The 72089-nt window shown below is 42.3% G+C and overlaps 2 protein-coding genes across 3 annotated transcripts; both read right to left on the bottom strand.

Annotated features, from left to right (window-relative positions):
- Positions 1-16378: 16378 nt before the first annotated feature.
- On the bottom strand, positions 16379-46602 carry LOC143714458 (uncharacterized). 2 transcript variants are annotated; one of them, XM_077205676.1, is made up of 7 exons: positions 46416-46602; positions 25750-26064; positions 25182-25652; positions 24890-24976; positions 16944-16988; positions 16718-16798; positions 16379-16607 (listed from the first exon to the last, which is right to left on the bottom strand). In XM_077205676.1, exons 1-7 carry the CDS (start codon positions 46474-46476, stop codon positions 16552-16554), a joined length of 1116 nt encoding a protein of 371 aa, XP_077061791.1. In that variant the 5' UTR covers positions 46477-46602; the 3' UTR covers positions 16379-16551. The 2 variants fall into 2 exon arrangements, with proteins under 2 accessions (XP_077061791.1, XP_077061792.1); XM_077205677.1 differs by having other exon boundaries at positions 16379-16459.
- A 12512-nt stretch (positions 46603-59114) lies between these two features.
- On the bottom strand, positions 59115-61003 carry LOC143714392 (uncharacterized). The gene is made up of 6 exons (XM_077205499.1): positions 60793-61003; positions 60607-60712; positions 60367-60398; positions 60184-60206; positions 59940-60072; positions 59115-59675 (listed from the first exon to the last, which is right to left on the bottom strand). The coding sequence occupies exons 1-6, from the start codon at positions 61001-61003 to the stop codon at positions 59494-59496; spliced, it is 687 nt and encodes a 228-aa protein (XP_077061614.1). The 3' UTR covers positions 59115-59493.
- Between the last annotated feature and the right edge of the window lie 11086 nt (positions 61004-72089).

Raw genomic sequence — 72089 nt, 5'->3', positions numbered from 1 at the left:
ATAAAATGGACCAAAAATTGCCTGTCGAATATTATAGGTTGTATTTTTAAACAGAATTAACATTTTGGAAGTGAAATCTGAAAGGTGAATATGGGTTATTGAATTTTTAATAATGAATACGTGTGTGAAATGTTTTGAATTGAAATATTCACAGCTTAAATATACAATTTACAATGCATTAAAATGCAAGCACTATTTTTTCAAAGTGCAATTCAACAAGCTTTTTTGTTTCAAAAACATTTGTCATTATTTTACTTCCACAGAAGCACCAATTACACCACGTCTGTCAGACTGATAAGCCAATTGCTACAGTGATCAGGGAGTCCCGCCTCCTGGTATATAACTCACTGCAGCCACTGCTGGATCATTCTTGCTCAACGATTTACAGACGAAGCAGACCGGTAATGTCACAAACGCAGAAAATCTATATTGCTGTTAGGAGTGCATTTTCATGCGAGTGTTGGAAAACGAATATGATTCAGTTCGTATAGATACCAGAAAATAAGAGTTTATTTTCAGAATTACTCTGTATCCACTGCTCCGGGATAGTAAACCTACATGTCACGGTAAAAACAAAGAGGGTGAAGATATGGCCACGGCTAGAACGGCAGAGAGCACGGGAGGAAAGGCTGCTCCTCCTTGCATGTGCTCCTGTGGCTCCTTATGGATTTCGGCGAGAGATCCGCATTCGCTCTGCATATCGTGCTTGGGTGTTAAGCATGCCCAAGCAGCGGTATCGAATCCAGAGGGCTGCCCTAACTGTTCTGGTTTCCCTACTAAGATACCGTGAAAGAAGACATAGAGTTGCAATATCAGGAAACAGGGACCCATGCTTTTCCTCTCAGACTCAGCCCAGAGAGGAGACAGTTAAACAGCTACCGGAGACAGATACCCGGAGCGAGATTATGGATGTGGAGTCTCCGAAGATAATGATGAAGATGATGAATTATCCCCTCATCTTCTAGACAATGATGAAGAGGAAGAGGATTTCAGCATCTGTATTTCAGAAGATTTACAAATCCACCGCTTTGGCCGTTAGGCCGTCTTTCTGATAAGAAAGAGGGGAGTTTCTGGACGCCCCTGTAGACCCCAATACTAGACCTAGACAGTCTCTCAGGCCTTTCTGGTAAGGAAAGAGTGGAGTTTCTGGACGCCCCCATAGACCTCAATACTAGACCTAGACAGACTCTCAGGCCTTTCTGGTAAGGAAAGAGGGGAGTTTCTGGACGCCCCCGTAGGCCCCAATACTAGACCTAGACAGTCTCTCAGGCCTTTCTGGTAAGGAAAGTGTGGAGTTTCTGGACGCCCCCGTAGGCCCCAATACTAGACCTAGACAGTCTCTCAGGCCTTTCTAATAAGAAAGAGTGGAGTTTCTGGACGCCCCCGTAGAATCCAAGGCTATGTTTGGCTCTACTGTCAAAGCTTTGCACCAACAGTGTGACTTGAGGAGGAAGGAGGGAGAAGCGTTCGAGACCTGCTTACCTAGAAAGCCTACAACTCGACCATATCAGCCTGTCCGCATAAATTTCACGCCGCAGTCAAAGAGAGGTTACCCAGACTATCGCAGTCATCACAGAGTGATTGTCACAGAAGAGTGTGTGAGAGCGTTACGTCACTGGAGAGCTCCCACATTTCTCACGGAGAGGACTCCATTAGGTCTCATCACTCTAAGAAAGGTGGTGACCACGGATGCATCACTTACAGACTGGGGGGCGGTGTTCGAGGGCAGAACAGTGCGGGGAGTGGGGTCTCAATCCCTCAAAGTTTCTCCCTCAAAGGGAGAAACACATAAATTACTTGGAGCTATTAACAGTGTTGCTAGCGCTAAGCCACTTTATTCAGTTCCTTCAGGGATATCATGTGTTGGTCAGATCAGACAACACAACAGTGGTAGCGTACATAAACAGACAAGGGGGAGTGCGCTCTCGACTGCTACACAGTCTAGCGCAGAGACTAATTGTGTGGAGCAACACTCGGTTTCTGTCGTTACGAGCAACGGGACGAATGAACAGAGGGGCAGATTTGTTGTCCAGAGGAAATCCTATGTACGGAGATTGGACACTCCACCCGCTGGTGGTGAGTCAGATATGGCTGAGATACGGACAGGTTGCCGTAGATCTCTTCGCATCGCGCGAAAACGTGCAGCGCCCTCTGTTCTTTTCCTTGGTGGGAGAAGATGCACCGCTGGGTGTGGATGCTCTAGCCCACCCATGGCCGAGCGCACTGTTGTACGCATTTCTGAGCCTCAAGAAATGCATACAACAGTGAAAGTTTTGCTCTTTGCTCTCACTTACAACAGGCCGGGGAAGTTTTGCTCTTTGTATGATCATAAGTGGAGGGATTTTGAATGATGGTGTGTAGAGAGACGAATCATCTCGCTCTTATGCTCTGTATCAGATGTTCTCTGTTTCCTGCAGGAACTATTAGATAAAGGTAGAGCTTTCCACGGTAAAGGTCTATCTTTCCGCCATTTCGGCATGTCATGTGGGGCTGGATTTGGGAACAATAAGCCAGCACGCCTTGATATGTCGATTTATGAGAGGGGTGAGACGGTTACTTCTGGTCACAAGGTCCATGATCCTGCCTTGGGATTTATCGGTTGTTCTGGACGCGCTCTCTCTGCCTCCTTTTGAACAATTAATTCAATTCAATTCAATTCAAATTTATTTGTATAGCGCTTTTCACAATACACATTGTCTCAAAGCAGCTTTACAGAAATTGCATTTCGGAAATGTACATAGAAAAATACAGTTAGTTAATCAAGTATTAATTTATAGCATAACATATCGCCGGCTTTGAGTCGTCTCTTCACAGGCGTCGAGTCGTCTCTTCACAGGCGTTGGGGCATCTGAAGTCTCCGTGAGAGGCTGGATACAAACTGGAGCTGACGAACGCTATTTACCTCGGGACTAGCGTCCCGAGATAACAGCAGAAAGGCAGATGGGAAATAATTAGCATAGCTGATGTTCATAATGTTAATGCATTCGAACTGATTCAGCAGTATCAAAGGTTAAGCATTAAGTGAATGCTTGGTTAAAGAGATGCGTCTTTAATCTAGTTTTAAACTGGGACAGCGAGTCTGAGTCTCGTACAATATCAGGAAGGCTATTCCAGAGTTTAGGAGCTAAATGCGAGAACGCCCTCCCTCCTTTAGTGGACTTAGATATCCTAGGAATGACCAGAAGCCTCGAATTTAGTGATCTTAAAGAGCGCGATGGATTGTATGGCGATAGAAGGTCTGTTAAATACGCAGGAGCTAAACCATTTAGGGCTTTATAGGTCAGTAGGAATACTTTGTAATTGATACGTAACTTAATAGGTAACCAGTGTAGAGATGATAAAATAGGAGTTATATGATCATATTTTCTTGATCTAGTAAGAACTCTAGCAGCTGCATTTTGCACTAACTGTAGCTTGTTGATTGAGGAAGCAGGACAGCCAGCTAATAAAGCATTACAGTAATCTAGTCTCGAGGTCATGAATGCATGAACTAACTTTTCTGCATCAGAAACAGATAGCATGTTGCGTAGCTTAGCAATGTTTCTAAGGTGGAAAAAGGCTGTTCTTGTAATATATGAAATATGATTTTCGAAAGTCAAGTTGCGGTCTAGTATAACACCCAGGTCTTTTACTGTAGTGGATAAAGTAACAGGACATCCTTCTAAATTAAAGTTGTATTGTAAGGGATTTTGTGGGTAGTTTTTTGGACCAATAAGTAGTACCTCCGTTTTATCTGAATTTAATAGCAGGAAATTACACGTCATCCAGCATTTTATATCATTTAGACACTCTGTCAATTTAGATAAGTTAGTGTTTTCATCTGGTCGTGATGAGATATATAATTGAGTGTCATCAGCATAACAGTGGAAATTAATTCCATGTTTTCTTATAATATTACCAAGTGGCAGCATGTATATTGAGAATAGCAGAGGGCCTAACACCGATCCTTGCGGCACTCCATAGTCTACTGACGTTATCTTTGATTTTTCCCCATTTAGACAGACAAAATGGTAACGTTCTGATAAGTAAGATCTAAACCAGCTTAATGCCTGTCCCTGAACACCAGTGTAGTTTTGTAGTCGATCCAGGAGTATTTTATGATCGATAGTGTCGAACGCAGCGCTTAGATCGAGTAGAACTAGTATTGAGATACAGCCTTGGTCAGAAGCTAAAAGTAAATCATTTGTAATTTTAACTAGCGCAGTTTCTGTGCTATGATGCGGTCTGAATCCCGACTGGAATTTTTCATAGATATCATTTTCTTGTAAGAAAGAGCACAATTGAGCGGACACAATTTTTTCTAGTATTTTAGACATAAATGGAAGATTTGAGATGGGTCTGTAATTTGCTAAGTTATTTGGATCTAATTGCGGTTTCTTAATGAGAGGTTTTATTACTGCCAGCTTGAATATTTTTGGAACATGACCTAAAAATAAAGACGAGTTAATAATATTAAGAAGAGGCTCTTCGACTACAGGTAACACTTCTTTCAGTAGTTTAGTGGGTATTGGATCTAATAAACATGTTGTTGGTTTCGATGCAATGATAAGTTTATTTAGCTCTTCCTGTCCTATAGTTGTAAAGCGGTGTAGTTGTTCTAGAGGGGCCATAATTGAGGCTGAATCATAAGACATCATAGAGGATTGTATATTTACAATTGTGTTTCGGATGCTTTCTATTTTCTCATTGAAGTAATTCATAAAATCATTACTACTATATTGTAATGGAATATTTTGCTCTGGTGATGTTTGTTTATTTGTTAGTCTAGCCACGGTGTTGAATAAAAACCTTGGATTATTTTGGTTATTTTCTATTAGTTTGCGGAGATGCTCAGCCCTGGCTGCTTTTAGAGCCTTTTTATAACGTGACATACTGTCTTTCCACGCGATTCTAAAGACCTCTAAATTAGTTTGTTTCCATTTACGCTCTAAGTTACGAGTTTCTCTCTTGATTGCATGCGTAGCACTGTTGTACCATGGTGCTTTAGTTTTCTCTCTAACCTTTTTTAATCTAATTGGTGCAACAATATCTAGTGTACTAGAGAACATGGTGCTCAAACTGCTAGTCATTTCCTCTAGTTCATCTGTTTGTTTGGGTGCACTGCGCAGCTGAGATAGATCAGGTAAGCTATTTGAGAATCTATCTATAGTGGTTGGAAGGATTGTTCTGCCTGGTCGATAACGTGGCGTGTATTATACAAGTTACCATGTAATGATCAGTGAGATCATCACTTTGCGGTATAATATTTATATCAGTTGGATTGGTTCCATATGATATAATTAAATCTAGTGTATGATTTAGACGATGAGTGGGACCACTGACGGACAATTACTGAGTATTGATTTACAGTGTCTTTCTTTGAAGACAGCTTTACTACTGGCTCTCACTACAGCAATGCCAGTGAGTGAGTTACATGCTTTGCACATTCTTCCTGTATGCAGATCAAGGTTATTTTCGTAAACGAAAACTGAAACTAAGACTAAAACTATTGGTCAAAAAACATTTTCGTAAACTGAAATAAAATTAAAAATTCATAATAAATGAAAGACTAAAACTAAACGAAACTAAAAACAGTTACTGAAAAATGAACTGAAATAAAATAATAATTAGCAAAAATAAATAATCGTTTTCGTAATTAATTAGCTCTTTACTTTGGCGGAAAATCTGACCTGTGGCTGTTTAAGGAAATGCCTGATATGGCGCTTCATACGCGTGAAGTTCGCTGTCCTGCTGTGACACACTCAATGAAGGACCATAACGTAGAATAGCCTACTGCTAAGCGGGCCGCGGCTGTTCATAAAGGATGCATCTGTTGCAGTGGAATGGGAAATAACACAAGGTAATGATAGGCAAGTCGGACTTCTTTTAACTTGAGCGCAGCATTTTTAGAATGCCGTTTAATTCGACGCGGGTGCAACAGCAAAACAAGTTCCTCAAGCACAAAAGAACTTTAATGTTCTAGGCTACTACTGTATGTTTGAGATGTCATGTTTTCATGAATGCTGACAGGGTGAAAGGTGCATTTAATATTATCATCCACGTGGAGACATTTCCCCGCAATGTATGGAATATCAGGACACGACACACACAAACACACACACACGTCTGGTTCGCTATCTTTGTGGGGACTCTCCATAGGCATATTGGTTTTTATACTGTACAAACTGTATATTCTTTCCCCTTATAATAATCCTACCCCTAAACCTACCCATCACAGAAAACTTTATGCGTTTTTACATTTTTTTTAAATTCAAAGTTTAGAACCATTAATTAAACCATTTCCCTCGTGGGGACTGCTGGCTGGTCCACACAATGTAGGTGATCTCAGGTTTTACTATCCTTGTTGTGTCCCCACAATATAATATAAACAAGGACAAGCACGCGCATACAAAAACAGACAGACAGAAACTCTGATCCAATATCTTTGTGAGGACTCTCCATTGACGTAATGGTTTTTATACTGTACAAACTGTATATTCTGTCTCCTTACAGTACACTAACCTGGCCCCTAAACCTACCCATCACACAACTTTCTGCATTTTTACATAAAAAAAAAAAAACGAATTTTGTATGATTTATAAGCTTGTGTACCTCAATTTAGGTCCTCACAGTGACACGAGTCCCCTTGAGTCTGTGTGCATTCAGGTTTAAGTCCCCACCAGGATAGAAAAGCATGTACACTCTCACACACTGCATAGATACTTCATTATTTAATCACACTGGCTTCACAGCACGTTGTGTTGGCTGTAGTTAGATGAACTGAGCTGTTTTTTTTGTTTTGTTTTTGTTTAATGTACCAGTGGTCACTCTGCTATTTACAGCTGAAAGAAAGTAAACTAGGCATGTTTAACAAGATTTCATCTTTAATATGAATTAGTTTGTCTGAATTTTTCATCGTTTTTTCTTGTATACGTTTAAGTTCCATTTATTTGGTGCTTTGTTCAATCTCAAACCATTATTTTATTTTTACTATTAAGATGTCTGCACAAGAGTTAACTGTAATCTGGGCAAACATTAAACTTTGCTAAAATTAATCGTCTCGCTTTGGTCTACACTGGAAGTGTTCTGTTTGCTCTGCATAACTATAATTACTAAAACTAAAACTGAAACTAAATAAAATAAAAACTAAATAGAAATGTGTTTGCAAAATAAAAACTACACTAAAACTAACAAAACCATTAATGAAACTAACTAAAACTAAACAAAAATTTAAAGCAAAATTGAAAACTATATTAAAATAAAAACTAATTTAAAAAGCAAAACTATAATAACCTTGATGCAGATTGCAGCAAGTGGATCGATAGTTATGCCGAAAACGAATCCGTTCCTGAGGTCAGAGAGACAGGAGCAAACAGATCTGTAGATTTGTTGGTGTTCTTTCCACAGCCTTTTTCTTCAACAGAGGAAGAGCAGTTACTTGTGTTCAGAGAACATGTGTGTTTCAAAGGAACAGTCAGCTTTCTGTCTCGTGGGCCGACAGTTACAAGAGGAGACCTATTTCACGTCAGCGGCTCTCTCATTGGATGGTGAATGTGATTGTAATGTGTTACAGGGATGCAAATGTACAATCCCCACCAGGGCTTCGAGCTCACTCCACTAGAGGCATGGCTACCTCCTGGGCGCTGTTCAAGGGTGTCTCTGTTCAGGACATATGTCCTGCGGCAAGCTGGGCATCATCGCACACTTTTGTCAGATACTATAGACTGGATGTGACGGAGCCGTCGTTGGCTCACTCAGAGCTTGGTGTGGGAGCGGCGAGTGCAACGTCATAACAGTTCACATATGTCTCTTATTTTTATTCTGTTTCCAGTTAAACACCCTGGTGTTGTCCACTTTAGGGGTTTTATAGAGGCGTATAAGAGCATGGGTTTTCACTTTAGTGGCACAACTAAGGCCATTAGTTACCACTTTCTGTGTTGCATCTATTCATACAGCATATCTGCAATACGGGAGTGGTCTTTATCCCTTAGTGAGATACCGAGCAGATGTTAGAAAGAGAACGTTAGGTTACTTGCGTAACCCCGGTTCCCTTTCGTTGTCACTCTGACTTACGTCGGATGACGACGAATGGGGTTTCGCTTAGAAAGCCTATCGACTTCGAGTATTACAAAACGAGCCAATTGCAAATAAATGCCATGGGTCTGTGCAATTTGCATGGCGCAACTCCGCCCCACTTTGTGGGTATAAAAGGAGGACGCCGGCAACATGCAGATATGTTTTCGCTTCAGAGCCATGCTAATTATTCACTCCACAAGCCATCTCTGACTGTCAGCTTTACAGACGAGCGAGATTCTCTGGTGTTGGTGTGACGGCGATCTCCCGGCGAGTGCGCACTTCCTGCTTATCTGTGCAGTGGTTTGCCAGTGTGTGTGTTTCTCCCTGGGCGCTTCAACACTCTCAGAGTTTCTTTTCTCTCACAAAAGAGCTTGCACACGGCACGTCTTTTTAAAGAAGCATCGCCCGTGCACTTCTGGTTGCAGTAGACTCATTGCCGACTCTGATGGGCACGAGCGTTGCATAGTGTGTTTGGTCATTCATCACGCTAGAGCAGCGCTCGTGGATGACTCATGTTCTCTCTGTGGGAACATGACCATCGCAACACTACGATCGAGACTCAGTGATCTCGCAAGAGTGAGAGTCCCCTCATCCACACCCCGATCTAGCGTCTCCTCGAGAGGCTCTACTTCAACTTCTACTTCTACAAATATGCGTTTCCCCCAGTGAGCCTTCTTGCACAGACCTTGCGCAAGGTCAGGGAGGACGAGGAGCAGGTCATTCTGGTTGCGCCACACTGGCCCACCCGGACCTGGTTCTCCGAACTAGTACTCCTCGCGACAGCACCTCCCTGACCTCCTTTCTCAGGGTTTCTACCCTTTCTCAAGGGTACCCTATGGTACCCTTGTCCCGATCTTTGGAACCTCCACGTGTGGCTCCTGGATGGGTCGAGGCAGGTTTGAGTACCCTACCACCACCGGTGGTGGCTACCATCACTTCCGCTAGAGCGTCGTCCACGAGACATGCCTATGCGTTGAAGTGGAACCTCTTCGTCAACTGGTGCTCTTCTCACCGAGAAGACCCCCGGAGATGTTCGATCAATGTCGTGATTTCCTTCCTACAAGATGGGTTGGAGCGAAGGCTGTCTCCCTCCACCCTAAAAGGCTCACATTAGTGATGTACTCACAGACACACACAGACACATATACACACTCATTAGTGATACACTTACTTAAGAGAGCCGTTGTCTCTTGCTCCTAAATGCCCGCAGTGTTCTAGCAGGTCTACCATGCCTCTCACATTCCTTGAGGTAAGCCTGGTAGGCCTGTGCATGGCTCAGTTGTGGGTTAGCTTTAACCATTTCTTCTTCTTACCTCGACCACTGTGTTTTCATATTTGCGGACACGGTCTTTGTTTGGACTCTTACTATGACCTGAGCAGGTTCATATTCTTCATCCTCTTTTTCTGAGAGCTCGGGAGATGCTTCCCGCTTTGGAGGATCTGTGGAGGTGGTCTTTTTGGGATTTGGTGGTGGCCGTGCAGGTACTTTGTGTGGAATGGATTGGTGCAAGCGGTTGAGGCAGGGATTGTGGACAAGAATTAATGGAGACATTATAGTCATCTTTGGCAGTTGGCTCTGGGGCATGGTCTTATCTTTTATCAGAGCTCTCAAGGGCACAAATGATACATAATCTCCATTCTGTATCATTCCTGCGCAACTCACTAGGGTAAGGGTATTCAATTTCATTCCTTTGTCCATGTTCTTTGGAAGACGTTTCAGTACAGTCTTCATCCATGGCATCCCATTCTCCTTGTAACGTTGTAGATAGCTCGAATAGCACAGATCTCTCTTTTCAATTTCTGCACAGACGTCCCCGACAAGTGCAGCGGCCTCCACCGCATTTGACGGTGCCTCTTTGGCATTGTACACCTCGATGAAATCTCTTTTGTTCCACCGAGCCTTTGGGTGTCTCTGTTCGTCCCAGAAGGTCAACGCTGGGAAGAACTTGACACCATTAAGACCCAAATCCATACAGGAAACCACATCATGTCCTGCTGCCTGCGCCATTCCGACTGCCCTTGAAATTGTCATCGGATAGTCAAATCCCTTTCTCTCACAAAGATCCCGACAGAGTTGTTCCTTTGTCCTGTATCCGACCAATTTGGACAAGAGAGGAAGATCGCCAGCTTTGAAGCGGTGTCGTACAGGTCATGTCGTACAGGTCAGAAAGGATGACCCGCAGCAGTGCCTCGCCGATGACAGCCGGCTCTGACTGAAGGGTTTAAGTGAAAGGGAAGATTCTTTCAATTCGCAATATCTGGATTGGGTCATTTATCAAGATTTGAATGTGGTGGAAACTCCCCAATGCTTGCGCTTCCAATAGGGGACAGGCCCAGGAAACCTCGCCTTTTAGTAAGACTGTTGGGATCGGATGAATCGGTCCCGAGGCTGATGGAGTATGGTTTGGATTGAGGACAAAAGAGTCTTCCAAAAAATATGTCTTCAAGGGCCAGCTCCATTTGAAATGCGGTCCAGCTGTTTTTGTAACCCCCTTGGCCATAGAAATTTTGAAACAGCGTTTCAAGTGTGCTGATTAGGTGTGTCTCAACAGGGTTCAACACATGCCGCAGGCCCAACCCATGTGGATTGTCCTTAAATGGGATGAGCATTGGCTTCTGCAACAGCAGTCGACGGAGTGCATTTAGTTTAAAAAAGTCCTTTCCCTCTAACCTGAGTGGGAAGTGGTCCTTTATCCTGAACACTGCCTCGATCCTGGCATGTGTTCGGCACTGGGATTTTCTCGCCAAGTCATCCATGCCTTTAATGTATGTAACTGCCTTTTGCAGTAGCATCCTGTAGTATCTTTTTATGTGGACACCGCAGGTGGCAATCACCCTGCTGACTGGGTGTTTTGCAATTGCCATGTGCACATGTGGTGTGTTTGTATATGTCCACTGGAAGCCTCAGCACCAAAACAAATGTGTTCCTCTTTCTGAAAAATTCCTCTTTCTGATTCTGATTCTGATTCTGAACTGCAAAAATGTGATTTGCGAATAACTTTGTGCCCCGTCTAATATGTCTAGAACTTCTCTGTCGACTGTCATGGGTTGGCTATCCAAGTTCGATTGGAAGTTAGCAGCCTCTGGGATTGCGCTGGAGGTGTAAATGCTACCTCTGTGGCCCACAACCTCTTGAAGGCCGTAGCGTGACCACATAATGTAAACTCGTTGGTCCCTCCCGGAGAGTGTACACGCTGCGTGACAAGTAATGCTTTCCACTTCATGCCGGTTGACGAGAGACGCTAGTTCCAACGGTGTTTCTTGTTTTTATCCAAACTTTTGAAGAAAACACATGATTTTATAACTTGGATCCTTGTCAACTTCTCTTATTGCCTGCATCAACTGGTCCAGTATGAACTGCTGATCATCAGCAACAATATTCATTCTGGCTAAGTCGTTTATGTTGTTTTTGAAGACCGTTGGACGTTGCATGTCTTTGGATTGGCAGCATTTTCAATTTTGATGCAAACACATCAAAAACCGAGTTGATAACCTGTGCAGCGTTGGCTCTTGCTGCCACCTCTGTGTCAAACACTGGGTGAGGATGCATTTTTTCAGCAGTGACACAGCATATATTTAGCAGGTAGCCTCCATCGACAAAGGCTAATGTGTGACCAAAGGTCTTCTTTAGTGCAGATATCCCTGCAGGACCAAACTCATTAAGAGGGAGGTGCTTCTTCAAAGAATGCCAGTGCGTCTGAAGGTCGATTCCCACAACCTTTCCCACCATCAAATAATGGATTGATGCCTTTACTGCGGTAATCTCCTTCAGTTCGATTACAATGACATCGATGTCATAGGCGTATTTAATTGTTTCACTAGGATTGTCAACCACAGTAGGGAAGATTGGGATGTGGACATCCTCGTCCCTCAAGAATTCTTCAACATTACTGTGGCTGTAGAACGTGTCCAGGAGATTTCTCGTGTTTTCTTCATCAGCAAAATGGAAAGTGTCTCCATAGAGGAAGTCAAGTTCTTCATCTGTGTATATGATATTATCTGCCGTAGTTGGGTCTGGTGAACTAAAAGTACAGTATCCTAAATACACAAAAAGCAAACAAATAGTGCGCTGTAAAAAACACAACTTTACTAAAGTTTAAAATAAGTTGTCTGTGACACCACAAAATGTTTAATTCAGGCATTTCAACATTCGATATGTACTGGAAGAATAATTTCTTATTAAGGGTCCCACTTTATATTGTGTCTCTAATACCCGTAAACTTACATAGTAAATACTGTACATGTGTACATAGTATGTAACTACAGGTTAAGTACACACTGTTACATAGTATCTACAGTTGTAGTATTTGTGTAACAACACATATGTACCAACCCACGGAATGTTATGTGCAAGTACAAATATGTAACCTTACATTGGGAAAAACACTTTTTTAAATTCAGTAAGTACTCATGTGTAACAGGCATTGTGTAATAACACTGAAGGTACACAACAATTCCTGTAACAATTACACTTTATATTAAGTGTACAGTTGCAGAGTTAACATGTAAGTACACTGGTATTATAGTGTTAAACAGATGTTATTTTTTTTTTTGCATATTACTCAGTGAGTTGTGATTTTTTTACACTTTATATTAAGTGTACAATTAGAAAAGTTACCATGTAAGTACAATGTAATTCAACATTAGTCATTTTAGTCATAAATACATGTTATAAACTAAGCCATCATCATGGTTTCAATAAAGTTTCAGTGTATTCCAACATGTAACCGCAGTATTTTATATTGCATATGGAAGTGGAAAAACTTGTGTAAATACATATTGTTGTTACAAAATGGTGTTACATAATTCCTTTTACATGTGTACTTACTGAAGTGAAAAAAGTGCTGTTACCAATTTTTCTGTTACATATTTGTACTTAAAAAAATATCATTCTGTCGGTTGTTACATATGTGTAGTAAAACAAATATTACAGCTGTAGTTACTGTGTAACAGTGTGTTGCTACACTGTGGTTACATAGTATCTACAGCTGTAATATTTGTTTACCATATAAGTTCACAGTTTTTAGGGACACAATATAAACTTAGATGAGGATGACAGTTTGTGGGATCAATTCCTGGGCTAAAAATTGGTACAATTCACTCATGTACATAATGGTTTGCCACATAGGGTTAAACGTGGTAAGTTAATTAATGCTGCCATAATGCACTAATTGTGACCCTGCCTGTGAAAACCCAGCTAAAGTCATTTTTTGGTGATTCACTGTTTTCTACATAAAATCATCCTACATAATGTAAAGAACATTCTGTGAAAATATAACCTTGATATCTTTAATATTGACTGAGTAAGGCCATGTCAAAGATTTGCTGAGTTTCGGGCTCAGGAAATCATGTTTTTGAGAAATTCCCATTTAAAAAAAAGCTTATTTTTAAAACTGCAACACATTTGATCCATAATTATCCTCCATATGTGCCATATACCACATTAAAGCAGAGATTCTCCCCTTTTTAGTGATATATGACACATTTATGGGAAAATTCTTAAAGTTTTGTAAAACGGCCTATTTATTATGATGCGCATGTCCAAAAAGCTAAAAGCATAAAAACATTGAAACGAATGGGGGTACCAGAAGAGCTTGATTGTAGCAACAATTACCATGTCAATTCAGTTGAATGATTTGTATAACTTTATTAGTAAAATGAAACATCAGTGAAAATATAATATCAGACTAATAGCTTGGGGTTCAATCACCAAAACTGGCTTGTCTTCATCATCATGTTGGTCGCTGCCTGAAAAAACAAGGAGAATTGTTTCAATTCAAAGCAAGAGACTTAAATGGAGACCTAAACATGCAGGGGGAGGGGGGTTATCATTTTAAATCCACATTTAAAATGGATAATGAAGCATTTTATATGAAAATATCAGACTGGATCTTATTAATTGAGGGGAGGGCATAGGGACAAGAAACAGGTATGGATATGGCCATGGCTTCAATTCAGAGTGTAATCAAACAAATAAACATCATGTCATAAACGTAATTAATTTAAACTGACTCAATCCCAATCAACAAATGTAATAAACATTTAAATCCACTATTTTTGCATCACAGGATGAATTCTGTGTTAGCATTACATTGGCTGAACACTGACAGTATGTTACATATTCAGCATAAAAAAAATAATGACAAAAACTTACCGATAAATTCCTCGTCAGTTTCGTCAAAGAATATGTGTCCTGTTCATCATCATCATCCTCTAGAAAAAAATTTGCTATAAAACTGGTTAAATCATAATTTGGGGCAATTCCACCGAGATTAATATCTAACAAGCTGTTAGCAATCAGCTATTTTACGTTCCTGCTCATGCTTCGGTGCTGCCGTGTCAGATGTCAAAACAACGCAGTAAATTACCATCCAGCAAACGAATTATATTATTGACACTTAGCAAGCCTAAAATGTCCTTAAAATAAGATTAATATTATTGGCAGAATACTGAGCTACAAAACAAATAAGCTCTTCTTAAATGTTTGGCAATGACACGAAACAATCTCCTCAGACATCTGAACCCGTCGCATTTTTTTTTTCATTGTGTTGACCTGATTTCCGCTCGTGCGGATTGATATTAAGGTCTGTTTACTCTTTCTTATAGAAAATAAGTAGAAAATAAGTTCCTGAACTGAATGATATAAGAATCAGCAGGTGCTGTTGCGCCGAAAAATAAACCCAGAGACGATTGAAATGTTTAGGAAGCCCACGTCCGGTATTTTTTTTGCGCAAAAGTATAACGTAGCGTCAATAAAATCATTAATTTTAGTATTTATCATGTTATAAATGAAAATTTGAGTATTGCATCTCAAAACCCTTGGTATAATCTATCATTTACAGCAATAAACACACATGACCTATTTTTGTCATTTTTATGGCTACGACTACTTTGACGCTCTTTTACTCATAATTAGATTCTGCGACTTTAGCCGGGGTTTCACAGGCGGGGTCACATATAGTTACAGCTCTTTCTTTAAACATCATCAGCTTCTTCTGTGGTTGTTAACTTCTTCTGTTCTGACCAACTGAGTGTTGAAATTCTGCTAGAGTTGCTGTATAGTGACACAATCCCACAGTGAAGTGTTGCTTTACATGTGTGTGAAACATGTGTGAGAAGTGCAGATTGTGAACCGCACTGGCTCAACACACTGAACAATGGATAATAGCTCTGAAGAATATTTAAAAAAATGTTTCATGTTTTGTATTCTCATAGTTGTCTTTTGTCTAGCTCTGTTACTTGTAGCCTCTGTTGGTGAGTTTGTTATGGTCATATTCATGTTTGTTTCAAGTCGGGTCTTTGTTTATCTTGTATTTGTTCAAGTATACAGATTAAAACTGGAGTAGGAACATAGTAGTATACTTAAAGTGCAAAAATAACAGTCTTTCTCTTCGTTATGTAGTTACAGCTCTTCCTTTAAGCACTGTCAGCTTCTCCTGTGGTTGTTAACTTCCTCTGACCAACTGAGTGTTTAAATTCTGCTAGAGTTGCTGTATAGAGACACAATCCCACAGTGAAGTGTTGCTTTACATGGATATTGTGAACCGCACTGGCTCAACACACATCTGCTATGAACACAAGGATATTCTTTTTCACATGAGAGCATTACTGCTAGTCTCCCTTCTTTATTTTAGCCGTTTCCTGCATGCCGTTAAATTCTAGAAATAAAATCATTACATTATTAGTGATAAAAAAAATGTTTTACTTAAAAGTTATCCACTATCCATGAGTCCTGAATTATAAAAGTTTTTAAAGTAATGTAAAGTAATTATTAACATCAGCTCCAGCTTGTGTTCTGCAGGAGAACGGTGTCTTGTGTGCATCATCTCACAGAGACACAGAATCACTTTCACAGACCTTCACCTGGACTGTTCCTGCTGGAGGAATGACCCAACTCAACCTGAGCGGATGAGGCTTTAACATCTTCAGGAAACGGCTGAAAACACATCTTTATCATCAACACTTGACCCATCAATACTCACACTTACTGTTCTATATTACCATACATTACGAGCTCATGAAGGAGAACAAACATCTCAGGAAAGGAGACATATTAAACACAACTGCAGAGGTTTATTAAGAATATTAGTATCAATCATACAAAATGAAAAAAGATGCTAAAAACAGGAATGAACAGACAAGATACATTAATCCTCAGATCAGCTCCATCACACAGAACAGAGAGATTATACAGTCTGAGTCTGTCCATTACGGTATTTAATATTAGATTTAAAGCAGTTTACATATGAAGCACAAGAAAATGACTTTCAACACTGTAGGCAAATATATTCATAAAACCCATATAAATGAAAATAAATCTGGCTTTTTACTTGCAAAAACATTTTAATCTAAACTTGATGGTGTCACTATTTCTTCAGGGTGATCAGAGTTTTTTCTCTGTTTTCTGAGAAGAAGTAAATAAACCAATGAACAATCCTCTTTGAGTTTTTGCTATTGTAAATATAGTTGCAGATTCGCTCTAAACTCATCAGTGTTTTATTGTAATATTGTAGGCATCTCTATTTTCTCTGGGTGCTTCGAGTCCTTCCTCCCTGCAAAATAAAAGCATTGACTGACCTCTCGTGTGTGTTTTTATCATGATTGCAGATTGTTCAGATCAGATGAGTGTGAATCATCAGATTGTGTGCGGCTCAAAACTCACCAGCTCTTCTTGCACAGATGATCTGAAGAAGAATCACAGTAGGAGCAGCAAACACTGCGATCTCAACAATACTCACAATCACTGCAGGAAACATGAGAGGAAGAAGAGAAACTGTACATGACTGAAGTCAAGGGTATTACACTATCAACAGTTATTGATGAAGCATTTACAGACTGACTGATAGTTTAATGTTATAAAGCTGTCAGTATAAATGAACGTGTCGTACCTCTGTATAATAATCCAGCAGTTTCTGATGCTGTATCAGCTGGATCTGTGGATCACGTCTGTTAGTTCAGTTCAACACATAATGCCACATATACACAACATCATCATCACATAATACTCCAGCTTCACACACGCCGATTCTAGGATCTTCATTTTAGCGGCGCTCAGCTCCCAATGAGTGTATGCTTTAACACAATTAATACTTTAATTTAGGATCTAATTCTCACTATTAACTAGTTGCTTATTCACATGGATATTACTAGGATATCTGCTGTTTATTAGTATATATTAGTCAGATATGTGCATTTCAAGACGTTTGAAGGCCAAAAAAGGATAAGAAATAGTTTAAAACCATGTCAGCATCAGTGGATTATTTGTCCAAACCTGCTCTCTCCTCTTATCATCACTCTTTCTTTTTCTCTCAGTCTCCTTATCTTGCCCGGTCTCTTCCCCTCCTAAAGCTGGACTTTATTAATTCACTGAAGACTACAAATGTACTAATATTAATTCTTAATATGTACACATTCATAATAACCTTATACCGAATTACAAGTTTATTAGCTTGCCTGATTATTTCTGTCATTCGTCTAACATTTATGACCTAAAACAGATGTGAAATATGAAAGGTTTAGTTTAGCTACTTGTATCTTATCTCGCACTTGAGCATAAACTACTGAGTGAAGCGCCGCGTCGCGCTGCTAAACTTCACGCCGCTAAACTTCGCGCTGCTAAACTTCGCGCTGCTAAACTTAACTTCACGCTGCTAAACTTCGCGCTGCTAAACTCAACTTCACGCCGCTAATTTTCACGCCGCTAAACTTCACGCTGCTAAACTTGACGCCGCTAAACTTCACGCTGCTAAACTTCACGCCGCTAAACTTGACGCCGCTAAACTTCACGCCGCTAAACATCACGCTCTTTAGCGTCTGTGAACATAAAGCCTACTTTGATTTGATTGGTCATCTCAAATATTCTGACATTGACGAGCAGTGACAGACCAATGAGGCTCAGATGAACACACACACACACACACACACACCCTGTCCTCTGTTTCTGACGTACGCTCGGTGTGAAGGCGAAGCGTACTGCCGGTTTCATGCTTTAAGACTAAAGCGATCACGAATTATTGTACAGTTAATCACAAATATTTCAGGGGGGCTAAGCAGAAGTTTACCCATACAGAAATGTCATATATTCACATATATGTGGTACACTGTTAAATATATTGAAATATATTTTTAAAATATATTTTAAAAATGCTTATAACATAAAGCTTAAATTGTTCTTCGTGTAAATATGTGTAGATATATGAAAATATATTCGTCGTGTCATATCATGTGAAGTTTTTAATCAGTGTGTTTTTGCAATATGTTGCCTACTGTTGTATTATGGCCTATAACTGCTTTCATATTCTCATTCCATTTACATTAAGCCTACTATCCACTTAAAAACAAATAAGTTTCAGGACATTTTATCTTTTTTTCATATAATTCACTCCATCAGTATTTACTTTTTTAAATTCTAAATGTATATTCATGTAAATTCGGCATAACTGACATATTTTAATGGTCGTGCGCACTGAACATTCGAGTCGCATTTAAAGGGTATAAAACAGCTTGTTTTAGTTAATGATCTGTAAGACTGGGTCTTTATTAATGCTGTTCGTTGATTTGAGTAAATTGTTTGACATTTGGGCATAAAGTGTTTTAATTCTACAATATATGGAGTAAAAACGTCTGAGTGCTGCCCTCTTCAGGTTGAACGGTGGGTACTGCAGTGGAGTTTTCCTATTGGATGTTGTGTTGCCGTGTGACGTAAGCAGGCGCCAGCTTACCAGTCCTTGGCATAGGCTCAGCCCCTGTATAAAAACATCTGGTTCCGTCAAAACCACTGTAGCGAGTCAGGAGTTGGAATTGTGAGTATTAAAAAACGATCAGGATAGCGTATATTAGCCTCTAGTTAGCATTTATATAGTTATTTGTGACCAGTCACGGAAACTAGGGACACAAGTCGGTTCTGGGGCATTTTGAGTTATTCATAGATTCTGAGAGTGTAATATCCAAGCTTTCCAACGATGTGTAACATGTGGAAATCTGATAATATTTGGAGAAGTTGTGGCCATTTTAAAGTAGGCACTTAAAAAAGCTCAAAGAGGAGAAAACGAGCTCTAAAAGATTGTGCAGTTCTCACCTGTCTCTGCTGCTGGGGGTGACAATAGGGCTCATTTACATCTCATTTAGATAAGCCATACCCCCTGTAAAGCTCCTCCATGTGCTTTACAGCTTTTTTTACACTTCGAATGAGTGCACTTCTGCCGCACTAGGCGAAAAACAATTGTGCTGCCCCTCTATTTGCAACGTACCAGCAACAACACACAAAGACCAATAATGCCATATAGCCTGCATATAACGCGAAACCAGCAACAACACATAAAGACCAATATGCCATATACATATAACGCAAAACCAGCAACAACACACAAAGACCAATAATGCCATATAGCCTGCATATAACGCAAAACCAGAAACAACACATACAGACCAATATGCCATATACATACAGTATAACGCAAAACCAGCAACAACACACAAAGACCAATATGCCATATACATATAACGCAAAACCAACAACAACAAACAAAGGCCAATAAGCCATAGGCCTACATATAGCGCAAATAGTACGCAACGCTCGTGTGCCCAAAATGTCAACAATATTAAAGGTTATTTTACGAGGCAAATGCCTGCTGGCATTTTTCTTTAAGCAGTCATTTCTGCAATTTTCCAAATAATCACATTTCACCTCCTCAAATTACTGTTGCAAATCTCTTTACACCACTTTCTTATGTGCGTATACACACACAAATGAAATGTCCGCAAGCACATTATATCATCAGCAGGTTCAGCATCTTAAATAACGACTAAAGAGCAAATGAAGCTTAACTTACATTTCAGAAACACGCACGGCAGGCCTTCATCGCAGCAGCAAAGGTCTTAACTGCATCCTCTATTTCGATTCTCCGTCACATATGAAACAGCCAGCCACCGCTGTCAGCGAGCCGAGCCGCCGTATTGAAGCACTGAGGGCGAGCGCGCTGCGCCCATACCTCCGGTTCAGTTTCCCGAGCCCACGAAGTGCGGCGAAAACATTTTCGGTGTAACTGCCAGACGGTTCATCTCGTCTGCGACAATCTTTGCGGCATCCATCTTCATTGAATTTTGATATCAGAGAGAGCTGGCCAGAGCACAGCATAATAAGTAGCCATGTGGTTGACTTGGAGGGCGGGGGCAAAAGCGCCGGGTTATTCAGTATGGAAATACACACAGACAATGACACGCCACGCCCCTACTGCATACTAGAATCTCCGAAAACAAGCCGATTTCAACCTCAAAATGTTAGCTTTTAAATATACCAATACTGCTATCTCAAACATGGAGAGGCTTCTTCGTGATTTCAATTAACAGATTCTCCAAAAAATTGAAAATCACCAATTTTGAAAAAAAACTCTTCTTTCTCATTTTGCTCGAAAGTTGTGCTGCCGACTTGTGTCCCTGGTTTCTGTGACGGGTCACATTTAGATGTTGTGTAACCGATGTAATTAATTAGCATAGTAGTTAGTGTAGTATTGTTAGAAGCATGGTTAGTTAGTAGCATAGTATTGCATCAGTTAGGATAGCTTCAAGTTAGCGCAGATTTTTAGCATTAGCTTCATCAGTATTTAGTACAGTGGTTAGGATGGGGCGTAGGTGTAGGGTTGCTGGTTGCAACAGCTCTTCTCGCGCTGAAAAGCGACGCAGTGCCAAACGCTGCTCCTCCTGCATGGACTCCACCACCACAGCGCCGGCTTGATGTGAGTGAGCATATATGTTTAATCCCAATTTATGTTCCTTTCTATTAGGCTAAAGTTAACCCTCTGGGGTCGACAAACGCGCCGGCGGGTTTTGCTGGAAGTATTCACATAGCAGCAAAATAGACTTAAAATACTCCATCATTTATGGTCCTACAGACTTAAGAAATATGAAAAAATAAACTGTAAAATGTCTACTTTTTTATGTGCCCACTTACAATCAATACAAAACATTGTGCTTTTGTAAAATAAGGAAAATAAACTGCGTATGCTTTCTGCCTCTCCGTCTCTGTGAACTTTTTTTCTGGAGCACGTCTCTAAACTTAAACCAAACTCAGCGAATACTATTCACACAGGCATGAGCAATATATCTTTATAAACATTCACGTCTCTGCTATTAAATTGTCTAATTGAAAACGAAAACAAATATTCTCTGTTTATGTAATCTGTATGTTATCATTATTATTATTATTATTATTATTCACGTCGACACTAATGATGTTCGACTTCGTCAGTCGGATATCACTAAAATTAATGTTAAAGAGGTGTGTGAACTCGCAGGTACGATGTCAGACACTGTAATTTGCTCTGGCCCCCTTCTTGTTCGAAGGAGTGATGAGATAGTTAGCAGATTGTCATCACTCAATGGCTGGTTGTCTAAGTGGTGTCCGCAAAATAATATAGAATTCATAGACAATTGTAGTAATTGCTAACTCTCTAGTTAGCAATTACTGAATAACTGAATAATCTGAATAACTCTCTAGTAATATGGCTCATAGTCTTAGAGATAAAACATGACAATCTGGGGCTCAGGTCAGGAAGCAGACAAACTGGCTAAACCGACCGTCTGCTAGCGGCCTCGTGTCACCAAGGTCAGATAAATCCCATCACATAGAGGCTCTTTCACCTAGATATCATCATATAGAGACTGTGTTTGTTCCCCGAATTAAGAAATACAAAAAACTTCCAAACCCATCTAAGGGTAAAAATTTAATTGATGTTCAACAAATAAAAAACAGAAATAATACAAATGATAAAGCTCAGGTTGCTGAATATTCAATCCCTTACTTCGAAAGCACTTATTGTTAATGATATGATTACAGACTATAACCTATATGTGCTGTGTTTGACAGAAACCTGGCTAAAACCAAACAATTACATTATTTTAAATGAGTGCACCCCGCAAGATTTCTGTTATAAACATGAACCTCGCCTGAAAGGCAAAGGGCGAGGTGTTGCTGTAATTTATAGTAATATTTTCAAAATTACTAAGAAGTCTAGTTTCAAATATAATTCTTTTGAAGTGTTGGTGCTTAATGTAACAATATATAGTGCAAATGATAAATCACGTTTAAGATTTGTGCTGGCTACTGTATACAGGACACCAGGACACCATACAGACTTTATCAAAGAATTTGCTGACTTTCTATCAGAATTAGTATTGGCTGCAGATAAAGTCCTAATTGTTGGTGATTTTAATATACATGTATATATTGAAAAAGATGCATTGGGATTGGCATTTAAAGACATTCTTAACTCTATTGGAGTTAGACAACACGTGTCAGGACCTACTCATTGTCGTAATCATATTCTAGATCTAATATTATCACATGGAATCATGTTGATGTTGTTGAAATTCTGCAGCAAAGCGATATATATACATATATATATACACTCACCTAAAGGATTATTAGGAACACCATACTAATACTGTGTTTGACCCCCTTTTGCCTTCAGAACTGCCTTAATTCTACGTGGCATTGATTCAACAAGGTGCTGAAAGCATTCTTTAGAAATGTTGGCCCATATTGATAGGATAGCATCTTGCAGTTGATGGAGATTTGTCGGATGCACATCCAGGGCACGAAGCTCCCGTTCCACCACATCCCAATGATGCTCTATTGGGTTGAGATCTGGTGACTGTGGGGGCCATTTTAGTACAGTGAACTCATTGTCATGTTCAAGAAACCAATTTGAAATGATTCGAGCTTTGTGACATGGTGCATTATCCTGCTGGAAGTAGCCATCAGAGGATGGGTACATGGTGGCCATAAAGGGATGGACATGGTCAGAAACAATGCTCAGGTAGGCCATGGCATTTAAACGATGCCCAATTGGCACTAAGGGGCCTAAAGTGTGCCAAGAAAACATCCCCCACACCATTACACCACAACCACCAGTCTGCACAGTGGTAACAAGGCATGATGGATCCATGTTCTCATTCTGTTTACGCCAAATTCTGACTCTACCATCTGAATGTCTCAACAGAAATCGAGACTCATCAGACCAGGCAACATTTTTCAGTCTTCAACTGTCCAATTTTGGTGAGCTCTTGCAAATTGTAGCTTCTTTTTCCTATTTGTTGTGGAGATGAGTGGTACCCGGTGGGGTCTTCTGCTGTTGTAGCCCATCCGCCTCAAGGTTGTGTGTGTTGTGGCTTCACAAATGCTTTGCTGCATACCTCGGTTGTAACGAGTGGTTATTTCAGTCAAAGTGGCTCTTCTATCAGCTTGAATCAGTCGGCCCATTCTCCTCTGACCTCTAGCATCAACAAGGCATTTTCACCCACAGGACTGCCGCATACTGGATGTTTTTCCCTTTTCACACCATTCTTTGTAAACCCTAGAAATGGTTGTGCGTGAAAATCCCAGTAACTGAGCAGATTGTGAAATACTCAGACCGGCCCGTCTGGCACCAACAACCATGCTACGCTCAAAATTGCTTAAATCACCTTTCTTTCCCATTCTGACATTCAGTTTGGAGTTCAGGAGATTGTCTTGACCAGGACCACACCCCTAAATGCATTGAAGCAACTGCCATGTGATTGGTTGATTAGATAATTGCATTAATAAGAAATTGAACAGGTGTTCCGAATAATCCTTTAGGTGAGTGTATATATATATATATATATATATATATATTATATAAATATACAGGATTGTGACGTCTGATTCGGTAATAACGTTTTTTTCAGGCTTCTGATTGGCCAACAGGGCTTTAGGGTTAGGGTTATATCGCCACCTGTTGGTTTGGCATGCTCTTGACAGCGCTTCATAGCGCGTTTTTGCATTTTCATGTGGACGCAAATATAATTTAAGTGGCTTTAAATGTTATACTTGTAACAACTAAATTCCCTGAAAACATCCAGCTATGCAATCTTGATCATAATTTGAATGAAGAAATCATTATAATGCAGCTTCAGATAAAATCTCAGCAGAGGAGGATTAAACAACTCACAAACAGCATTACCAGCTTCACTTATTATTCAATTAACAGAGGTTTAGATGTTGATGATTTATTGAACATATTTGGTCACCATTATGGTGATCAGTGTACATATGTGATCTTACATATGGTGATCTTAGTACATACTTTTATGGCATAGTATAAGTAGGTGAATTGAGCATTAGAGTAAAAAATAAGTGAAGTCGGCTATTTTCTCTTCAGTTTCATCTGAGCTGTTGAAGTGAATGGCAGGACAAACTTTCTCCAGTCAGACAGAAACAAAATGTTGGCAGAGATAACTATTTTTTTTAAGGTCAAAAATATTATTTTAAAAAAGAAATTTAAATCAGTGTATTTCATATTGGGGTCATAAGACACCCAGACCTGATTAATTACTGAAGTTGTATATGTTAAACTTGTTGCTGAGCTCATTACGAGTGTATGGCTTATTTTGTGTTTCTCTCTTTTTTTGTATATTTGTTTTGTTTACTTTTACATGTATGTTTTTTGATAATTTTGTGCCTGGACTAGCAGTATTTTATGTCTGTTTGGTGTTGTTCATGTCTCTACAGTGAATGCGCTTCATGGATGAGCTCAACATATCGTATTCATGTGTGGATTTCTGGGAGAATCGAGTGAAAGAACCGGAGTGTTATATGAACACACTCTCACTGTTTATACTGAACATGACATACAATATGCATAAGTACGCTAATTAAACACACCATTATAGTCCATGAAATGAAACTAAAACAACAACTCAATGTGACAATCATACTGTAGAATCTGACAGTCATATTGTGATCAGTGAACACTGAAGATAACTCCAGCATTATGCAGTGAAAAGCACTGATGTGAGAAAGACAGTGATGATGTACCTTTAGAAACGTGTGTGTTTATAGTTGAGGGATCCTGAGAGTGTGTGATGTGGACTGGATTCACTGCTGTCGTTGAATCAGCTTGAGCTGTGAAGATCAATGTTACTTCAGATGATTAATACTGTACAATATGTATGTCCATCATATTTTAACTTTGATCATCACATTACATAAAAAGTTAAAATTTTTGCTGTCAAGTTTCAATTCCTTTAATTATTTCCAGCATCACTTTTTGGACTGTTACTTCACTGCAGTTCATTAGTTTGAAGTTTTCTTTGATTAGTTTTCTCACCTGAATACTTGACAGTGTATGTGACTGAGGCCTCGAGTTGATTTCTGCGAGTAAGCTGACATCTCCACTCTCTGTTGTTATCTTCATTCAGGAGTGTTGTAGTCAGAGTGATGATGATACAGCGATATTCAGCTGATGATGATAATATCTGATATCTGGAGTCTGTCTTCAGATCAACACCAGTCTGATTCACCCACAACAGCTCAAATCCCCCAGAACTGACCCAATCATCACAGGAGAATACAGTATATGAATACAACTGACAGGAGAGAGTCACAGAGCGGCCTGGACTGATCTCAGTCTGTGAGGATGAAGATGATGACGATGATGATGATGATGAAGATGATGATGATGATGATGATGAAGATGATGATGAAGATGATGATGATGATGATGATGATGATGATGAAGATGAAGACGATGATGATGAAGATGATGATGATGATAATGATGATGATGTAGACACTGAAACTGAACACAAGACACAAATCACAGACTCTTCAATCATCATCTGAGTTTAAAGGGAGAATCTTCCCTTTTTAAATTGACCACATAATCATAAACTTACCATGAAGAACATACAGATAAACATCAGCATAAGTTCCTTGTTGTCCATCAATCACATATTGTCTGCAGGTGTATAATCCATAATCTTCTTCTGTGACGTTCTTGATGTTCAGAGAGCAGTCAGACTCCAGACTCAGTCTCTCATGTCTCTCTGTGTCTTTATTCTTTATCCCTCCAGTAATCAGTTTAACTTCTGAATCTCTCAAGCTGTTATAGTGGATCCATGTAGTTGATTTGCAGTCAGAAAGAGCATTATTACAGGACAGAGAGACATTTACACCAGAACTGATGAACACATCCTCATCTCCACTGGTGCCTGAAACACAGTATATATCAGTGATCATTATTATATATTAATAAAAACTCAAATATATTAGTGAAAACTCGACGCTACATCTGAGTCATCTGCTACGCTGCATGTCGTCTTCGTTCCGGAGGTTGCCATCGCTTGTTCCACGCATCCAGGCAAGGTCGTAAATTGGTAGCACGTTTAACAGAGACTACAGATGCGGTGAGAGACTCTGACTATCGGAATATATATAAAAAAAAAAATAAAAAAAAATGAACTGAACTATTTACTTACATGGCTATACCTGATTGATCTAAGTAGTAAGGCTACATAACAGGCTCTCGTGTTTGTGAGTGAATTGTGAAATATCTGAAAGGGTTACAAATATGAAATGTTTAACGGTTTATATTTACTCTTAAATCTTAAACTTGTGTATCTTGAAAGATGAACTTTAGCCATTCGAATTTTTATTAAGCTGTCTTGAATAAATTAAAGTGTTTTTTTTAATTGACATTTGGGTAGACCTATCTTAATATTTTGAAGCGAGGAGTGTTAAGTTACAGCATCATCTTATAACCACAGCTCCCTGAATCACTTTAATTTAGAAATACATCAAGTAGTGATACAAACATGTCAAGAGAAAAGGAAAGGTCCACTGGTGAGAAAGATCTAAACTATGATGAACCTTCAACAGAAGAAACAGTCTCTCGTGAACGAAAGCTTACAGAAAAGGGCAAACAAATGCGTGAAGAGGAAGCTAAAAGGAACGTAAGGCATTTTTGAGAGCTTATGAATCGTGGAAGCAGATAGCACGACAAGCTAGAACTAGGCTTAAGAAATTCTGTTTGAAGGAGGATCTTGATAAAATAAACGAACACATTCAGAGTGGATACGACCGTGTAAATCAAAATTATGAGCCACTTCAACGCAATTATCTTAGTACACCAGAGATTGTGGAGAAATTGGATGCTTGTAACACGCTGACAACAGAAATATGTGATCTTGTGAGTAGACGGCTTGATGTGGGTCTAGTTCAAGAGACCTATAAAGAAGAAGCTGAGAAAGAAAGAGTGCGAATGATTTTAAGTCGTGAGGAATATAAATCTGTCTTTGGTGGGACAAGCAATGAAAGTGTTATTTTAGAAGAATCCATAAATTTAGATAACCTGTCAATCACTAGCTCAAAGGCTTCTTGTAAGCGAGTAGATGCAGAAGCAGATCTCGCAGCCAAATTAGAACAGGCAAAGTCGATTGAAGAGATACAAGCTCAACAGACCAAACTTATTAAGCTGGAAAGTGAATGGAAACTCAATGAGTCACAAATATTGATAGAAATGAAGCAGAAACAAGCAGAAGTGGAGTTGAAGTTAGAAGAGGAGAAAACAAAGTTAAAAATGTTGCAAGCGAGCATGGATGTGAAAGTGGCTGCAGCTCGAGTTAGAACATACAATAAACTGGGTGGTGATGTGGAGAACATGGGGGGAGAATTTAATACAGCCTCTGTTGTTAGAACCACTCCGGCTACATATTCGAACAGACAACTAGATACAGGAGTCACCATGTTCCAATCGCAACCAGCATCTCAGAGTTTAACAGCCAACTTAGCTGAAGCAATTGCAAGCTCTTTTAGTTTAAATCGTCTGCCTGTTCCTGAACCAATGATGTTTGCTGGTGATCCTTTGAAATTTGTTGACTTTCGGATGTCATTCACAACTCTAATTGATAGGAAACCCATCTCTGCTAGTGAAAAAATGCTTTACTTGAAAGGCTACCTCTCAGAAGAGGCACGGAAGGTCGTGGAAGGATTCTTTTACCGGAGCTCTGAGGATGCATATGAAGGTGCTTGGGCAGTTTTAAAGGACAGGTATGGAAATCCATTCATTGTGCAGAAGGCGTTTCGAGACAAGCTGATGAAATGGCCTAAGATTAGTCCTAACGACTCTATGGCACTTAGAGATTTTGCAGACTTTTTAAAGAGCTGTGTAGAAGCTATGCCCCATGTCAAAGGATTGGCCATTTTAAATGATTGTGAGGAAAATCATAAGCTCTTGAGAAAATTACCTGACTGGATTGTCCGCAAATGGAGCCGAATCGTAGTGGAGCAGCTCGATGCATCTGGAGAATATCCAATCTTCGAACAATTTACTAAGTTTGTACTGAAGGAAGCTCGCATAGCCTGTAATCCCATCACTTCTTCGTTTTTGAGCTCCAGCTCAGTAGATGAAAAGTTCCCTAAGAGGGCAAAGGCCCTCAGTACAAGTGTCCAAACAAAATATCATGCTTTTAAGTCAGAAAGTTTGTCTCCCTTCAAGCCAAAGCTGCCATGTCCTGTCTGTAAGGATGAGCTGCACGGCATTGCTAAGTGCCCAGTCTTTGCTGCCAAGTCTATGGGAGATAAAAGGGTGTTCATACATCAAAATTATCTATGCTTTGGATGTTTGCGTAAGGGACATATAACTAAAGATTGTAAAACGCGGCATGTCTGTGGAGTGTGTAGTCGGCGCCATCCAACCTGTTTGCATGAAGAGAGAGAGAAGAGATCTGGCGAAACAAAGAGAAGTTCCATTTCTGATTCCACAGATGGACAAGCAAATCAGCAAGTCCGCAAAGTTTTGTCCCATGCAGTAATTCAGAATTCTTCTGCTACCTCAAGTATTGTTCCGGTTTTCTTGTCATCTATGAAAGAACCTCTTCTTGACACCCAGAGTGATTCATCTTTTGTCTTGGAAGATCTTGTCAGAGAGCTGGATGTAGTTTCTCAACCATTACAGTTGAAGCTCAGTACAATGACTGCTGTAGACACAGTTATAGCCAGTCAAAGTGTGTGTGGTTTGCTAGTTCGAAGCTTTCATTCTGAAAATCACATACCGTTACGGCAAGCATACACACGTGACTTTATTCCTGTTGATAAGTCTTGTATACCAACCAGAACCACAGCGTTGCATTGGCCTCACCTAAAAACAACTGGCAAATAACTTACCATCTCTTCAAGACTGCGCAGTGGGACTGTTGATTGGCTGTGATTGTCCTTCAGCGTTAGCTCCCCTTGAGGTCATTACTGGCGGTGAAAATGAACCATTCGCACAGAAAACTGAGTTGGGATGGAGTATTATAGGAGCAGCTAATCCCCACTTGGATAGGCAGGGAAGTCAAAGATTCGTACATAGGGTCGCAGTGAGAGAGATGCCAGTTCCATCAGCCGCAGACATCTTGAAGGTTCTGGAGTCTGACTTCAATGAAAGGAATTCTGAGGGTAAATGTGTCTCTCAAGATGATGTGCGCTTCATACAGATTCTTAGTGAAAACATTCAGCAGAAAGAGGATGGTCATTTGGAGATGACCATCTCCAAATTGTGATACTTTTATTCTCATATATTTATATTTTTATTTGTTATTCTTATAATTTGTAGTATTATGTTTCTTGTTGTATTTGTATTTGTATATGTCCACTGGAAGCCTCAGTACCAAAAACAAATTCCTTGTGTGTGCAAGCACACTTGACAATAAAGCTCTTTCTGATTCTGATTCTGATTCTGAGATGCCTCTCCCATTTAAAGGCCAAAGTCCCCCATCATTACCTAACAATAAGAAGCTGGCTATAATTCGTTTGCAGCACTTAAAGAGGAAGTTCAAGGCCAACCAACAGTTTTATGATCATTACAAGGTATTTATGGAGGATGTGATAAATAAAGGTGACGCAGAGTCAGCCCCAGAGGTATCTGTCGGAGATGTTGTTTGGTACATACCCCACCACGGTGTATACCACCCGAAGAAGCCTGGCAAATTGAGAGTCGTCTTTGATTGTTCAGCTAAATTTCATAGCATCTCGTTGAATGATACTTTACTGACAGGCCCCGATATGATTAATTCCTTGTTAGGAGTTCTCTGTCGTTTCAGAAAGGAGAAGGTAGCCATCATCTGCGACATCGAAAGGATGTTTCATCAGTTCTTTGTTACACCTGATAATCGCAGTTACCTGAGGTTTCTATGGTAGGAGCATGGAGACCTTGATCGTGAGCCTAAGGAATACCAGATGGCAGTTCATCTGTTCGGCGCTGCTTCCTCTCCAGGGTGCGCTAACTTTGGCCTGAAATACCTCGCTCAGCAATACAAAGCACATTATCCCTCTGCAGCAGCATTTGTTGAAAATAGTTTCTACGTTGATGATGGGCTAGTGAGTGTTCCCACAGTTAAGGAGGCCTGTGAACTGATAGTTTGAGCACAAGAGTTGTGTAAAAGAGGAGGCCTACGACTTCACAAATTCAACTCGAATGAAAGTGAGGTTCTTCATTGTGTTGAGACATCCGAAAGAGCGCCAAGGGTCAAACGTCTTGACTTTAACCCTGAGTCAGCCTCAATAGAATATGCATTGGGTATTCAGTGGCTAATTGAAAGCGATGGTTTCAGTTTTAATATAAACTTGAAAGATAGACCAGACACACGGCGTGGCATTCTATCAGTCATAGCTTCCTTGTATGATCCTTTGGGCTTTGTGGCTCCATTTGTTCTGAGCGGAAAGTGCATCCTGCAAGAATTGTGTCGTCGGAGCATTGGATGGGATGATCTGCTTCCTGAGGACTTGCTCCCACGGTGGGAGGAATGGAAGGCTGGCCTTCAAGGCCTTAAAGTAGTCTGGATCCCAAGATGTTATCACCCACAAGACTTTGACAAGATTGTAAGAGTAGAATTGCACCACTTCACAGATGCTAGCAGTGTAGGCTATGGTGCATGTTCTTACCTTCGATACAAGGATGTCAGGAACAAAGTTCACTGCAGTCTTGTCATGGCAAAGGCCAGGGTCGCACCATCAAAGATCACAAGCATTCCCCGTTTAGAACTTTCAGCTGCTGTGGTTGCAGCCAGATTGAGCGTTCTGCTGAAATCAGAGCTAAATATGAAGATTGATGAAGAATTCTTCTGGACAGATTCTCAAGTCACTCTAGCATATATCAACAACGAAGCACGGAGATTTCATATCTTTGTGGCGAATCGTGTTCAGTTTATACGAGAGTACACCAAGCCGAGCCAGTGGTATTATGTTGATACAACAGAAAATCCAGCTGATCACGCCTCTAGGGGACTCCGTGCATCAGACATTTTATCAACAACCTGGCTATCCGGTCCTGAATTTTTGTGGAAGGAAGAGGTTCATCCGGTACCTACTTCATCTCTCGACCTGTTGGTTTGTGACCCAGAGGTTAAAACCATTCAGGCATTTGCAATAAGAGTGACCGATTGCATGAACATGCTTAATCGCCTGTCTAGGCTATCCTCTTGGACAATACTCCTTAAGGTAGTGGCAAGAATTAAGAGACTAGTGCCTGGACTAAAGTGTCAAACTGATGTTGTGACTATCAAAGAGCGCGAGAGTGCTGCCAAAGCAGTGATAAAGCTTGTTCAACAGCAAGCATTCAGTCGAGAGATAAAGGCCCTTGGAAAAGGCAATCAGTTTTCAACTTATCTAACATCACAGAATTAGAAGTATCTCAGACCATTAAATCACTCAGACCATCGAGATGCAAAGATATTTTTGATATGGATACGGTGATGCTCAAGGCGTTAAGTACATCAGTCACACCCCCCATCACCAAAATTATCAATCTGTCCATTTCTCAAAATTTGTTCCCAAGCATGTGGAAACCAGCTGTAGTTGTTCCAGTTTTTAAAAGTGGAGATCCTTATTCCATGTCAAACTACAGGCCCATAAGTATATTGCCCACAGTGTCTAAGATTGCCGAGAAACTGATAGCAAAGCAAGTCATTAACCATCTAAACACCCCTCCTTATGCTCTCCACCCTATGCAGTTTGGCTTTAGAGCAAAATATTCCACCGAGACTGCGACTTGCTTCCTTACTGAAAATATAAGAGCTTTGTTAGACCAAGGTGGGGTTGTTGGAGCGGTATTCCTGGATCTCAGGAAGGCTTTTGACACTGTTAATTATAAAATTTTACTGACAAAATTATGTAGTTTTAATTTCTCCTCAGATGCACTTAAATGGATTGAGTCTTATCTTACTGACCGTTCCCAACATGTCAGAGTTCAATCATCTAAATCGGCAGCCTTGAGTCTGTCCACCGGTCTTCCTCAGGGATCTAATTTAGGGCCTTTGTTATTCTCCATTTATATAAATGACCTCCCATTCGCTTGTCCTGATGTTTCTGTGCAGATGTATGCTGATGACACCGTAGTCTATGCACACGGTAGGAATATCTCTCAGGTGGTTGCGAAGCTCACTAACTCCATGGTTAATGTCACAGCTTGGTTGAAACACTCCTGCCTGCAGCTGAATACATCAAAAACAGTAGCAATGTTTTTTACCAAGTCTCACAAAAAATTCAGTGTTGAGCCAGAAATCTTTGTTTCAGGGGAAAAACTGCAGATCGTGTCAGAATACAAATATCTGGGAGTTTTAATTGATTCAAAGTTATCATTTTCGTCACATGTAAAAATGGTCTGTAATCGAATTAAATATAGTCTCTGTAATTTTAGACACATTCGCCATCAAATGTCCACACAGGCAGCAAAAATGTACATGCACTCTATGATTTTCTCACACATCACATACTGTTTACCCATTTGGGCACGAGCTAGTATTACATCTTTGAAACCTCTGCAATCACTTTACAAACGAACTGTTAAAATTCTGGACAATAAACCATGTATTTCTCATCATTGTCCAATACTACAAAACGTCTCGGTTACGTATGTAACCCTAGTTCCCTGATAGGGAACGAGACGCTGCGTCAAACGCTGCGGGAACGCCCCTGCGTTGTGCGTCATGAAGCACGTATGGAATCAGCCCAATGGAGAGATGAAACGTCATAGGCGGGTGACGTCATCGACCAGGAAACTATAAAGCACCCCAAAAACACAAGCGCATTAGCTTCTGATAGGCTTGAAGGAAGCGCTAACGGGAGTGCCGGGAGTATGGCGGAGCGACGCAGCGTCTCGTTCCCTATCAGGGAACTAGGGTTACATACGTAACCGAGACGTTCCCTTTCAAGGGAACTTCGAGCTGCGTCAAACGCTGCGGGAACGCGAATACCCACGTCGCCATAGGACCAAATGACCGTCATGTGAGACTAGCGCACAGAGGACGAGAGCACCTGTGCCCCAGGGGTAGAGCTTAAGTCTAGGTCATAGAACTTAATAAAAGTATGCGGTGAAGACCATCCAGCCGCATCACAAACATCACTCAGGGAAACCCCCGACAAAAGAGCTTTAGAAGCAGCCATACTCCTGGTAGAGTGAGCTCGGACAACCAAAGGTGAAGGCTGGCCAGCCGACTCATAAGCAAGTGAGATAGCCTCAACCACCCACTTGCTCATTCTCTGTTTAGACGCCGGACACCCTTTCCTGGGTGGCCCGAAACATACAAAAAGTTGTTCTGATTTCCTCCACAGGGCAGCTCTGTGGACATAAGCGTCTAATGCCCTAACAGGGCAGAGTGAATTAAGTTTCTCCTGGTCCGATGACATAAATGGAGGAGGACAGAAAGCCTGCAGAACCGTAGGTCTAACAATATTAGTAGGAACCTTAGGAACGTAACCTGGTCTAGGATGCAGAAAAGCTTTAACCATGCCAGGTGCAAATTCCAGGCACGAGGGTGAAACCGACAGAGCCTGCAAATCTCCGATTCTTTTTAGTGAAGAGATAGCAAGCAAAAAGATAGTCTTAAAAGTGAGAAACTTCTCGGGAACTTCTTCGATAGGTTCAAAAGGAGCTAGGGAAAGACCTTCTAATACAATGGCCAGATCCCAAGTCGGCACCCTCGTACGAACTGCTGGCCTCAGCCTCAAAGTGCCACGGAGGAAACGAGTTATAAGCGGGTGTCTCCCAAGAGAAACTCCACTGAAAGGGACGTGGTAAGCAGCTAGTGCCGCCACATACACCTTTAGTGTGGAGGGGGATAACCCTGTGGAGAAGCGCTCCTGCAGGAATTCCAGCACTGCACCCACTGGGCAGTTAACTGGGTCCTGCAGGTGTTCTCCACACCAAGAAGTGAAAAGTTTCCACTTCAAGGCATAAAGCTTCCTCGTGGATGGAGCTCTGGAGTTAAGAATGGTCTCAACAACCTCGGTTGAGAGACCGGAGTCTATGAGCTGGGCCCCCTCAGAGGCCAAGCCCACAGTTTCCACAATTCTGGGCGGGGGTGAAGTATCGTGCCCCCCGCCTGGGAGAGTAGATCCCTCCTGACCGGGAGCTCCAAAGGAGAACCGTCCAGGAGAGAAATCAGGTCCGCAAACCATACTCGGGCCGGCCAGAACGGGGCTACTAGTAGTAGACTGACCCCGTCCCGGCGGACCCTCTCCAGAACTCCTGGTAACAGAGCAATCGGGGGAAAGGCGTACAGACGTGACCTCGGCCACGGCTGCACCATAGCATCCAACCCCAGGGGGGCTGGAAGAGTGATGGAGAACCACCGATGACAATGAGTGGTCTCCTTGGAAGCGAATAGGTCCACCTCGGCGCGACCGAAACTCAACCAAAGGAGCTCCACCACCTCGGGGTGGAGTCTCCATTCCCCTGGCCTCGGCCCCTGCCTCGACAGGGAGTCTGCTACCACATTCAAATACCCAGGGAGATACATTGCTCTCAGAGATAGTAGCTTCCCTTGGGACCACAGGAGGATCTGACGGGCCAACTTGTAAAGCCGGCGAGACCGCAGGCCCCCCTGATGATTTATATAAGAGACCACCGACGTGTTGTCTGATTGAACTAACACATGATGGCCTCTCAGGTCTGTTAGGAAGTGTTTCAGAGCCTGAAACACAGCCAACATCTCTAGACAATTTATGTGCCACGAAAGATGATGATCCTGCCACAGACCTTGGGCTGGGCGACCACTCATGACCGCCCCCCACCCTGTGAGGGAAGCATCCGTCGTTAGCGTTATGCGACGACAAAGAGCCCCCAGCACAGGACCTTTGGATAGGAACCAAGTTTCTCTCCACATGACCAGAGCACGAAGGCAGCGCCGCGTGACTTTGAACGTGCGGAGCGGATTTCCCCTCGGGGAGAATCCCTTGGTCCTGAGCCACCACTGTAGCGGTCTCATGTACAACAGGCCGCAAGGTATAACGTTGGACGCTGCTGCCATCAGACCCAACAGTCTCTGAAACTGCTTGACAGTGAGTAGCTGGCCTAGCTTCACTTGTTTCACAGCTGAGAGAATCGAAGCGATGCGGGTCGGAGAGAGTCGCGCCCGCATCGATACCGAATCCCAAACGACACCCAGAAAAGTGGTCTTCTGGGAAGGAGATAATACACTTTTCTTTGCGTTCAGCCTCAACCCCAACTTTCTGATATGAGCGAGGACGACATCTCGATGCCGAACCGCCATCTGCTCGGTCTGAGCTAAAATCAACCAATCGTCGATGTAATTGAGAATACGAATGCCCTGAAGCCTCAGAGGCACTAGTGCTGCATCCATGCATTTCGTGAAAGTGCGGGGAGATAAAGCTAGGCCAAACGGAAGAACCCTGTACTGGTACGCCTCGCCCCCGAAGGCGAACCTCAGGAACTTCCTGTGTTGTGGAAGGATGGACACATGGAAGTATGCGTCCTTCAGATCTATCGTGACAAACCAGTCCTCGGACCTGATTTGAGACACGATCTGCTTGATAGTGAGCATCTTGAATTTTAGCTTCCCTACCGAGCGATTCAATATGCGCAGGTCTAAAATTGGACGCAACCCCCCATCCTTCTTTGGAACGATGAAATATCGGCTGTAATAACCTGACTCCAAACTGGGAGGAGGAACCCGTTCTATAGCCTCTTTTTGAAGGAGCGTTTTCACCTCTTGTTCCAATACCAGAGCCTGCTCGGGGCCCACCACTGTGTGCAGAACCCCTCTGAATTTTGGTGGACGACACCTGAACTGGATAGCATAACCCTTTTCTACTGTCTGCAGGACCCAATGAGATATTTTTGGAAGGCTTTTCCACTCTGCCAGAAATTCTACTAAGGGTACCAGCCTCTCGAGACTGGCCTCTGGTGTAACTTGAGCAGCAGACGCAGCGCCCTGTAACGGCGCACCGGCAGGGAACAACTGGTCTGACCGCTCTGAGACCCTCCTCAGAGGGAGCGAGCGTCCCTCGGGAAAGCGCTCGCTGGGATCGTCTGTGCCCCGGCATAAAGGCGGGGTTGGCAGAACGAGCCCCTGAGGGCACCGAGGAGGAATGGGCACCGTAAAAAGAGGTGAACACCTTTCCGCCTCGGTGGGGACCACCCTCAGCATCCTGAACGGCTTGGCGTCAGGACTTCTTCTTAGCCGAAGCCTTCTTAGCCAATATAACTGTCCTCAGATCAGTTCTACTGGGAGAAGGCTTCGGCTGAGAGTGTCGCGGCTGAGCCCACTGTCCAGCAGGGGGAGCACGAGACGCGACACTCTGCCTCTGCTGCGCTCTATGTGATGAGCTCGAAGACGGCCGGGGCTGCTCCCGCCCAGCAGCCCCAGGGACATGAACTTTAAGGGGAAGAAACTTTTTAAAAGCTGCAGTTTGTTTCTTTTCTTCTTGGAATTTATCGATAACTGAATTCACAGCATCACCAAACAACCCCATGGGAGAAAGAGGAGCATCTAAAAGAAAAGCTTTTTCTCTCTCTTTAATATTAGTCTGATTTAACCACAAATGTCTTTCTGCGGCCACCAGAGCTGCCATAGAACGACCCATTAATTTGGCCGATTCTCTGGTGGCACGCAGGGATAAATCAGCAGCCTGACGCAGTTCGCGAACTACGTCAGTACTGACCTCCTCACTCTCACTCATGTCCCTTAGCAGATCAGCCTGGTATGCCTGCAAGATTGACATAGTATGCAGACATGACGCAGCCTGACCTGCTGCCGAATATGCTTTACCCACCAAAGCCGAAGTGTTTCTTAAAGGCTTGGTGGGTAATGCCGGTGCCTTAAAAGATGATGCTGCTTCGGGGGAGAGATGGCTCGCAAGCGTCTCTTCCACACGAGGCAACGCACCATAACCATGAGCCTTGGCTCCCATAATATTAGCGTATGTTGAAGTCTGGGGACTAAACACTCTATATGACACCGGTTTTCTCCATGATTTCGACACCTCGGTGTGGAGATCATGGAAAAACGGCAGGCACCGGCGTGGAGGCTGCACACGTGACGGCAAAAATCTCTCATCCAACTTTGATTTAGAAACAGACTCCTGTCTAGTCACTGGCCATTCAATATTAAGTTTTTCAACAGCTCTTGTTAACACCTCCATAAGCTCATCACTCTCAGGAGTGTGGGGTGGCGAATCCTCCACATCTCCCTCAACACTAACAACATCAAGTTCCTCAGAACTGGATAGCATTGGTGCCTCAGCCCGAGCGGAAGAAACCGCAGCGCGTGCTTCCGAACCCGGGACTGAGGCACTGGATCTCACAGGTGAAGGGAGAGATAAGGCAGAGCCCGTCTCAAACCCCGCTGTGAGATCCATCTGCGATCCCCACGATAAGCGCCGCCGCTCTGCCTCGGCAGAAGCGGGACCCGAACCGCGGGGAGCGCGCACCGAACCGCTCTCCTCAAAGAGCGACCGGCGGGAGCGGAGCGTCCTTAACGGCAAACGCTCGCAATGCTCACAGTCTGCTCCCTCGAGAGCAAACTGGGCATGCTGAACTCCCAAACAAACAACACAAAGATCATGTGTATCCCCGCTCGTTAAATAACGCGAGCAGGGAGGAACACACTTTCTAAACTGCTGTTCGTCCGCCATAATCTCTCAATATATATATATATAGGGATAAATTGTTTGTGTGGTGCAGGGTATGTAAGACAGACAATATCACACAGGGACAGATTCACATGTAGCGCGACTGAAAGCACAGAAGCTAATGCGCTTGTGTTTTTGGGGTGCTTTATAGTTTCCTGGTCGATGACGTCACCCGCCTATGACGTTTCATCTCTCCATTGGGCTGATTCCATACGTGCTTCATGACGCACAACGCAGGGGCGTTCCCGCAGCGTTTGACGCAGCTCGAAGTTCCCTTGAAAGGGAAATATAGATTACTCAGTTGGGATAATATGGTTATATATTCAAATTTATGTCTCATTTATAAAATTATTCATGGTATATCTTCCCCTCCTCTTCATCAGTTTGTCAATACCCGAACAGTTGATTACTGCAGGACCAGAGGTGCAGCTAGGGGAGATTGTATCATTCCCCTTAGAAAAAGTGTATTTGGTCATACTGCTTTTTCTGTTCAAGCTGCTGCTGAGTGGAACCTCACCCCAATAACCATCAGAAATATAAACACGTATAGTTCCTTTAAGATTCAGTTGAGGAAATGGCTTATTGATCATCAGAGCTGTCAACATTAACCTATTACTAAACCTGTTCTTGCTGTACACTGTTGGCTTTTCTCCTTATGTGTGTGTCATGTTTTTACGTGATGTTTGTCCGATTGATGTCTTGATGTGTTTAGATTATACATTCTAATGTAATAGATAATTTTACTAAATGTATTTTAAATTTTTTTAGTGCTATGTAATAAGTAATCTCTTTTAGGGTGACTTTTACCATCTGTCTAGGGACTGCAGATGAAAAATAGCCTTTAGGCTAATTCTGGCATATTGACAGTAATGTTTATGAATATGCACTGTCCCTGTAATAAATAAACTAAACAAAAAAAAAAAAAAAAAAAAAGGGGAAAGTCTTCCATGTTCTAGTCCTCTTTTTAGTCTTGATCCCATTCTTAAAGAGGGCATACTTTGTGTTGGTGGAAGATTGAAGCATTCATCACTTAGTGAAGAATTTAGGCACCCGTGCATTCTACCCAAGGACAGTCATATCACCCAGCTTGTGTTGTCGCACTATCATTCACGAGTATGCCATCAAGGTCGAAGTCAAACTCAAATGGAGCTTAGAGCAAATGGATTCTGGATCATCAGTGGCAGCAAGTTGGTTGCGAAGCTGATACACACGTGTGTTCAGTGCAGGAAGCTGAGGCGACCGGTAGAAGAGCAGCGTATGGCTGAACTTCCTAAAGAGCGTATTGAAGTATCTGCCCCATTCACGTACTGTGGAATGGACTGCTTTGGACCGTTTGTCATCAAAATGTGTAGGAAGGAGTACAAAAGGTACGGCTTGATATTCACTTGTTTCTATTCTCGAGGTGTCCACATTGAAATGTTAGAAGATCTATCTACTGACTCCTTTATTAATGCTTTACGGTGTTTCATCAGCTTAAGAGGAGTAGTGCAGCAACTATACAGTGACCAGGGCAGGAATTTTATAGGAGCTAGGAATGAATTGAGAGAAGCACTTAAACAGTGTGACAACCAGGCTTTGGAGAGTTTTCTGGCTGATCATCAGTGCGAGTTTGTCTTTAATGCCCCGTCAGCAAGCCATGCTGGTGGAGTTTGGGAGCGCCAGATACGCACTGTTCGAAGTGTGTTGAATGCTACTTTGGCTCAAAGTCTCGGTCGGCTTGATGATTCCTCCCTTAGGACACTCTTTTACGAGGCCATGGCCATCGTTAACAGCCGCCCACTGACAGTAGATGGAATAAATGATCCCAACTCTCTTGAACCTTTAACGCCTAATCATCTAATCCTAATGAAGTCAAAGGTTGCTCTTCCACCTCCTGGGAACTTCGAGAGGGAGGATGTATACGGTACAAAGCGATGGCGCCGAGTTCAATACTTGATTGAGCAGTTCTGGAGTCGATGGAAGAGGGAATACCTCCAGAACATTTCCACACGACAGAAGTGGCATGTGACCCGGCGCAATCTCAAAGTGAATGATGTGGTCATTGTAAAGGAAGACATCCTCCCAAGAAACCAGTGGCAGTTAGGGCGAGTAGTGGAAACCTTTCTGGATAGTGATGGTTTAGTGCGAAGAGTCAAAATACGAGTTGGAGAACAGAAATCAGGAAAGCATCAGTTCCCCTTCAGGGACTACCGCTGCGTGAAATCGCAGTGGGAGCGCCCTCAGCGTGACGCGTCTGAAGCATGAATGAAATCAGTCAATGGAGAGAATGAGCGTACGGCGAGTGACGTCATCGACCAGGAAGCTATAAATATCCCCTGAGTACACAACACGCCAGCTTTTAGTTACTTCAGCAGCTCTGTGTGTGTCTGAATCTGTCGATTGTGTTTGTCTGTTTTGTCAGGAGTTTTCACTATATATATTTTATATAAAAAAACCAATATGAGCGAGCAGTATAAGAAGTGTGTTCCCCCCTGTACTCGGCACATCACGAGTGGGGATTCACACGAGCTAAGTGTGGCTTGTTTGGGAGTGCAGCAATGCCCAGTCGGCTCTCGAGGGAGTCGATTGTCAGCATTGCGAGCGTTTTCCCTTGAGAACTCTGCGCTCGCGGCGATCGCTCTTCGAGGAGAGTGATTTGCTGCGAGCTCCCCGAGGCTCGGGTCCCGCTTCTGTTGAGGCAGAGCGGCGGCGCTTGTCTTGGGGCTCGCAGATGGATCTCGCTGGCGACGTTGAGACGGGCTCCGCCCTATCTCAGCTATCTCCGACGAGATCTAGTGCCTCTCACCCGGCTCTGGAAGCACGCGCTGCGGCGGTTACTTCTGCCCGGGTGGAGGCACATGATGATGTTGAATTGAGATTTTCCAGTTCTGAGGAGCTGGATGTCGAAAGTTTATTATCAGAGAAAACTAGTTTATCACATTATACTGCAAATGAAGAAGGTTTGATGGATGTATTATCTCGGGCTGTTGAAAAGCTAAAAAAAAAATTAAAAAAAATAACAGTATCGAGTGGCCAGCTGATAGACAGGTTTCTAGAATTAAAAGCAATCTAGATGATAGATTTCTGTCTGCACGACCTCAACCTTCTAGCCGGTGCTTACCGTTCTTCCCAGATCTTCATGCTGAGGTTTCAAAGACCTGGGTTAGACCGGTTTCAAGCAGAATTTACACAAGTCAGTCGAATGCTTATGGTAACATTGTTGGTGCTAAATCTGCTGGTTATGTGACGATACTGTAGGCGGAGGAGACGCTTGCGAGCTATCTCTCTCCTGCTTCATCGTCTTCACTTAAAGCACCGGCTCTTCCACCAAAAAATAAATAAATAAATAAATATATATACCTCTGTGCTGGTGGGGAAGGCTTACTCGGTGGCTCGGCAGGCGGCTGCATGTTTGCATACGATGACTTTTATGCAGGCTTTTCAGGCCGACCTGCTCAAAGGAAATCTGAGGGGGGTCCCCGCCGAGAGAGACTTGCGTTCACCTCCCTTAAGGGTGCCCTGTCTCTCCCGGCGCCCTCAGGGGCCCGTCCTACTAACCCTGCCGAAACAGGGCGTAGAAGGGTCTGGCGAGTGCTTTCCCGAGGGACGCTCGCCGCCTCTAAGGAGGGTTCTAGTGTGTTCAGACCAGTCGTTCCCTGCCGGTGCGCCGTTACAGGGCACTGTGTCTGTCACGCAGAATGTTCAACCAGAGCAAAGTCTTTCGTCGAGTTCGTCTTCAAAAAGAGCACAGCAGAAGCGGAGTGTCACGTCTCGTGCCCCCCTGCAGAGAAACTGGAGGGACGAGGCGGGGTGCTCTCCGGCGCGGCCTTCTCGGGGCAGGACTGATCTGAGGACAGTCATTGTCGCCAGAAAGGCCGCGTCGAAAAAGTCCTGACGGGCTGAACGTCAGGACTCTGAGGGTGGTCCCCATCGGGAAAAACTTGAGTTCACCGCACAAGAACACGGTGCCCTGTCTTTCTCGATGCCCTCAGGGGTCTGTTCTACTAACCCTGCCTATACAGGGCGTAGAGAGACTCGGCGAGCGATTTCCCGAGGGACGCTCGCCCCCTCCAAGGAGGGTTGTGGAGTGCTCAGACCAGCTGTTTCCTGCCAGTATGTTACAGGGCGCTGTGTCTGTCACTCGGGATGTTCATCCGGAGGCCAGCCTCGAGAGGCTGGTTCCCTTAGTAGAGTTCCTGGCGGAATGGGTCCCCCACCCAGCAGGGAGTTAGGATACTACTTCATCAAAAAAAAAAAAATCCTGACGTGCTGAACGTCAGGGTTCTGAGGGTGGTCCCTATCGTGAAAGACCTGAGTTCACTGCACAAGAACACGGTGCCCTGTCTTTTCCGATGCCCTCAGTGGTCTGCTCTACTAACCCTGCCTTCACAGGGCGTAGAGAGACTCGGCGAGCGATTTCCCGAGGGACGCTCGCCCCCTCCGAGGAGGGTTGTGGAGTGCCCAGACCAGCTGTTCCCTGCCAGTACGTTACAGGGCGCTGTGTCTGTCACTGGGGATGTTCAAATCAGATCCGAGGACTGGTTTGTCATGATAGATCTAAAGGACGTTTACTTCCATGTATCTATCCTCCCTCAACACAGGAAGTTCCTGAGGTTCGCTTTCGGGGGCGAAGCGTACCAATATCGGGTTCTTCCGTTCGGCCTAGCACTGTCACCCTGAACATTCACGAAGTGTACGGATGCTGCTATAGCCCCGCTGAGGTTACAGGGCATCCGCTTTCTGTACTAAATAGACGATTGCTTGATTCTAGCTCAATCGGAACAACAGGCGGTTCGGCACCGAGATGTCGTTCTTGCTCATATCAAGTGACTGGGGCTGAGGCTCAACGCCAAAAAGAGTGTTCTTTCTCCATTACAGAGAACCACTTTTCTAGGTGTAGTGTGGGATTCAACGACGATGCAGGCACGATTGTCACCTGCTCGTATTGCTTTGATTCTCGCTGCAGTAGATCAGGTCAAGCTAGGCCAGTCATCCACTGTAAAACAGTTCCAGAGACTGCTAGGTCTCATGGCAGCTGCGTCCAACGTGATACCTCTTGGCCTCTTGCACATGAGACTGTTACAGTGGTGGCTCAGGACCAAGGGATTCTCCCCGAGGGGAAATCCGCTTCGCATGATCGTGAGTTTGCGACGGTGTCATCACGCCCTGATCATGTGGAAAGATCCTTGGTTTCTGTCCCAAGGCCCTGTGTTAGGAGCTCCTTGTCGTCGCGTTATGCTAATGACAGATGCCTCTCTCACTGGTGGGCTCAGGGTCTGTGGGAGGACCATCATCGTCTGTGGCACTTAAACTGCCTAGAGATGTTGGCGGTGTTTCAGGCTCTGAAACACTTCCTCCCAGACCTAAGGGGCCACCATGTTCTTGTCCAGACAGACAACACATCGGTGGTTTCTTATATCAACCATCAGGGGGGTTTGCTTTCTCGCCCGCTGTACAAACTGGCACGTCAGATCCTTCTATGGTCCCAGGGGAAAATTCTTTCTCTGAGAGCTTTTATCTCCCGGGGTATTTAAATCAGGGGGCAGACATCCTGTTAAGACAGGGGCCGAGGCCCGGGGAATGGAGTCTTCACCCCGAGGTGGTGGAACTCCTATGGAAACATTTCGGTCTTGCCGAGGTAGACCTATTTGCTTCTCGAGAAACATCACACTGCCCGCTGTGGTTCTCTCTCAGCCATCCAGCCCCGCTGGGGTTGGATGCGATGGTACATCCGTGGCCGAGGTCACGCTTGTACGCTTTTCCCCCGATCGCTCTGCTCCCAGGAGTTCTGGAGAGGGTTCGCCGGGACGGGCTCAGTCTCCTGCTAATAGCCCCGTTCTGGTCGGCCCGGGTATGGTTTGCGGACCTAGTGTCTCTCCTCAACGGCTCTCCCCTAGAGATACCGATCAGGAGAGATCTGCTCTCTCAGGCGAGTGGGTCGATCCTTCACCCCCGTCTAGAGCTATGGAGGCTGTGGGCTTGGCCTCTGAGGGGGCCCAGCTCATAGATTCTGGTCTCTCGGCTGAGGTCGTTGAGACCATCCTCCGATCCAGAGCTCCCTCCACGAGGAAGTTATATGCCGCGAGGTGGAAACTTTTCACCTCTTGGTGTGGAGAGCGCCAGCAGGACCCAGTTAACTGCCCGGTTGGTACAGTCCTGGATTTCCTGCGGGACCGTCTCTCCACAGGGTTATCCCACTCCACACTGAAGGTGTATGTGGCGGCCTTAGCTGCTTACCACACCCCTTCAAGTGGAGGTTCCCTCGGGAAACACCCGCTTATGTCTCGCTTCCTTCGTGTCACCTTGAGGCTGAGGCCTGCAGTTCGCACAAGGGTACCAGCTTAGGATCTGGCCGTCATCTTAGAAGGTCTCTCCCTTGCTCCTTTCGAGCCCATCGAGGAAGTTTCGGAAAAGTTTCTTACTCTAAAGACTATCCTTCTTCTCGCTATCTCATCTCTAAAAAGAATTGGAGATATTCAAGCACTTTCGGTGGCTCCCTCGTGCCTGGAATTTGCTCCTGGTTGGTTAAGGCCTTTCTCTTTCCGAGACCAGGTTATGTTCCTAAGGTTCCAACTGTTTCAGTTAGACCTATAGTTCTGCAGGTTTTCTGTCCTCCGCCTTTTCTGACGTCAGACCAGGAGAAAATTAATTTGCTGTGCCCAGTTTGGGTTTTGATGCTTACGTCCACAGAGCTGCCCTGTGGAGGAGATCGGAACAAATGTTCGTCTGTTTGGGTCACCTAAGAAAGGGTGTCCTGCATCTAGAAAAAGGATGAGCAAGTGGGTGGTCGAGGCCATCTCACTTGCTTATGGTTCGGCCCATCAGCCTTCACTTTGGCTGTAAGGGCTCATTCCACCCGGAGTATGGCTGCTTCTACAGCTCTTCTTTCAGGAGCTTCTCTTCAGGACGTTTGTGATGCGGCAGGCTGGTCCTCACCGCACACTTTCGTTAGATTTTATTCCCTCGATCTTAGCTCCACTCCCGGGGCTCAGGTTCTCTCGTCGGTTTGTGTCTCCTAATGACACACGACGGGGATTTGGTCGTATGGGGATGTGGGTATTGCGTTCCCACTGCGATTTCACGCAGCGGTAGTCCCTGAAGGGGAACGTCCCGGGTTACGTATGTAACCCTAGTTCCCCGAAGGGACGGACGCTGCGTGTCCTGCCATACTCTCGGCATCCCCTTGGGTCGCTGCTTCAGTAACTTTTAAGCTGGCGTGTTGTGTACTCAGGGGATATTTATAGCTTCCTGGTCGATGACGTCACTCGCCGTACGCTCATTCTCTCCATTGACTGATTTCATTCATGCTTCAGACGCGTCACGCTGAGGGCGTTCCCACTGCGATTTCACGCAGCGTCCGTCCCTTCGGGGAACTAGGGTTACATACGTAACCCGGGACGTTTTCATCTAAACCCTCTGTTATAGAAAGGCCCATTCAAAAGTTGGTGCTGCTTCTTGAAAGTGAATAGTATATGTTCACATGCGTACATGCACAAACACATGCATGCGTAACCCATTACATTGACATAATTCTATGCTTACTTGCACAATTGTCCAATGTTGAGATAGTGAGTGGTGTATAAAGATGTTAAGAATCATGTATGACTTATTTGGTGTCGACCATTATCATGACATGATTGGTGGGAGTGTAAAGGATCACTTTGGAGTTTAATGTATGTTGTTAATTAAATGAAGTATGGGTTGGATTAGTGGTTAAAATATTTGTGTAATTGTTTGTACCTTATTCAAGTATATTTATCTTTGTATGTATTTTAATGTTATTCGTATGTGATTGACCTGAAATGTGGTGCACCTGTAACGATGAAATTTGTCCCTTTGGTGGCACCGTAGTTTGCACAAGGGAAGATGAATATTTAAAGGTGGTTGGCGGTGTGAATGGCAGGCAGCTGTGTTTGAGTGAGTTTATATGTATTTTATCTGGAGATCCCGTGTTTTATGCATGAATTTAAAGAACTTGACGCCCGTTTCATGACGGAAGAAAGGATATTGTTTGCATTCCTTGGTGAGCGCAGCGAGGTATGATATGCTCTCATTCATGGATACTTCATAATATTTGTACACATGTATGGTTTATTTGCTGGTAATTAATGTTTGTCATCTTGAATGTTTTACTTGCGTAATGACGTTTGTAGCCGTGAAACAAGTGTGTGTGAAATGTTTGTTATGTTTTTTTTATTTTTTTATACAGTTTTCACGGTGCTAAGGCGATGGAGTGAAAGTTGAGCGTCATGCTGGTTTGACGAACTAAATAAAGGACACATTATGCATCAGTCGAGACTCTCTCTGTTTTTTTTGGACCCAAGGGCTGCTACAAATGAAAACATAAAACATACCAGCATAAAAAGCAGAAGTTTCATAGTCTTTTTCCTCACTTAAAGCAAACAACACACTCTCTAGAATAAACTATTAGTCTTTATCAGAGAGCTGTTCAAATCACTGACACACTCTTAATATGAAGATAATGCTTCATCATCAGATGTTTGAGTGACACTATGTCCAGTATGAGGAATAATACAGTATGATCTGTGTGTATCAATACACAACTCTGAGATCACAACGTGAATGTGTGCAAGAATAAACTGAGCATGTTCAAATGAACTCTTTCCAGACTAATTCCACTAAATGTCTTTAGAGAAAATACAGATTTCTTTACCTGTGAGAAGTGAAGAGAGAATGATCAGTCCCAGCAGACACAGATCACACTTATCAGACATTTTCTGTTTCTGTCAGTCTTTCTCTTCATTATATATAGTTACAGCTCCTCCTCTTCATTATATAGTTACAGCTCCTCCTCTTCATTATATATCGTTACAGCTCCTCCTCTTCATTATATATAGTTACAGCTCCTCTTCATTATATATAGTTACAGCTCCTCCTCTTCATTATATATAGTTACAGCTCCTCCTTTAAACATCATCAGCTCCTCCTCTGGTTGGTAACTTCCTCTAGCTATGTTTCCATCACCCTGTTTTTATGCGCATTTTGAAGTATCGCACCAGAAACGAGTGATGGAAACCCCAAATTTGTCAGAGAAAACAATTTCATCATAATGAAATTTAGTTGTTTTTAAGTGACCCAATACAGTGTCCTCAGAGTAATTTTTATGTGTTTTTTTTTTTTCATTTACACAATCGTTTTGCATAACATCACCAACACATTGTGTTGCTTGTTCGGTTTACTTACAATTTTTGTATTCGCTTTGGTACTATTTTTAAGTAAGGTGTACATTTTCAAAACTTTAGTGCTAATATCACAACAGATCGTCAAATATAATATCATCAAAAGTGCACTTTTTTCGACCATTTCGTTCACACTTTTTCACACTTTTTTAACCAATCATACCATTGATCAGCTCTACCAAACTTGGATGTCTTTTTTCCAGTAATAAACAAACATTGTTAAGTTGTTTTGATTGATACTGTGAAGCAGCTTTGATACAATCTGTTTTGTGAAAAGCGCTATATAAATATATTTGACTTGACTTGACTTGACTTGACTTTTTTATTAAGTGGCTTAACTACTATGTACTAACATTGAAATTAATAATTTGATACAATTGACTTATTGTGTACATACATGTTTTTACATTGTACTTATATTTTGAAAATACCTGCATGTAATTAAAGCTGTAATTAATGTATAGTTACATTTGTAATTACACTGTTGACCCATTCCTTACACCTTAACCCAACCTTAAACCTACTCATACCACCTCACCTGACCCTAACCTTACCCGTATCCATCTCAATAGCAGCTAAAGTGTTTTACAATACAACATGAACACAATAAGTACTTTGTACTTATTTTTTGATGCAAGTACATAGTACCTAAAACCACTTAATATAAAGTGGGGCCGTAATTAATTCTTTTTACATAATTGATTTATTGATAATAATAACCGCTACTATGTCCAAAGTCTGTGTACACTCGCGCGTGAGTGTGTGTGTGTATGTGCACCATGAAGCTTTTATTAGGCTACTAAGTTTGTGCTTGTGAAACCACAAGTTCCAGAAGAGTTGCATTGACAAATGCGTCAAGATCACACTTCATCTATATATACACAGCAAAAACTCCAGTGTTAAATTAACTCTCCTGTGAGTGTTTTTTAGATCACACTCAAAAGTGTTACAATAAGGGTACATTAAAATGTCAAGGGTCGTGAGCCTAAACTAAACAACCGAGAGAAATATATGTCTACTACCTCAGATTTAACGTTTGATCTGTACATCAGCATCGGGGAATAACATAATCTCACTCACGATCAGAATCAGAATCAGAATCAGAAAGAGCTTTATTGCCAAGTGTGCTTGCACACACAAGGAATTTGTTTTTGGTACTGAGGCTTCCAGTGGACATATACAAATACAAATACAACAAGAAACATAATACTACAAATTATAAGAATAAAACATAAAAATATAAATATAGGAGAATAAAAGTATCACAGTTGGGTTTAGTCAGAATAGACATTTTCAGATTTACAGATTATGAACATATTTACAGTGTTTTGAATATTATAAATAAATAAATCTACATATAAGTATCACCTGAGTTGTAGGGTATTGCACTAAACAGTGGGAGTATTGCACTTAAGGCATATGCCTTGGGAGGAGTGTTAACTACGATAGAGAGTGTTAACTACGTGTGTTACTACGTGTGTTAACTACAGAGTGTTAACTACGATAGAGAAAGCTGTGCAAAACTTACATGTTCAAAAGTAACCGTGAAGACTTCAGTGTAAACACAGCTTTTGTGTCTTTATCAGCTTTTCCATTTACTGGCACTGATCATCATCACAAATACATACTCCATTTCTGTAAATCTGCTTTTATGAATGAATGACTCTCTCACCCGTTGCTCTAGAGTTTTCTTGGTCAACAGCCGCTTCTCCTCCTGCTGGTGAGGACGACTAACAGCTGGAGATTATCAATCTACTGATATTCCTGCCGTTCCTGGATGCCAAATGTTGAATTTTCTGTCGAATTTAAACCACTGAATTTTTCAAAAAGAGAATTTTTAAAGCGAAATAAAATGGACTGAAAATTGTCTGTTGAATATTATAGGTTGTATTTTTAAACAGAATGAACATTTTGGAAGTGAAATCTGAAAGGTGAATATGGATTATTGAATTTTTAATAATGAAAACGTATGTGAAATGTTTTGAATTGAAATATTCACAGCTTAAATATACAACCAAGTTGAAGTTCAGCCCCTAAAAATTCAAGCCATAAAAATACAATGCATTAAAATGCAAGCACTATTTTTTCAAAGTGCAATTCAAGAAGCTTTTTTGTTTCAAAAACATTTGTCATTATTTAACTTCCACAGAAGCACCAATTACACCACGTCTGTCAGACTGACAGGCCAATCACTACAGCGATCAGGGAGTCCCGCCTCCTGGTATATAACTCACTGCAGCCACTGCTGGATCATTCTTGCTCAACGGTTTAGAGACGAAGCAGACCGATAACGTCGCAAATGCAGAAAATCTATATTGCTGTTAAGAGTGCATTTTCTTGCGAGTGTTGGAAAACGAATACGATTCAGTTCTTATAGATACCAGAAAATAAGAGTTTATTTTCAGAATTACTCTGTATTCACTGCTCCGGGATAGTAAACCTACATGTCACGGTAAAAACGAAGAGGGTGAAGATATGGCCACGGCTAGAACGGCAGAGAGCACGGGAGGAAAGGATGCTCCTCCTCGCATGTGCTCCTGTGGCTCCTTATGGATTTCGGCGAGAGATCCGCATTCGCTCTGCATATCGTGCTTGGGTGTTAAGCATGCCCAAGCAGCGGTATTGAATCCAGAGGGCTGCCCTAACTGTTCTGGTTTCCCTACTAAGATCCGTGAAAGGAGACATAGAGTTGCAATATCAGGAAACAGGGACCCATGCTTCTCCTCTCAGACTCAGCCCAGAGAGGAGACAGTTAAACAGCTACCGGAGACAGATTCCCGGAGTGAGATTATGGATGTGGAGTCTCCGAAGATAATGATGAAGATGAGGAACTATCCCCTGATCTTGTAGACAACGATGTGTTTCAGAAGATTTACAAATCCACCGCTTTGGCCGTCAGGCCGTCTTTCTGATAAGAAAGAGGGGAGTTTCTGGACGCCCCCGTAGACCCCAATACTAGACCTAGACAGTCTCTAAGGCCTTTCTGGTAAGGAAGAGTGGAGTCTCCCCCGTAGACCCCAAGGCTATGTTTGGCTCTACTGTCACACCTTTGCACCAACAGTGTGACTTGAGGAGGAAGTAGGGAAAAGCGTTCGAGACCTGCTTACCTAGAAAGCCTACAACTCGACCATATCAGCCTGTCCGCATAAATTTCACGCCACAGTCAAAGAGAGGTTACCCAGACTATCGCAGTCATCACAGAGTGATTGTCACAGAAGAGTGTGTGAGAGCGTTACGTCACTGGAGAGCTCCCACATTTCTCACGGAGAGGACTCCATTAGGTCTGATCACTCTAAGAAAGGTGGTGACCACAGATGCATCACTTACAGACTGGGGGGCGGTGTTCGAGGGCAGAACAGTGCGGGGAGTGTGGTCTCAATCCCTCAAAGTTTCTCCCTCAAAGGGAGACACACATAAATTACTTGGAGCTATTAACAGTGTTGCTAGCGCTAAGCCACTTTATTCAGTTCCTTCAGGGATATAATGTGTTGGTCAGATCAGACAACACAACAGTGGTAGCGTACATAAACAGACAAGGGGGAGTGCGCTCTCGACTGCTACACAGTCTAGAGACTAATTTTGTGGAGCAACACTCGGTTTCTGTCGTTAAGAGCAACGCATTTAACGGGACGAATGAACAGAGGGGCAGATTTGTTGTCCAGAGGAAATCCTATGTACGGAGATAGGACACTCCACCCGCTGGTGGTGAGTCAGATTTGGCTGATATACGGACAGGCTGCCGTAGATCTCTGGTCTATATCCCTCTGGTCTATATCCCTTAGTGAGATACCGAGCGGATGTTAGAAAGAGAACGTTAGGTTACTTGCGTAACCCCGGTACCCTTTCGTTGTCACTCCGAGTTACGTCGGATGACGACGAATGGGGTTTCGCTTAGAAAGCCTATCGACTTCGAGTATTACAAAACGAGCCAATGGCAAAGAAATGCCATGGGTCTGCGGAATTTGCATGGCGCAACTCCGCCCCACCTCGTGGGTATAAAAGGAGGACGACGGCAACATGCAGATATGTTTTTGCTTCGGAGCCAAGTTAATTCTTCACTCCACAAGCCATCTCTGACTGTCAGTTTTACAGACGAGCAAGATTCTCTGGTGTTTGTGTGACGGCGATCTCCCGGCGAGTGCGCACTTCCTGGTTATCTGTGCAGTGGTTTGCCAGTGAGTGTTTTTCTCCCCGGGTGCTTCAACACTCTCAGAGTTTCTTTTCTCTCACAAAAGAGCTTACACGCGGCACGTCTTTTTAAAGATGCATCGCCTGTGCACTTCTGGTTGTGGATAGACTCGTTGCCGACTCTGATGGGCACGAGCGTTGCATAGTGTGTTTGGGCATTGATCACGCTAGAGCAGCGCTCGTGGATGACTCATGTTCTCTCTGTGGGAACATGACCATCGCAACACCACGATCAAGACTCAGTGATCTCGCAAGAGTGAGAGTCCCCTCATCCACACCCTGATCTAGCATCTCCTCGAGAGGCTCTACTTCGGCTGGTGGCCAGGGTGCTCTGAGGGTGACGGTTTGGAACAAAGCGCCGACTATCCGTCCGTGCCCAGCCGCACCCTTTCCAGTGTTGCAACCCGCGAGTGTTCAGGGGATTTCCGCAGGACCATCTTCGGATGCCCCGTGGATTTCCTTTGGCGCTCCAGAGGAGGATGCGATGTCTATTGCATCATCACAAGGTGGGTCTGATTCTTCTGGAAGTGACGACTCGTCCCAGCTGCCACCTTCCGGTGTGCAAACGGCTGTGCCCAAGAGCTGCGTGCCTCCACCAACCTTGCTCTCCGAGTGACGAAGGTGACCGCACGCTCCCTGGGTTTGGTGATGTCCACAGCCGTGGTCCAGGAGAGACATCTCTGGCTGAACCTGGCTGACATGCGGGATGCCGAGTGGTCCCGACTGCTCGACACCCCCATGTCCCAGGCCGGCCTTTTCGGCGGTGCAGTCGAGGATTTTGCCCAACAGTTCTCGACTGCTCAGAAACAGACTGAGGCTATGTGCTTGATGTGCTTGGCTATCAAGCACATTCTGCCCCGACGGCCCGCTGCTGCCTCCACCCAGCCGACCGGGCAGAATACTCAGTCTGTTCGCCGCCAAGGGCGCCCTCCTACGGTTCCCGACCCTCCCGCCCGGCCCAAGCAGCAGCCTCCACCCGGGCCCGGTCGCGGAGGAAGCCGTAAGAAGGCGCCCCAGCCCTCTCCTGCCCCGCCCCCGATAAACGATGGGCCAAACGGCGCTCCTGAGACGGGCTGCTCAGGGATGATGGTCACTTTTCAGGAGATGGTAGCAGGACCACTCCTTCCCCCGGTGGAGGGCCGGGGGAGAATCTTTTGTCGGAGAATCTAAAGAAAGAAGTGACATCTCTGAGCACACAGAGTTCTCGGACGACACAGTGCGCCGCCCCCGAGCCGTGCGCCCCTTGTCCCCATCTGTCCCAGAGCTGGGTGACAGCACGCGCCGTCCCCGGACCGTGCCGCTCTCATCCTCCTCTGTCGCCAGACCCCTGGCAGAGCAGACCCCCGTGGAACGTTCGTCCTTCCCTGGTCTGCTCTGTCAGGACGTGGTCAATGACTATGCCCCGACATTGGGCCGCTATGCCGTCCACGTCCAAGACAGTCATTCCGCCTCGCTGCCCCACCGACGGGAAGTCTGTCGTTCACATGACCCCGCTGGTACAGTTCTTGGGAGCCTGGCTAGAGTTTCCCAACCTGTCCCGCTGGGTCGCACGAACGATCAGGCTCGGCTACGCGATTCAGTTCGCGCGGTCTCCTCCCCGCTTCAGGGGAGTCCGCTCCACTATGGTCGGTGGCAATGCTCCTATCATGAGAGCGGAGGGTGCTACCCTGCTGGCGAAGGGTGCGATCGAGACTGTCCCTCCAGCTGAAATAAGGTCCGGCTTCTACAGCCCGTACTTCATTGTCCTGAAGAAAACCGGTGGGTTACGGCCAATCCTGGACCTGCGCGTGCTGAACCGCTCCCTTCACAGGCTGCCGTTCAAGATGCTCACTGCCAAGCGCATTTTCAAATGTGTACGGCTCCAGGATTGGTTTGCAGCGATCGACCTGAAGGACGTCTACTTTCACGTCTCCAGTACGCGGTTCTCCCATTCGGGTTAGCCCTGTCTCCTCGTGTCTTCACGAAGGTCGTTGAGGCAGCCCTTGTTCCCCTACGGGAACACGGGGTTCGCATCCTGAACTATCTCGACGACTGGCTGATCCTAGCTCACTCTCGAGACCAGGTTTGCGAACACAGGGACCTAGTGCTCCGGCACCTAGCCCGTCTGGGCCTTCGGGTCAACTGGGAGAAGAGCAAACTTTGCCCCGTGCAGAGGATCTCTTTTCTCGGTATGGAAATCGACTCGGTCGCCATGTCCGCGCAGCTTACGAGCGAGCGCGTGCAGTCACTGCTGACTTGCCTGAGACAATTCGAGGGCAAGAGTGCGGTTCCACTGAAACTATTTCAGAGGCTCCTGGGGCATATGGCATCTGCAGCCGCGGCAACGCCGCTCGGATTGCTTCATATGAGACCGCTTCAGCTTTGGCTTCGCGACCGAGTCCCGAGGTGGGCATGGCAACACAGCACCCTCCGAGTACCAGTTACTCCGACCTGCCGTCAGACCTTCACCCCGTGGTTGAACCTCAGTTTTCTACGGGCCGGAGTGCCCCTGGACCGAGCTTCCCGGCATGTTGTTGTAACGACAGATGTCTCCACCACGGGCAGGGGCGCCATGTGCAATGGACGTGCTGCCGCGGGCTCCTGGACAGGACCCCAGCGTCTATGGCATGTAAATTGCCTCGAGTTGCTGGCTGTACGTTTTGCTCTGCGCCGCTTCCGGGCCGTGCTCAAGGGCCAACATGTACTAGTCCGATCATGCCTATGCGTTGAAGTGGAACCTCTTCGTCAACTGGTGCTTTTCTCACCGAGAAGCCCCCCGGAGATGTTCGATCAGTGTCGTGCTTTCCTTCCTACAAGATGGGTTGGAGTGAAGGCTGTCTCCCTCCACCCTAAAAGGCTCACATTAGTGATGTACTCACAGACACACACAGACACATATACACACTCATTAGTGATACACTTACTTAAGATAGCCGTTGTCTCTTGCTCCTAAATGCCTGCAGTGTTCTAGCAGGTCTACCTTGCCTCTCACATTCCTTGAGGTAAGCCTGGTAGGCCTGTGCATGGCTCAGTTGTGGGTTAGCCCTAACCGTTTCTTCTTCTTGCCTCGACCACTGTGTTTTCATATTTGCGGGCACGGTCTTTGTTTGGACTCTTACTATGACCTGAGCAGGTTCATATTCTTCATCCTCTTTTTCTGAGAGCTCGGGAGATGCTTCCCGCTTTGGAGGATCTGTGGAGGTGGTCTTTTTGGTATTTGGTGGCAGCCATGCAGGTACTTTGTGTGGAATGGATTGGTGCAAGCGGTTGAGGCAGGGATTGTGGACAAGAATTAATGGAGACATTATAGTCATGTTTTGCAGTTGGCTCTCGGGCATGGTCTTATCTTTTATCAGAGCTCTCAAGGGCACAAATGATACATAATCTCCATTCTGTATCAGTGTGTTGCTACACTGTGGTTACATAGTATCTACAGTTGTAATATTTGTTTACCATGTAAGTTCACAATTATTAGGGACACAATATAAACTTAGATGAGGATGACAGTTTGTAGGGATCAATTCCTGGGCTAAAAATTGTTACAATTCACTCATGTACATAATGGTTTGCCACATAGGGTTAAACGTGGTAAGTTAATTAATGCTGCCATAATGCACTAATTTGCCTTGGCTTTTTCTGAATGTTATATATTTTTATATATATATATATTTGTTAGCACTGTATATAATCGTTATAAGGGTTTAACATTCAAAATTACACTTTTTAAACTCTTTAAAGTTACCATAATGTAGACACTAATGTGTTTTTTTAATGGTGTTTGTGCAGTTTTGCAACAGAGTATACATTATATAGGCATTTGTTTGTTTGTCTGTTTTGTTTAGTTCGCTTGTTCACTTAGCTTTGCTTGATCAAGTCGTTTGCTTTTTTAAGTAGTTTAAAGCAGTGGTTCTCAAACTTTTTCAGGAGGAGGCCCCCTTGTGTAGGGTGAATCCTTTTGTGGCCCCCCAAAAGAACATAATGTTCCATTTAGAAATCGGGACTTTTATTTTGATAAATAAACCGGGTCTCTGTCAGGAGATTGTATGTAAACACGGGAGCAGGTCAGGTGTATCATTTAGCTAATTGAAACCAAAAACTATTTTGAAAGTGAAACAATCAACTATCATCGTTCAAAGTTGATCTTTGTGAATGATTGGAAAGGTTAGTGTTTGTTTTTGTGTAGTTTGAACGTGCAATGCAAGTAATTTGAATCAGCTAGGCTTCTTGTTCATTTATGTTGTATGTGTGAAATAAGGTCCCAAATGACTCTTTTTTATTAAATTATGGATATTGAATACTGTATTTTGAACAATATAGGTATTGTTGGCATTTTATGTTAGGGACCAAAATTATTATTATTTTATGTGCAATGGCATTTTATGAACAACTTAGTTGTTAATTAATATTGTATGTCATTGTTATTGACCCAAATTACTCTTTTTATGGTTTTAATAAATGCGTTATAACTACCTGCATTTAATTACACTTTCTAAGTGATCTTATGAACCACTGACAAGTCCTAAATAAGTGGTTTATAAATAATGAATTAGTTACCCAGATAGCAAAATACACTCAGGCCAGTTCCGGTTAAATTCTCACCTGCCGGAGACTTACCCGTCGGCCCGCTTCCGTCTGCCGCACTCGTGCCGGATACATTATAAGAATAAAGAATAAAAATATAAAAATATAAATATATGGGAATAAAAGTATCACAGTTGGGTTTAGTCAGAATAGACATTTCCAGATTTACAGATTATGAACATATTTACAGTGTTTTGAATATTATAAATAAATAAATCTACATATAAGTATCACCTGAGTTGTCGGATATTGCACTAAACAGTGGGAGTATTGCACTTAAGGCATATGCCTTGGGAGGTGTGTTAACTGTTCAGGAGGGAAATGGCCTGTGGGAAGAAACTGTTCCTGTGCCGAGATGTTCTAGTGGCCAGTGATCTGAGTCGCCGTCTTGACGGTAACAGTTCAAATAGGAGGTGTCCAGGGTGAGTGGAGTCTGTGATGATTTTACCTGCTCTCTTCCTCACTCTGGAAGAGTACAGGTCCTGGAGGGTTGGCAGGGGCGCACCGATGATCCTCTCCGCAGTCCGGACTGTCCGTTGTAGTCTCCTGATGTCTGATTTGGTAGCTGAACCAAACCAGACAGTGATGGAAGCGCACAAGACAGACTCAATGACGGCTGAGTAGAACTGAATCAGCAGCTCCTGTGGCAAGTTGAACTTCCTCAGCTGGCGAAGGAAGTACAGTCTCTGCTGGGCCTTTTTCACAGTGGAGTCAATGTGATTGTCCCACTTCAGGTCCTGAGACATGGAGGTGCCCAGGAACCTGAATGACTCCACTGCTTCGACAGTGCTGTTCATGATGGTGAGTGGGGGGAGTGCTGGGCTGTTCCTCCTGAAGTCCACGATCATCTCCACTGTTTTGAGCGTGTTCAGCTCAAGGTTGTTATAACTGCACCAGACAGCCAGCTGTTCAACCTCCAGTCTGTAAGCAGACTCGTCACCGTTCCAGATGAGACCGATGACAGTGGTGTCATCGGCAAATTTCAGGAGCTTGACGAAGGGGTCTTTAGAAGTGCAGTCATTAGTGTACAGGGAGAAGAGCAGTGGGGAGAGAACGCACCCTTGAGGGGCGCCAGTGCTGGTGGTGAGAGTCCTGGATGTGAGTTTCCCCAGTCTCACTCGCTGCTGCCGGTCCGTCAGGAAGCTGGAGATCCACTGACAGATCGAGGATGGTATGGAGAGCTGGGTCAGTTTGGCTGTGAGAAGGTCAGGCATGATGGTATTGAAGGCCGAACTGAAGTCCACAAAGAGGATCCTTGCATAAGTCCCTGGTCTGTCGAGATGTTGCAGGATATAATGCAGTCCCATGATGACTGCATCATCCACAGACCTGTTTGCTCTGTAAGCAAACTGAAAGGGATCCAGCAGGGGTCCAGTGATGTCCTTCAGGTGGGCCAACACCAGTCTTTCAAACGACTTCATGACCACAGACGTGAGAGCGACAGGTCTGTAGTCATTAAGTCCAGTGATTTTGGGTTTTTTGGGGACAGGAATGATAGTGGAGCGTTTGAAGCAGCAGGGAACTTCACACTGCTCCAATGATCTATTGAAGATCTGCGTGAAGACCGGGGCCAGTTGGTCAGCGCAGGCTTTTAAACAAGCAGATGAGATGCCGTCTGGGCCTGAGGCTTTCCTAGTCTTCTGTTTTTTGAAGACTCTTCTCACGTCCTCCACACAGACCTTAAGCTCAGGTTGGATGGCAGGAGGGGGGAGTAATGGGAGTGCAGGAGGTGATGCTGAATGTGTGAAGTGCAGATCAGACCCGGTGTGTGGTGTGAATGAGGGCTTTTCAAACCTGCAGTAAAATGAATTTAAATTGTCAGCCAGGTGTTGATTGTCCACAGATCGAGGGGATGGTGACTTGTAGTTGGTGATGTTCCTCAGGCCATTCCAGACTGATGATGGGTCGTTGGATGAAAACTGTTTTTTCAGTTTATCAGAGTAGTTCCTTATAGCAACTCTGATCTCCTTTGTCAGTCTGTTTCTGGCCTGGTTATACAAGATTTTATCCCCACTTCTGTAGGCATCCTCTTTGGCATGACGAAGGTGTTTGAGTTTCCCAGTAAACCATGGTTTATCATTAGTAAATGATAAGAATGTCCTGGTAGGAATGCTTGTATCCTCACATAAACTTATATATGATGTTACAGTATCTGTGAGCTCATCCAGATCGTTGGTAGCAGCTTCAAAAACAGTCCAATCAGTGCAATCAAAGCAGGCCTGTAGATTCTGCTCTGCTTCATTAGTCCATCTTTTTACAGTCCTTATTCCAGGTTTAGCTGATTTCAGTTTCTGCCTGTAGGTCGGTATGAGATGAACCAAACAGTGATCAGAGAGCCCCAAAGCTGCTCGTGAAACGGAGTGATACGCATCTTTTATTGTGGTGTAACAGTGGCCCAGTATATTACTGTCTCTGGTGGGACATGTAACGTGCTGTCTGTATTTTGGTAGTTCACGGGAAAGATTTGCTTTGTTAAAATCCCCAAGAATGATTAAAAGAGAGTCTGGGTACCTTTGTTCCGTTTCAGATATTTGTTCAGCCAGCTGTTGTAGCGCCGCGCTCACGCACGCGTCTGGAGGGATGTAAACATTCACGAGAATGAAAGAGGAAAATTCCCGAGGCGAGTCGAAGGGTTTACAGTTTATGAAATGTGCCTCTAAATTAGGAGAGCACATCTTCTTCAGTGTTGTTACATCTGAACACCAACTTTCGTTAATGTAGAAACACAATCCACCACCTCTTGTTTTCCCCGTTAGCTCCGCGATGCGATCCGCTCGGAACAGCTGGAAGCCCGGCAGATGTATTGCGTTGTCCGGTATGGCTTCACTCAGCCAGGTTTCAGTGAAGCACAGAGCAGCAGAGTTTAAAAAGTCCTTGTTAGTGTGGGTGAGGAGAAGAAGTTCATCCGTTTTGTTAGGAAGGGATCGGAGATTCGCGAGATGAATACTGGGGAGTGCAGTGCGCAGGCCGCGCTCGCGGAGTTTAACCAGCGCGCCGGCTCGCTTCCCGCGTTTGCGTCTGACCGCGCGTTTGAACAACAACGCTGCCCCTCCGACGAGAATGTCCTGCAAGACGTCCGAATAATCAAAAACTGTAGAAAAGGTTTCTGGTGTGTGTTTCCTAATGTCCAGTAGTTCATCTTTGGTGAAACTGATAGGAAAAGAAGGACTAAACGCAGAACAAACGAACAAAAACAACACAATAGCTGGAGAGGTCCACACCGAGGCAGCCGTCTGTGGCGCCATCTTGAAGATTGAAGATTATTGATGTTTCTTGAATAATTTTGTGTTGATATGAAAGAATATGCTAAAGTCAATCCAAAACGTGTATGTATACTAACTTTTGAATAAAATGCAAACAAACTTAAAACATATTTTTAAATATATCCCATAATTGTTGCAAATTATATAAACCAAGGCCAGAAAATATGAAGAACATATTTATTTAGGCTATAAAATTGCACATGTATCAAAAACAACTTAAAACACATTTTTAAATAAATCTGAACATAAGTAATTTAGGGAATTACACTAGTATAAAGAAATAAACTTGCATCTAAAAATTTGCACACAAAAAATGAAATAAAAATAAAAATGCACACTGCACAGGAGTAAAGAAACACATTAAAAGACTTAAATACATGTGAACATAAGAAATGTGAACATAAGAAATTGAACATAATAAAAGTAAACAAAAGTAAACAAATATCCTAAAACCCCAGTTTTTAAATAAACTTCAATAAAAAAATGTGCCTGTGTAAAAAGTGCAGTAGTATGAAGAAATATCTTAAAAGCATTTAACTAATTACAAATATAAAAAGTTTGTTCGAAGTAAATTATACATTAAGCACGTTGTTAGATTTAGCTCTTTCTTCTCCATCTTTCTTCCTCCATCCCTGTCAGGAGCAAGTTGTAGCCATCTTGTTATATATTTTTCCACCTCTTTATCAGTGGATGTCTTGGTATGGGCATTTGTCCTCACTGCATCTGTATAGAAAACAATAGTCAAAAATAGATAGTTATACTTTGTCGCGCAACACAGTGATGATAAAAAAACATGATTGTTATCAAACAAGTGCAACCTACATATGATGGATTTTTTCCCTCTAACTACAGATCAGTAAAGACAATGTTGCTTAAACCCTTAGAAGAAGAAAAATACACATTCAACATATTCATATGAAAGTAGTCTTACACGACAGACAGTATTAGCAGCCTCTATGTGCTGGAGTTTATATAAAATCAACTTACTGACTACAACAGTCCTGAGGGCCAATGCACGAAATGCCACTTTTTGGTTTGCACCACTCCAGTTAATTCTTTTAGCCAAGGAGTTCACCAAAAGCTTTCCCAGGATACGCCACACAGCTTCTTTAGTGGAAAACTAAAGTGCTGACGGTATTTGCGGTGCTGCAACAACTTCTGAATGATCCTGAATTTTGACGGTTTTTTTTCAGTCTCTTGCTGGCAAAGAAATTATCTTCATCACTCTCACTTGAGTGGTTTCTTTTATTCCCGCTGAACAGATAAATGGGGGATACAATTAAAATGCCATAGCAAAACTTGCAGATTATAATGGATGAATGCAATATATGACATAGCCTAGTTCACCCACAATGAAAGTTCTGTAATCTATTCCCTCATGATGTTGTTGCAGACTTTTCATTTTGGGGTTAACCACAGGGCAATTCCATGCAAAGGTCATCTTTACTATGAAAAAAAAAAAAAGTTTACCAAATGAACCATACCCTTTTTAAGTTGTCCAGTTAGGTCTGTATTATTCACGGAGCGGCTGGTATTAAACGCATTTACTGAAAATGTATATTTCAAGTTTTGACTGCAAATGTCACGTCCATAATGTTGGAATAACCCTACACCGGTAATATGAAAAACAACTGTGGTAAAAATACAAACAGACCTGTTCTTTCTTTTTGTGTATGCTGGACGATCATCATCATCATCTGTCTGCAAGTCAGACATCAGAGTTGCCTGTGGAAGTTTGTGCCGAGCTTCCTGATAGGTGTCTATAAAATATTACATTGTTGTTAACCTCCCCAAAAATGTAACAATAATGAAATACAGTTTTCTTAATATGTTATACTACCTGTTGTGTGAATAATTCGCACCCTGAAGGCAGACCAAGTATGATTAGGAGATTCTTGCAGTGTTACAGCCTTCTGGATCTTAGCCACAGATTTGTAAGTCGGCCAAGCACAGGTACTATTCTGCAGCCATGAAGATGGCACAACTTCTACTTCAGAGGATTCGTAGTATAGTATAAAATTCATAGTATAAAACTCATAGTTTTCAGCCATGACTTATATGTATAGTCAGTGGCGGAACTAGAGTTTTATACATGGGGTGGCCAGGGGGTGGCCACTGCTACTTTCGGGGGTACACACACACAGTACACACACACAGTGGAAAAGCTTGTGGAAGGAATTGGGTCAATCTGTTTGTGTCGAAGTGTTGAACATCCAAAATATTGCAGAAAACAAAGCTGAAGCACCAAGTAGATAAGATACTGCATGTGTCTGTTATGAACTGCTGCATTTATTTACAAAAAAACTCACATTTACAAAAAAAAAAAAAATTATTTTATTTTATCTTGTATTAGATATAGCAGGCATCAAGCAGACATGTCCTTGAAAAAGTTAAACAATTTTATTGCCCATCAATATAAAATCTTATCCTGGGAAGATTAAATACAACATAATTCTTTCTTTATAATAATTCTAGTTCTAATTATTTAAAGTAACACCAGGTAACTTTTCAACCTTCATAATATATATCCAAGTCTCTTGTGATGGTACATCGACTTACAATAGGTTGAATGACACGTCTGCCATAGCCTGACGGGGTCTGTAGCGCTTTTAATCATACTTTTAAACTTCGGGTTTCGGGTAGTAACCGGTGAACTAAGAGAACTACAAAACTCGACTGCTTTACGGCATATACGTCACTTCCACCACTTCCCCCACTTCCTTAAAATCGCAGGGCTGTCAAGTGTCACGCATTGAGCGTGACCGTCACTCATTTCGGTCTTTTGTCACGCTCTCCCGCCACACATTGTATTTCTCACGCTGAAAAACTATTTGTAATATATTTAATATGCCGCAGCGCCCAAAACTCTGGCCGCGCCGCTCTCACTGTGGAACAGGCAGGAATTCAAGCGCGTCTCCTCTGGTGTTGTTCGTCTGGTGTTGTTAGCCAATCAGAAAATAGCACTATTGTATCTGGGTAACATTTAACGCAACAACCAATGACACCCCGTAGTCTGGGGTGTTTTTTTGTCCGCCTGACAATGTTACGGAAGCTATCTTATCCTCCGTTTATCTTCATGAATCAGGCAATGATTATTTGTCTTGCCTCAAGCTATTATGCAAATCGATTTGTAAAATTTGCAGATTTATTTATGGTAGCTTGATATTATAATATTGACGATATATGGTTATTATCTACCACTCAAACATTGCATTGAAGTATCATATAGATTCAGTAAAACGGTAGCCAATAGACTAGGCTACTATAATGACGCTGGCTTGTAAACGTGATCATCGCGATCATTTGTCGTTAGAAAAAAATAAAACCCATGAAATTATATTCATATGACATGCTGAAATATATGCCACTGTACCTGGGATGAAGACATTTCACACGCGACGCAAGCAGAACACCTGCATGTGACCTCCTCCTACAGTGTTCAGGGCTATCATGGTTGTCAACAAATGCACGATGACAGGAGTTTACTACATTAGTAGAGGACAATACTGTTTCCCAACTGTAGGGGGACCCCGAGAGCAAAAGTTACCTGGTGTTACTTTAATTTATAATTATTTTTTTTGTGTTCATTTTTGGGTGAACAATCCTTTTAATCTGGCAAAATCATCTCAACTTAAATTCCTGAATTGGGTATGTGATTGACTGCCTGTGTCTGGTAGATGCTCTGACCTGTTGCTGGTTCTGAAGTCTGACCACACTGACTCTGACTAGCCAGTGGTGATGCAAGGGCTGGGGGGGGGGGGGTCTGTTTGCACCTGATCTGCCTGTTAGTCCAGTCATTTTAAACCAAAATGGGGGTCAACCTTGAACAAATTGCAACAAGCAAACTCAACTGATTTTGTATCCTCAATATGTCCTGAGTAAGGAAAAAAAGTCCCAAAGTATCCCATTAGGGAAAGTTTAGAAAAAAACACAAATATAGCCTTTTTCTTACGAGAATAGGGTAAAAAGTTTATCCTTTAGATATCACCATGAAAATTACTGAGTTGATTACTTACATCAAGACAAACAAAAAATGTATTCCAAGTTTTTAAAAATTGTTTGTTAAGATGGACAAACGGTGCATAATCTAATTACGTATGTGGTAATTTGCATAAATACCACAACAGATCTAAACATTGGGTATAGCAGGTGAAAATGTCTTGTTGAATCTTGTTGACCCATAACAGTAAAATACTTAATGTTAAGGTCTGAATGGAACCCATTTAGGCTACCCATGAGCATTAATACATAGAGGCAGGAAGAAGTACTTTAGAAACCAGCCTTTTTTAATTATTAAGAGATGGGGTTTGGGGCTGGGTCTGTGCGACGGTTTCTGGGGGACGAGTCTAAGGGAAGAACAGGAGACAAGGGTAAGGAGAATGCAGAAGACAAAAGGTAAGTAAAATAAAAAGTGAATCCCCAGAACCAGATTTCGAAACTTTCCCCTAATGTGATTCTTAGGGACTTTGTTTCCTTACTCAGGACATAATGAGGATACAGAATTATTTGAGTTTGCTTCTGTTGCAATTTGTTCAAACTTTTTTTCATAAAATGACTGGACTATGTTTGTGCTTATTTTAAAATAACTGATATCTCTCCCTTTCTTTTCATGTTTAATTGACCCTGTTCAAAAATATGACAAATTTAAAATATGATTCCAATCATAATCACATTCTAATCATCATCCAATTACCAACATTTAACTCTTTCTTGCCAGTATAAAAAAAAAGTGGTTTTGGTAATTTTCACAATTTCATGGCACCCCAGAATATTTTGTTGTATGAAAATCTGAACATACCAAAAGAAAGAACAAACCCTGTGCTTTTAAAACAAAAACAAAAAAATAATGTTATTCTAGCTTCGTGCATCTTTTTTTTTAATCAACACTTGAATGTTGGCAAGTTTAATAAAAAGCAACATGAGCAAAAAGCTGAGAAAATCGCATTTTTATCAAAGACTACATCTAGATAAGATTCATAATGATGATCAAAACACAGTAGATCGAGTCCATCAACAACCTACACCCATAAAGCTTCATAGTCCTATAGTGATCGCATTATGATATCGCTTGTTTCTGCTCTTCTTTTCCTGCGTTTTGATCTCCTATCCTCACATTAGCTAGAACATTTGTATACTGTAACGTAGGCTACACACGGCAAGGTACTGTATATGCGTGTATTAGGCCTAATGTAGGCTATTGGGAGCAAACCACCCTGATGCTAAACCTTAAAAGCTTACTTCAAATATGATGTTTTCTTATTCGGTGAAGTTCGGTATCTTGCAACCATCTCTCGTCCTCTGCTCGTCCGTTTGAAAACTGCGCGCGCCGCGCTGCCGGCGAACGTAATTTAAAAAAAAATCAGCATCAGCAACTGCCAGTAGCAAATAAAATTTTGGGGTGGCACCCGGGGTGGCCAATCGCATGTCCAGTGCCACCCCGGACCCCCCTCTGGCTCCGCCACTGTGTATAGTAGGCCTACATACACTTAAATGACATATAATGGCCTCTTCTGTGCTGAGCTTGGCAATGTCAATGATCTTGTTGTGGTCTGTCAAAAAAAGATGCATACACACTGTTTATCTTTGTTAAAATCAATATAATACATAATAAATACATGTCACAGGGAGGAGCATTTACAGATTTTGATTAAAGATTACAAAGCCAAATATTTTTTTTGTGTGGATTGAATGGATGAATTGTTCACCACAAAACTAACAATTTGCACTAATAAAGAAAATATGGGCAATTTTGAATTCATTTGTAGGCTACTTTAAACTAATTCGTTTAGTTTCGTTTCTTAAAATAACTTGATCTAAAATAAAGTTAGCCTACTAATCACGGTTATAATTTAACATTGTGAATGTTTTAAAATAAGAGTACGAGTCCAACAGCATCGAGTATTAAAAATCGTACCTTTGCAATTGAAATCCAACGTCGAAATGTTGTCAAACTTTTGTGAAACTGAATCTCTTAGCGTGCACGTTACACCGTCGTCCAATCAGTATAGGCTACGGAAATACGTCATTCATTATGCAAGATTTGAAATTTGCCGTGCATTGTTTGAGCTCAGCTAAATGGCTAGGCTATTTGAATATGGCATTTACCCAGTTACTTTAAAAAAAAACAACATTATCTGCATATGGCCATTGGATTGGAACAATTTTAAAAACAAATTTTAAAAGAACTGTAGCCTACTGTTTGTATGGTATTAATGAGCACATCTGCTATAACTAATTAGGCGATTTTGGAGCAACCGGAACCGGAACATGAGTCTTAAAGGAGCCACGCACCGCATTTAACTATACTACAAAATGAACATGTAACCATAGAAATATGACATCTCAATTAATAGAAATCAATATTAGAAGAATAAATGAAATTCCAGAATACGAAATAATGAAAGAAATGATAACAAAGGGAGAGATTTTGAGTTGAGTTACATCTTGCTAAATAACCCATTGTTTTTTGTTGTTGTCCAAACTGCAAAAACATGGTGATCACCATGGTACAATGAGACCCCTCCCACTGCTGTGCGAGGGATGATGTCATGTCACATGCGCGCGCATACATGTTTAAAATATGCTACATGTAAATAATGATCTGCATGTTTCATTACAAAAAAATCGTTTTGCTATGGTTATAAATATTAAAGAATGCTGTTCAAAACTGCAGGCCACACTCGGCCCGATTAACAAACGCCGATGCCGAGTCTGAGCCGCAGGCACCGCGGGGCAGCCGAGCTCGGGCCGATTACTACATGCTATCTGGGTAATTTATAAATGATAAATTGCTTATAATTCAATTATGCAAATACAATTATTACACAATGTAGATATGCTTATAAATCAATAATAAAGCATGTCTAACTGTATCTAAAAACTGATTAAAAATGTCTATTAATGTTGTATAAATAATGAATTTTCTGTTTAATAATGCTATCAAATTGAATTGAATTAATAATGTGTTTTTTTTGTCTTGAAAATCCAATGGATAAAATGGTTGTCCACTGTTTGCTATGCCAGAAGCCGCAGGAGGACATCAACAAACATCTTCCCACTGTCTGCATGATAGAGGCCACACAGGCTCAGATTGATGCGGAGGAAGTCAGAGCAAGTACTTCCGTCTGTGTCTGGGCTCGAAAACCCACACCTGGGATTATAATCAACCATGTGTCCTTCTGCCAGACAGAGGCTGTCCGGTGGCGATGCTGAATGAAGGTTGCCAGAAATGACATTGTTAGAATTCAAGAGGATCTCCTGTTTGTCAGAGAAGTGTCTAATACAGACAAGACCCTCTACCGCTACTACTGCGAGGCTATCTTGATTTATGGACACGTGCAGCGCCCAGGAGCTGAGGAGGACATGACGGTAACTTCATCTATTTTAAATACTTTCCTTGTTCATGTATGGTGTTAGTAAATTCATTCTCTCAAACACACAGACACACACACACACACATATATACTCTCAGACACACACTTTCAAACATACACACTCTCAGACACACACACACACACACACACACACACACTCACATACACACACTCACATACACACACACAGACACACAGACACACACACACTCACAGTCACAGTCACAAACACCTAGACATACAGACACACAGACACACACAGACATACACAGACACAAACTCACTCACTCATTCAGTCACTCAGTTTTTGAATGACACCTTTTCAATGTGTTTCCGGATGCGGAGTGGGTGGGCCGAGTTAAGCATGGCAACAGAGTGCTGTTACACACACACACACACACACACACACTCACATACACACACACAGACACACACACACACACACACACACACACACACACATATATACTCTCAGACACACACTTTCAAACATACACACTCTCAGACACACACACACACACACACACACACACACACACACACACACACACACACACACACACTCACAGTCACAGTCACAAACACCTAGACATACACACTCACAGACACACAGACACACACAGACATACACAGACACAAACTCACTCATTCAGTCACTCAATTTTTGAATGACACCTTTTCAATGTGTTTCCGGATGCGGAGTGGGTGGGCCGAGTTAAGCATGGTAACAGAGTGCTGTTACACACACACACACCCGTCGCAGTCAGCTGGTGTGAGCGTTGCCCTGAGCCTGCCTGAAGAAGCTGTACGTTTCATACACAAGACAAAAACAGTAGATTGCTTACCATTATTGTTTTATATATAATAACTTTATAATAACATTTTGTTCCACAGATTATGCAGCAGTATTTTACCACCGTACGGCCCGGTAATCTGCAGTGTGAACAATTTTGCAACACATTTTTTGTGTCCAGCTCTGGTTCGACAGTCAACAGTGTGTCCCAGGACATGCATCATCTTCATTCATTGTACATACCTACACCGATCAATGTGCACGTGTGTGAATGTATATATCGTGTTAGTCTCAGTCATTCCACGATTAGCAGTTTCTTTTTTCATCATGTTTTTACAGGTGTAGTTTGGAGATGTGTACCAGCCAGATGCTGAGGAGGGCAGTTATGGTGAAAAAAGGACTGGATCAGCCTCACTTGCAAGTTTTCTACATTTATCGTATATGAATATAAACTTTATATTCCTCACTTATACAGGACATGTTCAGTTGAAGAGAAAATAGCTGATCCGACAAACATGAGGCGTTCTTCTTCACATTTCCTTGAAATTTCAACATGACATCATGACTTTGCGTAAACATACACGCCACTTTTTTTAACCCTCTTTTATTTTAGTATTTAAATGTATAGTGTTGTCTATGTATGTGAACCACCAATGTAGCCGGAACTAATAAAGGGAATTAATAAAACTTTAATTTTGAAGTGAATGAGAGTCAGATGCAGAAAGGAAACTCACAGAAGGGACTATGAGCAGAAATAGACAGAGATCACCACACCTGATCTTGAGTGATGAAACATCCTCATATACACATACACACATGTACTAAATGGACAGATATTACATTTCCAGACATGAGAAATAGGAACAATTTCATTTTTGTAAATATTTCACATAATGTGAGGGGGTAAAACATGCAGAAATCCTGTCAGAAATCTGCCAGTGAGATATTGAAGCCTTTAAAACTATTGTCTGTATCTTTCCACATGTGCAATTCTTCTTCTGTAATTCCTAAAGCACCCCCCCCCCCCCTCCCTATTATCAAATATATCATTCTCTCCATAGGATGACAAGGACTCTTGTGCTCTTGAAAATTATGAAAGAAGAGGAAACATGTGAAACTAATGCCATTCACATGAACTCTGCAGGCATCAGATCAACTCAAAAGTGTTTTCTCACTAATAAATGAATATTCATGATTACATTATTTACAAAAGGAGGTTTGTGCAAAAGTAACCATTCAAAATACTACTACTGCACATATAAAGTATAACTATACAAGCTTCTGTCTAATATTGTTCACACTGTTCAGTTCACAAACAGGACAGAGTGTAATTGATCAATTTATGGTTCATTATCAGTAATAAAATAATCATTAAAAAAAAATTCAGCCATTTGAAATGAATGCGATTCAGAGATGAAGGTCATAATACTAATGTTGTCCAATAGAGGGAGACACAGGATAACAAAGCCTTTAAGATCTCAGTTTAATCATCATGTGAGTTTAAAGGCAGATTTTGCCCTTTTTAAATTGACCACATCATCGTGAACTCAGGAATAAAAGCTCAGCTTGCAGGACAGGACCAGAACAAGAGACACAACACACACGAGACGAGACACAACATGACAGAGACTAAAGCTGACAGTAGCTAGAAAGAAACTACAACTAAACCCTCAGGTGCTCCTCATTTGGGTGTAGCACTTGTTATCTTGTTATCAGAAGTGACCAGACAGCTAAAAATGAAACTTCCTCCACTCCAGTAAAACCAGTGGAATTTATTTTTGTTCAATGATATTTTTTTCTTTTGTATTTTGAGAGTATTTGATGGTATTTTTAATATTTATGCAATAACTATGGTCCATTTTTGCCATTAAAAATAATATAGGCCTACATTTAAAAAATAAATAAATAAATAAATAAAAAAAAAAAAATATATATATATATATATATATATATATACATATATTATAATTAATGCAGTATTTCAGGTTAGAATAGAGACTACGCCTTCAAAAATATATATATATTTGAAGGCAGATTAGCGCCATCTGGTGAGAGTGTGAAAAGAAACCGCAGAGCCATGGTGTCACCACTAGAGGGCATGTACAGCTCTCGATGGAGAGGCTTGTGAATTCCCTAGTTGTTTTTGGACACATCTACTTAATTATTTTCTTATTTGAATATATATTTAAACAATCTCAAAGACTATTTCTGATCAAGTATTAGATATTATTTTGTTAGAAATAGTGATTTAAAACCCTCAGGTGCTCCTCATTTGCGTGTAGCACTTGTTATCTTGTTATCAGAAGAGACCGGACAGCTAAAAATGAAACTTCCTCCACTCCAATAAAACCAGTGGAATTTATTTTTGTTCAATGATATTTTTTCTTTTGTATTTTGAGAGGATTTGATAGTACTTATTAATATTTATGCAATAATTATGGTTAATTTTTGCCATTGAAAATAATACTAATTTTTCTTTCTAATTGTTTAAAATATTTTTTTAAATTAATGCAGTATTTCAGATTAATATAGAGAATAGGCCATTTAAATCCAATTTTCTGAAGTCAGATTAGCGCAATCTGTTAATATAAAATAAAATAAAACATGTAATGTCATGGTGTCACCACTAGATGCCTGTACAGCTCTCTATGGAGAGGCTTGTGGATTCTCTAGTTGTTTTTGGACAAAACTACTTACTTTTAAGATGTGGATTAAAATGTTTTTTTTTTTTTAGAAATTCTCAAATAATACTTTTTGTCAAGGTTTATAAAAAATAAAAATTTATGTAAAGTGTACACGTTTTTGCATTATTATTACTACAGTCAAACCTGAATACAGAGAAAGCATTTTGTTACAGGTAAACAGGAATGCTTTATCACAGCTTATTATTATTTATATATTATTATTATTATTATTAATAATTATATTAATAATATATATATATATATATATATATATATATAGACCCAGTGTTTGGTTTAGTTGGGCTCTTGACCCTTAATTCATTAACTTTAGATTTTGTTTGGCTGTTGTACATGAGTTATAACAGCCAGATGAACAAATATAAAAGGTGATCTGATGGTGTTGGTTATGTTGTAACCTAATCATTATTTCACAATCATTTGACCTGAATCACTGAACTCATTTAGAGCACAATTTAGGTTTACTTTATATTATAGCAGCACTGGCGTTGTTCAGCATAATAATTTTAACCTTTTCAATGAAATCCAAATGATCAAGTCAAGAAAAAGAAAACTTCCAAAACTCTTTATATAGGCACACACAGACATCAAGAATTAGCGTATGAATCTCAGCAATGGTGACAAACAGATGACCTCTGAACATAAACTCATTATTTATTCATGTAGCAATGCATGATGGCAGCCATGAATGAGTTTTGATTGGTGGCACCCAGAATGCACTTCAACATGCTTTATTATTATTTATAAACATGCTTTATTATATATTTTTGATTTAAAATACAAATGTGTATTACAAAAAATACAAAAAGTATTTGGATAGCACTGTAAAAGGTGAAAATATTACGCTGTACAAGGACAGTGCTGCTATAATTAATAAAGCAAACCTAAATTAGGCTCTATATGAGTTTAGTGATTCAGGTCAAATGATTGTGAAATAATGATTATGTTAAAACACAACCAACACCATCAGATCACCTTTTCTATTTGTTCATCTGGCTGTTATAACTCATGTACAACAGCCAAACAAGATCTAAAGTTAATGATTTAAGGGTCAAGAGCCCAACTAAACCAAACACTGATCAACATAACGGTGACTTATTAATTCCGGTTTTCTCCTTCAGAGATTCTGCTTGTTAACATCAGGTGTCTTCAATAATGCTCAGTCATTACTCAATTATTCACTTAATTATCTCATTAACTTTAAAACTGCTTCAGTGTTAATCTAACACTCTGTAGAGTGTGGACTCATATAAACACTGGGGATTTTGCTGTGTGCTTTGGCTAGTTTTTCAAGCGACATCATGCCACTTTCAAGTGCTGATATTGACATCATTTCTTCTGAAAGCCTTGAAGTACTGGCATCCTTCACGTATACCACTAAAGAGCTCTCTGAGGAGAAGAGAGTGTCAGCTTCAAAGATCATCCGAATCATTAGGATGATTCAACACAAGGTGGCAGAAGAAAACAGCCCTGGCCAGAAATGCTTCTGCTTCATCCTTAGGGATGCTCTTCAACAAGCGGTGCAGTAATGTTCAGTCCATCCGTGTGCTTGCACTGGCCACATTGCTAGACCCCAGATTTAAGACACTTGGGTTTGGCGACCAGGATAATGCCGTGAATCTGAACGGCTGCTGATGGGTGAATGTGCTTCAGTGATCTGGCTAACAGTGAGCAAGCACAGGCATCATCATCTCAGCTCGAATCCCCCATCCTCAGATGACCTGTGGAGCTCCTGGGTAGCTGGGTCAGTGAGACGCAACGGCATCAAAGCTGTAATGCTGATGCCACCATAGAGGTCAAGAGATTTATCAATGATACAAACCTCCCTCGAAGTGAGGACCCTCTCAAATACTGGCAGGCCCAAAAAAAGTGCAATGAAAAATCACAGATCCTCAGATGACCTGGAGATGTTGTGAGAGTGATACGATCTCTGAGGCAATCTCCAGCGAAAGATGTCATTAGTATGAACACTGTTATGTTGAAAGAGCTCTCTGAATCATTAGTATACCCATGTAGCAACAATGAGAATGAACCAAACACAATTGAAGCTTTTAGGTGACTGTTCATACATAATCCCACAAAGAGTCTTCACATTCCAGAATCAAATCACCAGACCCAGAGCCATAGGCTCCAGAGAATCTGCAACCGGAAGGACCTTTTTAACTAAAGGAAGAACGTTGTCAATGTTTTCTAATTTGGTAAAACAGATCTGTTCAGAAATCGTGAAACAGAGGCCCTAACAAGAGGTCACCTGACCCCTGCAACTAAC

This window comes from Siphateles boraxobius, unplaced genomic scaffold (genome assembly GCF_051911475.1).
Source record: "Siphateles boraxobius isolate OS27281-9 unplaced genomic scaffold, OSU_SipBor_1 54, whole genome shotgun sequence".
In the NCBI taxonomy this organism is placed as follows: domain Eukaryota; kingdom Metazoa; phylum Chordata; class Actinopteri; order Cypriniformes; family Leuciscidae; genus Siphateles; species Siphateles boraxobius.
This window is presented reverse-complemented; position numbering and strand designations above follow the sequence as displayed.

Excerpts from the sequence above, each read along its gene's own strand:
- LOC143714458 (XM_077205676.1), bottom strand. The coding sequence starts at position 46,476 with ATGTCTGATAAGTGTGATCTGTGTCTGCTGGGACTGATCATTCTCTCT. Across the intron at positions 25,653-25,749 it reads TTATCTGTATGTTCTTCATG|TTTCAGTGTCTACATCATCA; the intron begins GTAAGTTTATGA and ends TCTTGTGTTCAG. Across the intron at positions 24,977-25,181 it reads ATACACTGTCAAGTATTCAG|CTCAAGCTGATTCAACGACA; the intron begins GTGAGAAAACTA and ends TGATCTTCACAG.
- LOC143714392 (XM_077205499.1), bottom strand. The coding sequence starts at position 61,003 with ATGGCTGAAAACTATGAGTTTTATACTATGAATTTTATACTATACTAC. Across the intron at positions 60,399-60,606 it reads TACACAAAAAGAAAGAACAG|TAAAGATGACCTTTGCATGG; the intron begins GTCTGTTTGTAT and ends TTTTTTTCATAG. Across the intron at positions 59,676-59,939 it reads CCTCAGGACTGTTGTAGTCA|ATGCAGTGAGGACAAATGCC; the intron begins GTAAGTTGATTT and ends TTTTCTATACAG.